Raw genomic sequence first — 72,089 nt, 5'->3', positions numbered from 1 at the left:
AAGAAATATTGGCTATTTCCCAATTCATAATAGCTTTAACACCAAACTCTTCTGGTGCAAATGTCCTAATTAACTCAGTGCATTCAATGTTTCCATCAAGTGTCTGGAGGTAAGCTGGTACTCTCAATTTTGCCCTACTAGAATATTTTACTTTTGCGGCTGACATAAAACTAGTTGATGAGCCAGTATCAATCAAGCAACGAGATAAATGACCATTGATAGTTAATTTAAGAATGGGTAAAATTGGTTTTGACAATCCGAGGCAGGTAAATGAAAATCCTGATTATCATCATGTATATGTAGTGATGTGTTATTTGAATTAACCGTATTCATAGACGTAGTTTCTCGAACTTGAACCTCTATTCCTTGAAGGAGTATTATTATTATAGTTTGCGAATTGTTACTCAAACGCGAATTATTGTTTCCCATTTGGTACTGTGGCTGTTGGTTTAACCACTAGGGATTCATAGTATAATTAACAGGCGTACTTGAATGGTGATTTAAGTTTCTATTGAAATTCTGGGAATTTGGCTTCCCTCTAAATTTATTCTGTCCAAAATGAATATAGCCTTTTTCATGAAGGATTACTCTAATATCCTCGAAAGTAGCAGGATTTTTTTGCTAAGAGAACACTTTTGAGGGGTTCTGGGCACTTATTTATATATGTTTTTTGCCATGAGATATCTACTTTTAATTATTTCATCTTTTTGGCTTATAGCATATGAATTTTCATTTAAAATTGCATAGTCGTTCCTGCAGCTGCAATTCCGTCTCTGCTGTGTCGAAATGAGTGATGAGCGTCCTTTTCACGTCGTTCCACGAGCTCGGATTATACATCAATATCGCCTCTCTTGCTCTTCCGGTGATTCGCAATAATATTTGCTGTGTCAGCTGCACTTTAAATTCACTATGATTCAAATCACTTTTGATGGCATCTATGGCCCTGATAAATGGATACAAATCCGACTGATTTCCATCGAACGGAGGGATGGATGAAATAAACGATGATCACTTGTTGTAGTCCATCTTTCTTTTTATTTGGACTGAATTGAATTTTTTAATTAATTCTTCCAGTTTCTTGATCTCCCCGGTCTCTCGTCGTCGCACAAAGACCAAAAAAAGGTTTGGAGAAGACTTCCGAACGAGATTCTTTTTCACGGTTTTACTGATCTTGCGTAAAAATGAATGAAATTTATCTTTTTAAAACCGCGAACCGACTGCGAGAGTTACGTAACAATACTTAGTGTGTACTTGTTACACAGTTGTTTATTTTATTACTTCCATACTGTGATATAGAAACAAGACTGATGTCGTATCGAAAATCGGCCTCTCTTCCTCTCGATCACCTCGTATTAATATTTCCTTAAAATTGTTTACATAATATACATATGTTCCTTATCTTCCATGAAACTATCTAATACATAACACATATTAACATATGGTTCTTATCTACGTAAAATCCTATAGATCCGTAGATTATATTATCTTTTATTAGGGTCATTCTGAGCAGCGAAGATGCACAAATTCATCACCGTTTATTATTCAACAACAGGACATGTTGTGAAGGAAAACATAAATAATGATAAAGACCGAAATATTTATAAGGGTCATACGAAAGTCCTGGGGGTTTAACGTGAGTACCTGCCGTGAAGGCTTAATCCCACGGTCCTCTTCGGACACGGATTGATTTTGGGACTACAATCAGAGCCCCACCATGCAAGCACAGCGGTCCTAGTTTACATTGAGTGCAGGCTCAGCATTCATACCAGTGGATGCGAGGCCTATCTAACACCTCTGCCGCAACTAAGGGGTACGGCACCCGAGTTGTACAGCGCAACTCCACGCTCGAGCTCCGAGGAGCTCTGCCCGCGATGTAGGCATAACCACAACCGCCATGAAACTCCCACTAGGGGGCCAACCGCGAATAACCGGGCCGAGAACACATCCTCCAGAAATTCTCCTGGAGCATATGCTCTCAGAGGGCCATCCCGGTTCCCATGGTACCAGATACCCTCCGGTGAGGTTTCGTGGCAGAGCCACTTCAGATAACTTCCTTGCAGACTCGGGTCTGATCGCCCTCCTCGAGTACGTGGGGACGGAACACCTCAACGGTTTAACTGGAATCAGCCCGAGGCGGAGAACCGCAACGGAACCTTTCGCCCATCAACTGCAAGCGAAGCAGCGCCGAGGAGCTCCCTCCTTCGTCGGAAGGCAGCATTTGCGAATGCATTAGCGCGTTTAAGCGTCCCACTGCTAGCAAGGCACTGGCTAACATCGAAGATACCGTTCAATACGTAAACGCCCATGTCGTCTAGATTGCGGATGTCACTGTACGCTGGACAGACACAGAGAACATGTAACCAGTCCTCCGAGTCAGCCCCACATAGAACACAGCCCTGACTGGAGGCAAGGCTGCGCTTGAAGAGGAACTCATTCAAGCTACCACGCCCAGTCAGGAGGAAGTCCAAGATCATCCGCGTAGGCATTCATTTAGCCACGGAAGAAAGCTCACCCAACAGTTCGTCCATCATCAGATTCCATATAAATGGATCTGCGATAGATCCCTGCGGGCAGCCGCGCTCAACATTCACCCACACACGCTCGTTGACACCATGGACGAATGCCTTTCTACCGTAGAAGTAGCTCTTCCACAGAGCCAATTCCCGGCAGTCACACTCACGAATTTTGGACAACACAGAGGACCAACTTAGGTAGTCAAACGCGCCTTTGAAAGCAACAAATAATCCAAGGACGTATTTGCGAGGACAACAAAGTTCCTAACATGCATCAAGGCGTCGTCGGTGGACCTCCCAGTGCGGAAGCCATAGTGCCTGTCAGACGCCAGATGGGATGATTTCACCCCCAGTCGCTGGACGATAATCCTCTCCATGACCTTGCCAAGGGCCGGGAGAAGACGACCGAGGACTACTACCCATCCCAGCCAGGTGACTTCCGAGACCTGAGCCTCGCCATGCTCTCCTCGATCTCACAACTCGCCAGGAGAGGAATTTCTTCCCCTCCCTGAGCGCGACCGTCCGGAGACACCGAAGGCTCGGATCTCGGAAAGAGTTCACCTAGCAGAGCACAAACACTATCACGCCAAGTCAGCATCGGTTCTCCGTTCACCATGATGCCAGCTACGTCGTGATTTCGCTTCCCTCTGCAAATCCGGTAGACCCTACCCCAAGAGTAATTGCAGTGCTCACCGATGATTAATGAGTGAAATTATGCGGTGTTTCCAGGCTGTCTTAGGTACAACTGCCACGCCAGTCAGCTATGTATCTCATTGAGATGATTAGAATTCTGAGTGAAATTATGCGGTGTTTCCAATGATTATTTGAAATAATAAAAACTTGTTGTTTCTTTTTCGTTGGTATGAATATTTATTCCTGCAAATACCATTAGGGGATTTTAATAAAGTATCCAAAAAACCACAAACAACATAAGAAGAAAACCTCAAAGAAGTCCTTCGAAAACTTGAAAAAGAGTTGAAGGAAATTCCAAAAGGAGCCACAAATGTCATCTGAAGAAATCTTGGAAATATTAAGAGTTCGGGAGCCCAACTGCTGTCAGAAGGGCTGCCTTACACTGTCTGTAAAGCCCACGACTCTAGGTAAAATAAGGAGGAGGAGTAGACACTCCAGTAGGACATCAGCCTCTCTACATCTGATGGCAGATGTTAAAGGAGATGTTAAAAAATCAGAAAAACTGAACCAACACCGAAGTTCCAACTCATAACCCACAGAGATTTTCGCCAAGATCCTCAGCTAAATCTCAAAAAAGACAAAAGCCGTTAAAGCAAAAATTGAAAACAGACATATGGCTAATGTGACCAGGATCTATCATGCTACAATGATGAAGGTCATTGCCATGAAGAAAGCTAAAAGGGAGAAGTTGTACTCACGGTATTATATTGGAGTACCCCAGGGGGAACATGTCCCAACTAACAACTCAATAAGATGCTCTCATCAACCGTATAGGTAAATTATCATACAACTATGTCCTGGTAAAATATATAAATACCCGACGCCTCCGACTTGGAGCCAGACAGACAACCCCACAAGACCAATGAAAAAGAAAAGGAAAACTATGCCAGTGAAAAGGAATAGTAAAAACTACTTCGGACATAATTAATACGATTATGATGAAGAGCAGAAAGATGGCAGATTATCAACAAAAGAGTGATGATCAGCCAAAAACTCAAAAATGCAAGAAGAGTAATGGTGGTAGAGAATACTCAATCTTGCTAAATACATATGGGATAAAAAAGACAAAAAAATTCGAAAGGTGGTAATTAAGGGAAAAGATAGGTAATAATTTATGCCACACAATGTGGCAGTCACACTCTTACTGAACCGCAATCAAGTGTAACAAGGGAAAGGAGATTTAAGAAGTCATAAGTAGATACAGGTTAAAGGGAGATATGTGGGACAATACAAGAAAAACTTTAAATATTAGAGAACCAGATAAAGATGGAAAAAATTACAAGTAAACCTCAAAAAGCTGCACAAAAAGGAGGTGCACATGAAAAGAGTATTAATCCATACTAATGGATATAAATTCTAATCTAAACTAACAATCTAACTAGCTCGTGCACTACACAACAAGGTGAGTATGTATGGAGAAAATTCGCCAATACTAAATTAATTTAATTTAGATGGAGGGCCCACTCAACGTAGTGACAAGATCGAGCACCTAATATGAAACTAATAAATGGGACGCCTAGATACGTATTTCGATCCTGTCCCCAGGATCTCATCAGTAGGCTTGAAACATGAAGTAGTAAGATAAAAAGAGATAAAATACAAAAGCTAATTTATCCTGCGAGAAGGATACCTAACATTTAAGACAATTAAGTCAGATATATAAGAGAATTGGGAGAAACCAATGAAAAACATCAGTTTAATATAAGAAGTAATTATCATGAGTGGAAAAATATGAGAAAAAGAACATGAAAAGAGAGGAGACAAGTTAATTGTGCAAACAAATGATCAAAAAGAGGAAAAAAGAAAAACCAGTCTTACCTGAAAAGGAGAACAGCTAATCCTCAATTAATGTTTGATAACACAAACTGAAAATGCACAATACACTTAAATTCAGACAAGAAGATAGATAAATGATATCTATACAGGGTAAAGGAAATAACACCAATCGCACGCACTTAATTCAGGGAAATTCCAGGCACGTAGGCACTGCGCGAAACAATATATATGGAGATCACACGCGACGGAGGTCCAATGGAAATTAACTTGAAACAGGTATAGAACGAAAAAACAGAACCGAATACGGAAAAAGTTAAAAATTGAAAGACGAGAGGATCAAGTGATCCATCCTGTGGCCGCGAATATACTAAAGATAACAAAAACAAAACAAACAAAATAAAACAAAAGGAAGGCTTCGGGATACCTCGGGCTTTCCAGAGGTATGCCTACCGACATGATTGGCCTATGGTACTTATAACGGAATGGGAAAATATATAACGGTACTCCAGTAGAGCATCATTCAGAAGAGAGGAGGGACTCATACATAAATGTAGCCCTACCATGAAGTGAGGGAAGTAAAATGTCGAAAGACAGACTTCTCATGCACCCTGAGACACCGAAAAGATATCCCAGTCATGATCAAACAGGTACACCATGCATGGGCACCACCAAATTAGGGTACACATATGGAAGATATCTAGAAAAAGGTAAGTGCTCAAATCTCTATTAACCATGCTACAATGGAGTGAGATTATGACCAACAGTTAAGCTATAAGGAAAAAAGGATTACTCTCAAGGGTGTATATATGACAACAAACACATATATATACTGGAGAGTAAAACAAATCCAAGAAATCTTGATCCCCTTTCACTCTACATGGGTGAGTATGATAAAAGTACTGATGAAACATCAGTATATCATGCACTCGTATTATGGTGAAACAACATTTTCCACCCTCCGCATGATCTACGGGATCAGAAGAGCAATATTCTTGGCTACATGCTCAAAGACAAAGTTCTTCTGATGATTACCGTGTAGGTAATCGTACCAGCAGAAATATAATCAAAACACATTTGGATAATCATTATCCACCTAAATCCCACTTCATCTATATTACAGACGGACAACCCCACAAATCTAATTGCTGGTATATAAATAAAGAGAGAAGAACCCAAAGGACGATCCATGTAAATATATCTGTGTGGATCTGTATAGAGTGGGTTCTGCATAAAGGTAGAGATACCTGCTAAAAGACACTCCATGAAAAAATCAATGTAGTAACGTTAAAGTAGTAAACAAATGTCCGCGATTAAAAATAACGAGGATATCGAAAAGTCAGTAAAACCTCAAACTGCACAAAGTATTAGAAGTGCATTGAAAAAGTAAGTGTTATCCATTCTGATGGATATAAGATCTGGTCTAAACTAATATCCTAACTGCTCATGCACTACACAACAGTGAGTGTGTATATGAAAGAAATTGGTCAAACTTAAATTAATTTAAATTTAAATGGAAGGCCCACTCAAAGTAGTGACTAGATTGAGCATCTATTTTTTGAAAACTAATAAATGGGACGCCTAGATACGTATTTCGATCTTGTCCCCAGGATCTCATCAGTAGGCTTTGAAGAATATGAAGTAAAATTAAGAATAGATACATAATAAGCTAAATTATCCTATAAAAAGGATACCTAACAATGACGACAATAAGTCATATCTATAAATATAAAAAGATGGAACCAATAAAATTATCAGTTCAATGTATGAAGTAATAAGTAATTGAACGTATGAAAAAATCAGCCCAAACTATAACAATATAATTCTTATCACATCCTTTCCTGTTCAGAGACCTTTCTAATAGATAAGATATTGTAGACACATCTCACTTAGTCACCAACTAAGAATGGCAATGTGCAGAGTTGGTACTGATGGTTATTCTTTCTAGACTTATACACTATACCGTCTTCTTGTTTCTCTATTACACAATAACCCTCTAATTAACACATCAACCTTTTCAGTGATCTCATACGGTGTGTCACTCATTTCCATCGCCTCTGTTCCTGATCTTTTTGATCATCATCACAGTTTTGTTATGTTCCCAAAACTTAATATCAGCAGAATTCTCCCACAAAGAATAGCAACACACAACAAATAATTTCTCCTCTGTTATGCCATAATCTTCCAAACCTTCCACTTATTAATTGATAAGACTTTTCCTAAATTGTTTTTCACACTCACTTACTTAGTCCGTTTGTCTGTCTGCCCCCAATCGGGGTCACTGGGTTAAGAATACAATTTATTATCCTTACATACCTCTACATGCAAGGACTTCACTCTTTGCTAATTACATGACGATCTCCGTCGCTATTGCTATTCTTTCTGAGCTTTTAGCTGGGACACATGGACCAGGGGTCCTGTGGAACATACGGCTTTAACCCTTTTTAGAGTTTAGGAGTTCAGGATATATGATGTTCTCATTCATAATTTTTATCCAACTCGCTGTTTGGGTAGGGTCCTCTGATCCATGTCCACCCCAGGGGGACCATATGTCATCAGTGACATGTTTCCTTGAAAATGAAAACGCACGATTTACTTATTAATATAATTTTATTTTTGTTTCGAGAAACTCAACTCTAACACTCAACTCTAACAATTCAACTCCTCGTTCCATGTCTTTTTGGTGTCCTTATATGTGGACAACATTATCTTAAGTTCAACCTTTGAACTATTGACTAGATAAGAAAAATGAAACGCTTATTAGAATTATCTGAAATACATTATCGCGTCCACTCATTAAAATGCATCTTTCTGCTCATACGCATTTTAAGCCTAATCAGAAAATTGATTCTCGCGTCTCAAATTTATCTCTATTTGTCGTTTCATTTTTCTTATCTGGAGTGGTCTGGTTTATGACTAGTGACAAGTTGGCCACTCTCCATCATATTTATCTTAGAAAGATTTGTCTCCACTTCCATTTTACCATGGAATAAACTCGAGACATTTCTCAAGTGCTTGTCTTCATGAGGTCTTCTGGTGTGGGAATTTTCTCTTTTTCTGAGCTTTTAGTTGGAACACTTGTCGTTTGTTTTCCTATTGTATCGCCTTTATATCTTTCTAAGATTGAGGTTCAACACCTGTTGTCCCACATACAATCGTTATATTGGTGGTCTGGAAACGCTAAGCGGGAAGTGCATGTCCAAACAATTTACTGACACTCTACTGGGGTGTCAGATGTTTTTTCCTTTCTTTTACTGAGACACATAGCTGATTGGTATGGAATTTGTATCAAGGACAGCCTTGATACATCTACAACATCGGTGAGTTGAGGTCAGGACTGAATTTTGGGATAGATTCTGCACTGCACCTCCCTCCCTCTGACAACATCCTTGTTGCTGAATGGAGATGGTGTTGTCTTGGATCACCCTTCAGGTGTCTCTTTCTGCCTGTCAACTTTCTGAGAACCCAAAAAGAAAAAGGACTTACCATGGAAACAGCAGCTAATCCTCATTAGTAGGTAAATGAAACTGAGACAACACAACACAATTAAACACTAAGAAAGTGTGATCTAGGATCACAGGTTGGGGAACACTACGTAATTGAAATCGTAAATATGTGTGATATCGGATCACAGGTTAGGAAACACTATTATTAACGACACTGGGATATATAAGCACAAGGAAAAAGATTATAAATCGGGAAATCCTAAAAAAAACCGACAAAAAGGAAATTAAAACTAACTATAAACATATTCAGAAGCCACAGGAAGACACTGAAAAACCGAATGAGAAAAAGTTCACAAACCGGAATTGTGAGAGAACGAAAAGATCAAGTGATCTATCCTGCGGATGAAAACTAACTTGAGAAACAAATTCCCTAGAAACTGCAACTACGTATTATCTTATACGAGAAAGAATGAAGTACGCAATTGCAGATAAAGCTTTTTAGTACATAGGGATTGTTTGTTTAGGTCATGTTTGTTTAGGTGAGACAAAGAAAATGTGGAAAAATAAGTTTATGGACGAAATGGACATAACTGTGATTTCACAACATTGTGAAAAGATGGAAACTGGAAGGGAGAGGATATATAAATTATGTATGAGAACGAGAAGGATGTAAAAAATCAATGGAAGATAATGTCCATAACGATCAAAAGATGCAATGGCGAAGACAGGTGCTTGGAAAATTAATAATTATGAAGCCAATTATGTAAAATTGGAATTTGGGAAGAGCAAAGAGAGATATTAGGGATGAAGAAGTAATCTGTCTCCGTATGTTATCGTCTTGTTCAGAGTAAGAGTGAGAAGATAATATGTGGATCCTGCAGGTAAAGATCAAAAGGAAAAAGAGCACTTAGCATTGATGAAGGCAACAAGAGGTTCCCGAAATATCGGTATTTGCAAGAATAAATATTCATACCAACGAAAAAGAAACAACAAGTTTTTATTATTTCAAATGATTAGAATTACTGACACTCGAGTAGGGCGTTAGGAAATTATTTGGATGAAACATGTATTCCGCATTTCCAGATCTCTGACAAACAGATTGTATGTGGAACAACAAGTGTTGTTCATCAATCCGAGCCGTTACACCAATCAATAAAAGTGATACATATGGAAAAACAAAATATGTACTCCAACTACGAACGAAGGTTCCCCAAACCGGAAGGACTAACGAAGAGTAGTGCTGAGATATGTCCTGGGCTGTTCCATGCTATAATGGATGAGGAGCATATCTCCCTAAGTTAGATATGACGGAGAGTGACCATGTTATCACTAAGGAAACTGGGCCCCCTTATTGACAATGGCAGCCTTTTTGAGGAAAGTCTCATCTGTTCTGTCTTTAAGCAAACAGACCCATACATTTTCGTCTGTTCTTTCTTTTAATTTAGTCATCGTGATTTTCTTGAACTCCGGAAATTCTGTGAGACCCACTTTGTGGAAATTTCTTTTTCCCATGACGATTATGGTGTTGTCAAACTCAATGGCATTTCTGTTGTTTAATGTGGTGGCTTGAAATTTGTTATATGCTCTCTTCTCCGATCACTCTTCATAGACCACACTCCCTTCTTCATGCCACTTTTCTACGTGTTCAGTGGCTTTGTGGTTCAGAAGTGATTTGATGGATTTGGTGTTATTCTTGCCTTCTTTTTTAAACAAAAACAATACCCCATTGTTCTTAGCAATGATAAGTTCGGTGCCATATGTTCCAAAGCCATTTTGGAGTCTCTAATAATGCTTTCTATGAAGAGTTCGGTGAGCCTCCTCCCTACGATGTTGCTGGACAAAAAATAATTTTGCCTTTCAAGGATGTATACTCTATTGCCGTGTGTTCCAATGCTGTTGGTCGTAAGGAAGTCAGATATGACTGTGGTGACTTTTTTTGTTTCTTAATTTTTTTTTAACATTCGTTTTCTCTCTTCTTCAGTAATTCTTACTATTTCGGCAGTTGTTCTTGAGATCGTGACTTGTGAATTGGTGCTGGGGCCACTAGCCATTTGTGTCTCAAATTTCTTTCTGAAAGTGGCTGTTTTTGATTTTTGTTCCTTTTTGATAACTTCTCTAATTTCCTTGAGGACCCCTTCCAATGGTACATATACTTCCGGGTACTCTAAGGTGAATTTGGTAAGCGTCAGCTTGTCTAAATCAATTAGTTTTGCGTCCTGTTCATCTTCGTCATCACTGTTTATATAAACGATCTCTATTAGTTGTTGAGAAGTTTCACTATGATACTTGTCTAGGATGATTTTAATGTTAGTGTTGGACGAGTATTCAAGTACATCACTGTATATTTCTCGAATTCTGATGTCCTGTTTCTGTTCGAGTAGATGTCAGATCCATTCAACATTGTATCTAGAGCCCTCTTTACATGGATGGAGTCGTTTTCAATGTAGGAGTTACTGATGTCAGTGTCAATTTTGTAAATGACATCTGAGTTTGGTGTATCTGGATTGAAACCTCTACATGGAGTGAGTTTAAGTGGGGACAATGGTTGCAAAGTACCCCATATAGAGGTGCCTATGCTTTGCATAATCTTCTTATCCGAAAAGACTGCTCTTTGTACCATTTTTGCGAAGTTTTTGTATAGTTCCTCGTATTGTTCATCTGTCGTGTTAGCAGATGTCTAGCTGTAAATAGTCAACCCATAGGAATCTCCCAATAAATCTATAACAAGTATCTGATCTCGTGTTGAACTAACTGTAAGTAATCATCTAAAACCCGATACCAATATCCAAATACCAACAAGCACCGAAATTAATGAAGTGCAGGAAGAATCTACATTACATTACATAAATTTTAACTATGTTAGGTACACTATAATTTGTGTGGATTTTTAATTACGTTAGGTATATTAAAATTGTAGTATGTTATGGGGAAGCTTAATTAGTACAACTAATGGTTGTGAATCTCTGTGTTATGTTATGGGAAAGGTTAGATTCGTACGACGATATGTTAATGTTATTCCGAGAAAAATTTTGTTGTGGGGGGCTAATAAGGTGATTTAAGTAACAACACTTAGTGTGTATTTGTTACACAGTTGTTTATTTTAGTACTTCCGTATTGTGATATAGAAACAAGACTCCTGTCATATCGAAACAAGCCTGACCTTCTTCTCGGTCACCTCGTATTTATATTTCCTTAAAATTGTTTACATAATATACATATGTTCCTTATCTTCTATGAAACTGTCTAATACATAACACATATTAACATATGGTTCTTATCTATGTAAAATCCTATAAATCCGATATGAAGTATGAAGAAAGAAGATGCGCAGATACATCTTCGTTTATTATTATTTAGAACCAGGATTTATGTTGGTCGTTAAAAGATGCCGACGGTGCGGACGGTTCCATAACTGGATGGACTCCTCATCTAGACCTACTATCGCGTAATTGAACCTGGTCGTGTCCGCCGTTATTCCGGACAGCTGGAACTGTGCTTCCAGATGAACGAACCACAGCTCCGGATTCCGCCGCCAAAATGGAGGGACGCGCACATCCGATGGGCCTGCCGCGTCTTCATTGTCAACTGACATCTCCAAAAGCTGATTTTACGATGCGAGTTTCTGTGTCCTTTATTGCGCGATTTATGCATTTTGATGAATTTCAAGTTTGAATTCTTAGAGGATAGCTCACGATTGTTAGTTGAACTGTATTCCATTTACTGTTATTCCTACGGTTCCTTTTTCTGGTATATATCGTGGTAGTATGCCTTTTATTAGGTTGACGTTATTTATGTCTGCTTCGTTTATGTATAGATTTTTTCTTTTAGTGACAATTTCGAATTCCTTCTTTTTTATTTACTATTAATATTTGCATTTTGTAAATATTTACGATTCCTTCCTTAATTGGAATAAGGTGATTTTGGTCTTCTTCTCCTGAATGTATTGTTGCAATGTCGCTTATGTCTTCATAGTATCCATCGTTTTCTAACATGTTTATTTCGTGGTTATCTGCGTTGATTCTACTAAGGAAGTCTGCTACTTTATTGTCTTTTCCTTTCACATATTCTATGTTGAAATTGTATTCGTTCAATTTGATTTTCCAACGTTGAAGTTTACTGTTAGGTTTCTTCAAGTTATTAAGCCACAAAAGAGGTCAATGATCTTTACGGGTGTCAAATTTTACACTGTATAGGTAGGGTCTGAAATATTTGGTAACCCATACAATGAAAAGGAGTTCCTTTTCTATTGTCGAATACTTTCTCTCATGTTCGTTGGGTGTCCTACTCGTGAATGAAATGGGATGCCCTTATTGTGATAGGACTGCTCCGATGGCTTTTTCTGAAGCATCAGTAGTTAAGACAAATTTTTGTTTGAAATCGTAATATGGGATAATTTACTATTAAGTCTTTAAGTTTCTCGAAAGCTGCAATATATTGAGGGTCGTCGATATTTATTTTATTTGTTTTTTTCAAGACGTCTGTTAGTGGGGCTGCAATTTTTGCATAAGTGTTTTTAAATTTACGATGGTATCCTGTGATACCTGAAAATGAGTTAATTCTTTTTGAAGCATTTGGAATTTTGAGTTTTTTTATAATATCTATCTTATCAGTTTTATGCCGTCAACTGATAGATGCACTTGTCGATTTGTACTTTCAATTTATACTTGCGGAGTGTTTCAAATATTTTTCTTATATTTCCATTTCTTGTAATGATATGACAAATATGAGAATATCGTCTAGATATACAACACATATTTTATTGATATAATCGCACAAAACTTCGTTTATCATGCTCTGGAACGTAGCAGGTGCGCTTTTCAAGCCAAAGGGCATTCGGTTAAACTCGTAATGTCCTTGGGGTGTTGAAAAGGCTGTTTTGTGTCGATCATTTTCATTGATCTCGATTGGGTGGAAGCCTTTCGCTAAATTTAATGTTGTGAAGTATTGGGCTTTCCCCAATTTGTCGAAGATGCTCTAAATTTTTGGAATCAGATATTTATCTTCTGTGGTTTCTTCGTTTAATTTTTTATAGTCAATGACTATTCTCCATTTATTTTTGCCAGAGTTGTCTAATTTTTTTGGTACTATCCAAGTAGGTGCATTATACGGTGAAGCTGAAGGACGGATGATGTTTTGTTTCAACATATCTTCTATTTGGGTTTTTACTTCTTCTTCATGGACTTAAGGAAATCGGTAGATTTTGGAGTATAAGACTTTGTTCGTTTTGGTTAAGATTTCACGGTTTGTTTGAGTTGTAAAAATTAAAGGATCGCCTTCATTGTAGAAAATATCTTCGTTTTCCTTAAATAGTTTCTTCAGTGGGATCGATTCCTCGCTATTCAGATCAATGAATAGTTTGTCTGTAACTACGTTTTTTCATTCAAGCTCGGTTTGGTAAATCACCATCTCATCAGGTACCGCATAGCAGAATAGCAGTTTGACATTGTTTATTTCGATATTCCCTTCTCCTATGTTTAATTTTGCGTTTCAAGGGTACAAAATATTTTGTCCGATTATCGCTTTAAAGTTTTTATTTTGGAAGTCCATTATATTCCATTGTATTTGATTGTTATTGGGAAGTTTGAATTCAAGAGGCATATTGGTTTTTAATTTTTTTTATGACATAATGGGCTACTAGACCCAGGATGGGAATGGGTGAATCTATTTTTTTATTTTGCCTAAATTGTATATAATACTTTTCATCAATACTTGATGTAGATGGTCCCGTGTCGAATAGTTTCATTTTCTATTATTATATTAATTATTGGTAGCAAATCTACGATTTTTATAACTCGCATTGTGTATTTTGTTAACAATGCTGCTATAACTATTGTGTATGCCAAAGGTGAAGAGTATAGCTGCCTTAATGTTCTCCCAGTTTTGTTCGCTAACTTTCTGAATTGCATCTCTAGCTGCTTTTTGCATTTTGTGAAGTATCAGTCTGAAGATGTATGATTGCTCGTTTTCGGGTTGCGTCAAAGCCAATAATGTATTCACTTCGTCGATCCAAGTGTTCATTGAGTATTCACTAGTGTGTCCGGCATAGACTGGTAATCGTCTAGCTTCTTATCAAAGGTAGTTCCAATGGTGGTTCTTGTGGATTTGCCATGGTTTGTATGTTCGCTGTTTTTATTGTTTAGTTAGGACCAGGTCTTATTACCCAGCCTCAGTAGAGGTGAATGATTTCAAGATTCTCTTTTCGGTTTTTGATCATTGTGAATTTTCTCCACAGGATTTGTTAGGTGCTTCTTAGCTTCTTTGATAAGCTTTTGGAATGGTAGTTCCAATAGTGGCTCTTTTGGATTTGCCATGGTTTGTACCTATGTTGGCTATTCCCGTGAGAGTTATAAAATATGAAACAAATTTCTTGTTTTATTTTATTTTTATTGATTTTTAAAAAAAATAAACTGCTCTTAAATTTTATTTTAGCTCTTTTCTATTTGGAAGCAGAAATACGAATGAATCAATTCTTAACTTAAATTTCTATCTCAATTTCTCCTAAACAAAGGATTAAAAGCTTAATTGATTTTGAGTGTTTGTTTAATTCTTATTCTGATTTTTCTAATGGATTTTTAATGTGTTTATAAGATCGTTTCATCATATTTCTTTATTCGATCTTATAAAAGGAATTTGGTTTAAACTCATTACATAAAGATATTGTTGGGTAGATTTTATTTACGTTTGAGTCAAGAGGCGACTCTAATGAATTTGTTTCATTAATTACATTATTAGGTTGGGACTCTAATGTGTTTATGTCGTTATTAGGTTGGGTTGGATATGTAACTCGAGTGGGAAAAAACAACAGAGTTAGAGAAGATAATCTTTATTCGTTGGTTGCGTTGTCAAAGTTTCCTCTAGAACTAACTTATCTTTTGAACAATTCTTGCTTAAATACTATTTCTTATCAAAGGGCACAAACTGCTTATCTTGTGATCTTTCCTTATCTGGTTTTTCCCAGTAACTCTATTCTTTCAATAACTCATAGCTGAATAATTTTATTTCTTTCTTTTCGTTTTTATTATTTTCGACAAACATACGTATCTTCCGATACGTCAAATACAACTGGCGAGCTGACCATCTTGCATGACATTTTATAGAAGGTCAGGCTCGTACTTTGATCCTTACATTTACATTTCGAACTTATCACTACTTACATACACATGACTCATGAGTGATAGGAGTCGATGATTACTTCTTATCATTATGCATTTCTTATCCTATCTTATGACAAACAGATGTGAATGTTCATGTTAATGTTCATCTGTTTGTCTTACAGTCGGTCTTATCAGTGGATAGTCATTATGCATATGTAATTCCCCCCTCCTTAAGTTTTTTCGTCCCCGAAAAATTTAGAAATTCAAACTTTTAATAGGATTATCCATAGGTGGAAAAACAACTCGTTTAAATGAATCTGGGGTCGGAGTTCTTTTAAAAGCTGTGGGCTGATATTCAACGCTAGGCTCGGTCTTAACTATCATTTTCGTTTTATCCTTTTGACATTTTACATACATGTAGTAGAAGGTTATTATGTATATTGCAATTATAATCGTAATTGTGGAAAAATTGAGTCATGAGTTAATTTGGTTTTGTAACTTAATTTCCTTAATTTCATTAATATGTTCAACTATTTGTTTTTTCAAATCTATCTCTACAAATTGGATTTCAGTCGTCATATTATTATTTTGAGTGTGAATCATGAAATTTTTATAATGAGGAATTCCTTCAAACTTAAAATCACTAATCTCTACAGTACAATTAAAAAATTTGATTACTTTACTTCCTAAAATGTTTTCTTTGTATCATGTTTTCATTGATTGATTCTATAAGTCTGTTAGAGCGTTTTTCGAAACTGCACGTTCCATTCAAATTTTTCAATATACTTAAAATACAGTCATCTTTGACATCTACTAAATCTGTCTCTTTGTTTGTTACATGGAAAATTTCTTTATTTCTAACTAAATATTGGCTTGGAGTCATATTAAGTTTAATGTTTTCCTTATTACATATAGGTATAATGTTTACAATAAAATATTTTTTTCTAAATATATGGGGATTTGAATGATATAATGAATAATATTTTCTTTTAAAAATGTACCTACTTTAATATTCGTGAATTGTTTTAAGTTTATTTCGGATTCGGGAATTAGTCTACTGTCTGGTATTCCTTGTTTTGAAAAGATAATGGCTTGTTTTAATTCGGTTACATGATTTTCAATTTTGATAAGGTGCTGCAGGAAATCATTTCGTTAAAAGAATCTAATTTGGAATTGGTTGTTCGGACTATATCTTTCAAATTCCTGTTTTGAGTATTTAGTGCGTTTGTTATGTTTCTAATCTCATTATTTAATATGTCGGATATTCTGCTAAATTTATTACTTTCTTTAATTATATTTTTCTGGTTTTCATGTAAGTTATCTATTTCTGACATTATTTTAATTCTATCATCGTCGTCTAAGGTACCATATAAGTATTTAAGTCCTTTTCCTACAATATTGATTAGCCCTCTTTTACTTCTATTATTTAAATGCGTGATCATATTTTCTAGCTTGAGTAATTTTTGTAAGCAAATTGATTTTGATAGTGACTATTCTTATTGCATAGTTCTTTCAAAGTATTAATATTTACCAGATAATCAGTAATATTGAACATGTATATTTTCTGTTCATACGCCTTTATTAATACTTGGTTTTCCCCTTGGGTCACTATATATCCTGGTCCATTATCCATGTCTACGATTTCGATAACTTGTCCATCTACTTGGCTTAATAAGGCAATTATGAAGAATACTGCAATAGTAAAATATTTATACTTTAGTCTTTTTCCTAAATTTTCCTTTATTGTATATTCGTTTTTCTTTTTTATTTTAAACTAAAATTCTCTTATCTTTTTGCCTCGAAGTGTTACCAACTCTACGATATTTTCTACCAAGCTTTTTATTTTTATCTTTTTTACATACCTTTCGTCAATTTCGACGTCTTTTCTATTTTCCTTGTTATTTCTGTACATTTACTTTTGTTCACTCTATTCTTTGTTTCTTTTTCGTCTTGTAGGTATAAGTCAATTGGTCTTTGTCCTGTAGTACTATGAAGGGTATGATTATAATGTTTGAGTGCTTCAACAACTTCATCGATATTCTCTTTGTCTTCTTTTATTCTCAAAATTCGAATATGTTCGTTCATTGTCCCATGAAATCGTTCTATGTCTGCTAAACCTGTCTTTGAACTAACGATATGCACTTTTACTTTTTCTTTAGTTAAAAAATTCTTAAAGCATGCGTCTTGGTCAACAATGAGCTTTTTTGGTTTCCCCATTATATTTATAACTTGGAACATCGCTTCCTTCGCTGATAACCATGATCTGTCTTTAATTTTAATAAGAGTAGCGTATTTGCTGAATCTGTCAATACATGATACATAGTTAACACCCGTAGTAGGCATCCAAATGTCCATACTAAAAGTTTCTCTCGGTCCATTACATGTTTCTGTTTCTTTAAATGGCAGTTTAACTGGATTTCGTTCATACTTAGCCAGTTTACAAGTTTCGCATTGGTTTATAGTTTCAGTGATCAGATGTTCTAAATTCGGTATGTAAAACTTTCTTTTCATCGTTTGGTAAATACAACTGATTCCGCGAGAGATTATTCTTCAAGTGCTCTTTTAAAATTTGTTCCTGCATCTCGGCTCCTGATCTTACATCTTCTAATAAAGTATTGCATTTTAATAATTTTACTTTTAAATCTTGATTAATATATGTTAAATACGTATTCTGAAACATGTTCCAGTCGTCTATATTATCAATTTTCACTCCTATGATACTTTCACTATGAATCTTCTTGAGTATCTCTTTACTTTTTTCTTCAGTTAATTTATCTTTCACTACCCACGTATGTCGTTTTTTGGTATTAAATAGTTTTTCGAATAGGTGATATTCGGTTCCGATATCTGCACAAATAAAGTTAATAATAGTATATTTCCATATTTTAGAAATTTACCCGGCACCCCCCTTATGTTCATCCCAGAAGTAAGAAATTTGGCATGAGTATAGTGAAGAACATAATGCACAGTTTGGTCAAGTTTGAAGAAAATCCAACTGTTATTAACAAAGTTATAGGGGGTGAAACTTCACATTTTTTTGTGAATTTCGTGCACTCTACAGCCTGCATGACGTCATCATCACATATCAATTCGTCAATACCACAACGAAATGAGTTCTTACGAGTTGGTCGCAGAGAATTATTTTGTTTTAGTTTTTTAGTTATTTGTCAACCAAACATGTGTGTATGTAGGTATATAGTATATGCGTGCTAATGAACTTTACGGGTAGTACCTAATTCACATAGATATAAGGAGTAAATCGGAAATATGGGTACGATCAATTTATATACGTGCATATATGTGTACAGTATTCGGAAATACGCAGTTTGTTTGTTTAGGGTGAGCGTAATATCTATGGCTGCAATATGTACGTATGTCTCGTAGTTTGGAAAAATATGAAGGAGTATGTTGGATTTGTGGCTATATACGGATAGAAAAATATGCGTTGAAATTTCTTACATAAGATGAACACAAAACCTTTATACCCGAAGCGCGAGCTTCCGGTATTCCGACTTGTTTGGTATTAAATAGTTTTTCGAATAGGTGAGTTCCTATTCTTCCCCTTTTTATAATCCATTGTGTCCCATATATATTAATACGTTTTTCTGAGATTTCTATGTAGTTTCTATTGTCTTCCTCGGCACTATGTTGAGTAGCTAAACTTTCATTTTCATCTTGTTGTGCCTGTTGTTCTACATGCATATTAGTTTCTTTAATTCTAGATAAAGCATCTGCGACATGATTTTCCTTCCCTTCAAGATATTCTACTTTATAGTCGAATTCGGATAGTCTAACTTTCCATCGGACAAATTTACTATTTGATTCGTCTAGACTATTGATCCATTGAAGCGGACGATGATCACTTTTTATTGTGAATCTTCTTCCATATAAATATGGCCGGAAATATTTTGTTGCCCATACAATCGCCAAGAATTCTTTCTCAATTACACTATAGTTGGTTTCATGCTGATTTAGAGTTCGGCTGGCAAAGCAAATTGGATGACCTTGTTGAGATAAAACTGTTCCTATGTAGGCATGGGCGTTTCTGTTGTTTTTGAAAAACGTTAATTAACAGTTTTTTCAAGAAAAATAACAGTTAAAAACAACAGTTGAAAAATAACGGTTGAAAAAATAATGATTGAGAAGGCTTATTTATTAAACATTATTCAACTATAATATATTTTCGATTTTTTTTAGCAACTGTCTTATATGGTGAATCCAGGCATTCTTACAGCACCAGAAAAAAGGAATAATACCTCCTGTTATAGGTGATAGTGATACATTAATAAATAAAAAAATTGATTTTTCATCAATCTTTGTTGGATGGATGTCCATATTTAGCTTATAAAAGAAGAGAAAATAAGGAAATACATCAGCAAAAAAATAAAGCATTATACCTTTTATAAATAAATTAATATTTAATCGAAATTCAGTTCAACAAGCAATACTCTTAATTCAATCAACATAAATAAAAATAAAGAAAAAAAACAAACATAATAAATGAAAGGTGCTCCTCTCTGCTGCTCAAACAATTAAATTCATTGATCTGAGGACTCCAAATTTGCATTCAAAAACAAAATTAACTCAACTTTCTCAGATGATAGCCTGGTACGTTTTTCACTAATAAGGTTACCAGCTTTTGAAAATATACGTTCACAAGGAACGGAGGTTGCGACGATATTGCAGTTAATACGAAATATTTTGACTAAATTGGGGTAAATATGCCGGAATGTTTTCCACCAATTTAAAACATTACTGCTATTTCCGTCGTCATCCCGACGTGGGAGAACGTCATCTTGAAAATAACTCTCGATCTCTCGTGATATTGGAGATGCTTGTGGTTGCTTATCGCCCATAATTTCATCTAAAATGCCCCAAGCACTTGGTTCATTTCGGAAAGGAATGGTAACAGAGGATCTAGAAGTGCACGATCCGCCACTATGTTGCTCACTTGTGTTTTTTTCGATCATTTCTATTGTTGTTCTCCAAAAAAGTTTTAGCCGCGGAAAGTGCAGAATCATCTTGAAAAACATGATGCTTATATCTGGGATCTAGAAGGGTGCAAATCGCCAGCGGGATAATTTTTTCTATATTTCCAAATCGATCAGTCAATCCCCGCTGTCGCTGCAGAGAAGGTAGAATTTCGGGCAAACCGTTCGCAAACACCTTTAAGACACCGGGTGACCACAATCGCGGCGCTTCCTGTCATGTATTTTTCGCCACTCATCGAATTGGTCATTTCTTCGAATGGGCTCAATATGTTGCACACTTCCTTGCAGGTCTTCCATTCCTCTCCTGTGAGAACGGGCAAATTCCTGTCAACTTAAGCTATAGTCGCTCGTATTGCCTCCTCTAGCTCTATGAACCAACGTAGCATGTAAAAGGTAGAATTCCACCTCGTACTCACATCCTGAATCAAACGTTTTGGTTGAGAAACACCTGAATTTATTTGAAACTTCAAGAGTTTCTCATTGTTCAACGAACTTCTTTTAAAAAACGTTACGATTTTTTTAATTTTTTCTAGTGTTGGCTCCAGTTCCTTAAGAGCTCGTTGAACAATTAAATTAACGCTATGGGCATAGCAGCCATAATGCTTCAAACTCAATATATCAGCTAACGCTTTTGTAATATTTGTTGCATTATCCGAAATAGCATAATTTACCTAAAATATACTTCTTTTTCATATTAAAATTGCAGGTTGAGACTTGAGATATTTCACACAAGCACCTTTCCCTCTAAATTCCATTCCAATATTATATTTCTTATCTCCTCCGCGAGATGAACGGCCGTATGACTCCCACTTAAATAAGAGCATTTCAATAATAGTCTTAAAAGTAAACCCTTCAGTTATGAAATGAGCGGTTGTTGCCATATAATTCTCATTGTTGGCAGATGTCCAGCAGTCTATCGTCAAGCAAACAGATATTGCCTCGCGTGACACCAAATCTCGAACATTTTCAACATAACTTTGATACAGGGCAGGTATCATTGTTGTTGAAATTGTCTTCCTTGAAGGAAGTTCGTATCCGGGAATCCATTTGATGACCTTCCGAAAGGAAGGATGAAATTCCTTCACAAATAAATCGAGAAGATCCCGATCAATTAGATTCTTTTGGTGTGAAGTTATTTCTTTAGCAATGTAGGAGCCAATTGTTCGTTGCCGTTTTACTCGATTTTGGCCGCTGGATGCTGAAGGTATTACCGGTACGGATACATTTGGCTGAGGAATCGTTTCTGCGCTTTCGGTGTTAATGGTGGCTGTTTCAGAGTCAAGAGGTATTACTGATCCGCTGCTATTCTGCGAATTATCATTTGCACAATTTTTGGAAACAAGTTCTGTATAAACGCCTACGTGCTTCCTTTTCAGGTGGCTTTTTAAATTAGTTATTGTACTCTTAAACGAAATTTCAGCTTTGCAGATATTACAAACTGTTTTTACGTTTTCTTTTTGTGAAAAATAGCTCCACACATCGCTTCGTTGCCTACCGCTCACTAAAAATTTTTTTAAAGTAGTCGATTTAATGGAAACAAATTTGTTACTTACTGATTATTGTTTTATTTTTATTTGGTTCTAATCTATTTTCAGCACTTAATATCTTTGTCTAAAATAATCTCAGTCTATAATAACTAATTAAAATCAAAATTCACGAAAAAAATCCCATATACACCCATCTCCATTGAAATTGAAAAATCAACTGTTAATCGTTCTTCAATAACTTGCAACAGAACAGTTGAAAAATCGAAACAGTTGTTTTCATTTCTTTCGTTTTGCAATGAAACAGTTCATAATAAAAAAAACAGTTGTTTCTTTCGTATAGTGTCGCGATTTAGCTATTTGTCGTTTCGTTGCAATTGTAACCTGTTGCCTGGAAGGCTCATTGAGAATCGCATGATGCTTCTGTATTGAAAGAGAAATTCGCTCTCGGTTGTGGTTCGCGCAAGTTATAAAATGTGAAACAAATTTCTTGTTTCGTTTTATTTTTTTTATTGATAAAAGAAAATTAACTGTTCTTAAATTTTATTTTAGGTCTGTTCTATTTTCGAGTTGAAATACGAATGAATCAATTCTTAACTTAAATTTCTATCTCAATTTCTCCTAAACAAAGGATTAAAAGCTTAATTGATTTTGAGTGTTTGTTTAATTCTTATTCTGATTTTTCTAATGGATTTTTAATGTGTTTATAAGATCGTTTCATCATATGTCTTTATCCGATCTTATAAAAGGAATTTGGTTTAAACTCATTACATAAAGATATTGTTGGGTAGATTTTATTTACGTTTGAGTCAAGAGGCGACTCTAATGAATTTGTTTCATCAATTACATTATTAGGTTGGGACTCTAATGTGTTTATGTCGTTATTAGGTTGGGTTGGATATGTAACTCCTCCCTCCTTAAGAGAAATGTTGTCCTCAACATATGTATGCATTTCAGTTTCTTTAATGATTTCAGGATCTTCACAAGATGTAATTATTTTAATTTGTTTATGATTTTTACAATACACATAAGTATACAATATTATTATTATGCAGATTCCAATAACTATGATTCCAATAATAGATCCTGTAACAAATTGGTGCTTTTTCGAAAAATATTTAATTTCCTCGATTTGTTTCAAGTTTTCAATATTTTCAAGTCTCAGATCTTCCAACTTAATTTCTTTTCCAATAACACTATTGTTTACTATGGGTTCTAATAACAATGTATGACTGAACTCTGTAATAGTATTTTTGTATGTAATGCGATTTATTTGAACTTTACATTTAGTAAATTTAACTATATAATGACCTTTCAACTCGTATTTCTTTTCGTTACAATCGTGTATTAATCTACCGTTAATATTAATTACAAGGAGTAACCCTTTTTCAATTTCTTCTACTTTAGTAATATTATTTATAGGTTTTCTGACACAAAATTGCATATTACTTCCTGTGCAATTCAATGGTTGTTTTAAATCTTTTAAAAGTTTATTATATTCAAAATATTCATTATTATAGCTTACAGCAATAGTTTCTTTTACATTTAACGTTTCATAATGCGTGTTTGGTATTAGTCTGACATAGTAAGATAAAAGTGGTGCTGTGAATATTGGGACATTAATTATGAAAATGATACTATTTTGTTTTACGAGAACTGAAAGTGTAATTTCTTTTATTTCTTCAAAGGATATATTATTTTCTTCTATTTCTTCCATTGTTAGCAAAGACCTTGTCATCAAATTATTTTTAGCAGAGTTTAGATTATCAATTATAATTTCTATTTCATCTTTTATGCGGTCTAAGTTGTGGTTTATTTGTATATTTAAAATAATTTTATTCATTTGTTTGAGGTTATTGTTGGTCTCATTAGCTAAAATGTTAAATAAGTTATTAGTTTCTTTAATATTATTTGTTATTTTATTTAGGTTATCTTGAAATACTGTATTTATTTTAACTTGCTTAGTTAATGATTCGATTAGGTTATGGTTATTAGCGTCGATAATAGTTAAATGTTCATTTATTTCTTCTAGATCATCATTGTCTAATACTCCGAACAAAAGTTTATAACCTGTCCCAATGAAATTAAAAAGACCTCTTTTCTGCCTATTACTAAACAAATTTTTAAAGAATTCTTCCGGAGTTTTAAAATCATTTTGCTGATTATTATTAATAATATTAGTATATCTAGAAATAGTATTATTTTGGTATGCTAAAGCTCTTAATTCTCTTTTTATAGTTTGTATTGTATGTTTAGCGTAAATATTACCTGCTATATTTTTCTCAAGTTCCAATAAGGCTAATTCGTACTGTCGTAAATCGATCTTGTGATAAATTCTTCCCTTTTTTATAAGAAGTAATCCTGTGGTAGAATGAACTTCTTCAACTTGAAGACTTGGTTGAGCTAAAGTTGATTTAATTTGAAGCAGAACGGTGATTATTCCTAGTAGGAAGAGTATTAGATTTCCTTTGTGGAAGATCTTCGTTTTTTGGCCCTAGAAAATATTTTTTCACTCTTTTTATTCTAGTCGGATGAATTTTATTAGAAAATCTGTTATTTTTAACGAGAACTATATTTCCCCCTTCATTTCTTACTCTAGCTTTTCTATATTTTGGCTCCTCTTTATATCTCTCGTTAACATAATTCTTGATATAAACTTTGTCGTGAGTTATATTCTGTTGTTGTTCTCGAATTTTGTTACAGTATGAAACCCATTTCTCTTTCTTTTTCTGCATTAATTGAGCTATTTTGCTTTTATCTACCTGACCTAGTTGAACATCTAGTGGTTTACAATTAATTGTAGAGTGAATTGTCGTATTGTAAAATTCGGTTGCTTTAAGGACTTTTTCTGAAATTGACATATCTCGTTCGGTAAGGGTTAAAGTTCGTATGTGTTCTAATAAACTACTATGTGCTCTACTGATGTCAGAATTACCTGTATGTGACTTTGGCGATGTGAAATGAATTTCTGTGCTTTCCTGACGTAAAAATTCTTTAACATTTACCATATTAAATTCATTATCTGCAACTAACTTTTTTTGTTTACCTAAACAGGAATTTCTTTCTCTTATATACTGAATGAATGTAATTGCATTTTTATCCGTTAATTCCTTTGTATACATGTGTTTTGAAAATTTATCTACTCCGGCAAAAAACATTCTTTTTCCAATTAGAAAGACGTCCAGATGTACTATTTGATTAATATCGTTTGGGGTTTCTGTCAGTTTAAACTCTACTTTAACGGGGTTTCTATCATATTTCGCTAAATTACATACCTCACAGTTATTTATATATCTACTTTGTTATAAGTTGAATTATTTTCTTGTAATAGTACAAATGTTTAATTTCCTCAAAATTTTCCTGAATTCCTCGGTGATTCCCCTTTTCATGGATTTCCTTAATTTTACGATAACACTGTTCTTCATTTATTAAGTCGATTGCTTTCGACGTACAATATAAATTTCAGATTACGATTATTACTATACAATCCAACTATTTGCAGTTGCACAATATTATACTCGTGATCACTTAGCTCAGAGTGTATACCTACAGTTCCCTTTTCAGGTAAATGTCTACGAAGAATATCCGTAACGAAATAATCGTTTTCAATATCGTTTTTGTCAATATACATATATTTTACGTTTCCCATTTAACAACTCAAACTCTTTTACTTTCTGTTCAACAATTAAAATCTGTGTCCTATATATGTTAACAATTCCTTCTTTAATGGATATGAAATCTAATCGTTCCTCTATCCCCGAATGAATCGTTGCGACATTACTTGTATTTTCTTCTTCTTCGGTAATATAAATTTCGTTTTTCGTGTTGTCAATTCTACTAAGGAAATCGGCAACGTGATTTTCTTTCCCTTTTACGTACTGTGTGTCGTAGTTATAATCGTTTAATTTAATTTTCCACCTCTGAAGTTTTGAATTTGGTTCTTTAAGATTGTTTAACCAAACAAGTGGACGATGGTCGGTTTTAATGAGAAATTTCACCCCATACAAATATGGTCGAAAATATTGAGTTGACCATACAATGGATAAGAGTTCTTTTTCTATAGTAGAGTAGTGGCGTTCATGCTCATTAAGTGTCCTACTAGCGAAAGAAATTGGATGACCCTCTTGGGATAAAACTGCGCCAATAGCTTTATCACTGGCATCAGTTGTAAGAGTAAACATCTTATGGAAGTCAGGGTATCTTAATGTGGGATAATTTGTGATTAATTGCTTTAATTTTTCGAAGGCAGATATATATTTTGGGTCGTCTACGTTGATTTTATTTCCTTTTTTCAAAGCATCGGTAAGTGGGGTTGCTATTTTCGCGTAATTCTGTATAAATTTTCGATAGAACCCAGTAAGTCCCAAAAATGACTTAATTTTCTTTGCGGTATCCGGTATCTTAAGTTTTCTGATACATTCAACTTTGTCTGGGTTTGGTTTAATGCCTTCTTTGCTTAGTATGTGACCTAAATATTCAGTGGACTTTGCAAAAAATTTACACTTATGTATTTGCAGTTTGAGATTATATTCTCTCAGTCTCTGAAGTACACGAAGCATGTTAACGATTATTTCTTGTAAGGATGACCCAAACACTAAAATATCGTCGTAAAACACAATACAAATTACTCCTACTAACCCGCTCAGCACTTCATTCATTAATCGCTGAAACGTTGCTGGAGCATTTTTAATTTTAATTTGTCAAAAATACCTTGTACGTTTGGTATTGGATGTTTATCATCTACTGTTTGTTCGTTTAAAGGACGATAGTCGTTTACAAGCCTCCACTTTTGTTCACCTGAAGAGTCAATTTTTTTGGTACAACCCAAATTGGTGAATTGTAAGGGGAAGTAGAATGTTGAATTATTCCCTGTTTCAACATTTCTTTTATTTGTTTTTCAACTTCTCGTTCATGTACTTGAGGTAAGCGATAAGTTCGAGAATAAATTGGTTTATTACTTTTGGTGATAATCTGATGATACGTTTTTGTCGTACATGAGAGATTTGTACCTTCCTTGTAAAAGAGATCCTTATTTTCCTTCAGAATTTTCTTCAAGGCGGCACTTTCTTCTTGATTCAGACCCTCAAAAAGTTTTTCCCAATTATTATCTTCAACTAGTTCCTCTGAGTGATTAATTTCCTCAGGACAAGCGTAATTAAAGTACAGTTTGTTATTGTTAATTAAAAGATATCCTTCACCTAGCGCAAGAGTGATATTTAATTGCTGTAAAACGTTTTGACCGATTATTCCTCGAAACTGTCTATTTCCGAGATCTAAAACATTCCAGATTATTTTATGAGGACCCGGTAACTTAAATTCACATGGCATACTCGATTTCAACTTGTATTTAACTGAACATTTTCCTCCTAAACTATTTAATAAAAGCGGTTCTCGAAGTTTAATTTTTGGGTTATTCTTTAAACAATTACGATCTAAAGCGGACGTTGCAGCTCCCGTATCAATTAAAACAGGTATTATTTCACCGTCTATTGTTAAATTTATTATAGGTAATGGATTTCCAAGGCTTCCATTAGAAAATTTTTCTCAACTTCCATTGGTTCAGCACGATTTTGATTTTCTTGTTCAAAACGGAAATTATTATTTTGATTTTGATTTAACCGGTTTTGTGTTGAACTACTTACCCCAAAACCTTGATAACTTGGATTATAATTGTTACTTTGATTTCGGTTATTATTTTGCTTGCTCTCATGAGATTGCGGATTACACATTTCAATACTCTTTAATAAATTGTAAGCTTCATTTAAACTTGCACAATTTTGCGATTCGATTAAATATGCTTTATATTCACTTATGCACCCCTTAAATCTATGCAAAACTAACTTTTCATTTCGAGCAGGGTTAAATTCTGAATTTTGATTAGGATTATCTTCCAAAGTATATTTTGTGTTCAATTTATTTAAAAGATTGCTTAATTTGTCATAAACTATGTCAATATTTGGATTAAAACTCACCCGATGAATTTCGTTTACCAAAGCAGTATAGGGTTCCGTGACTCCAAAATTCGCTATCAATGCAGCTCGCATTGACTCCCAATTCGGATTCATAATTCGCTGAATCACCTGTCTCGCTGGTCCTTGAATTTTCGACATAATAATATTGAATATATACGCCCTCTGTGGTCCAGGATTTGTTAACAGGATGATGTCGTTGACTTCTACTAACCAGGGTTGTAATGCTGTCTTCTCGTTATTTCCATCGTATACGGAGATGGACCTCGCTTCCTTAATAAGGCTCTCGAAAGGTAACTCGAATGGCCGTTCTACCATGATGATAATGATTCGATTTCGTTTTCACGATCTTATTGAGCAATGAGAACACTGTACTTCCTTTTGTTTTGTTAACACTTAAGTTTCTTTCAAACTCAGTTGTACTTTTATCGGTTAATGTTATAAAAAACGCGACAACAAAATATCGTTAAATCGATATTGAACAAAATTGAAACTTAGGTTTCGTCGTTGGAAAGATTCTCCTTCCCAAGACAGCGACTGCGCCAGTTATAAAATATGAAACAAATTTCTTGTTTTATTTTATTTTTATTGATTTTAAAAAAAAAAATAAACTGCTCTTAAATTTTATTTTAGCTCTTTTCTATTTGGAAGCAGAAATACGAATGAATCAATTCTTAACTTAAATTTCTATCTCAATTTCTCCTAAACAAAGGATTAAAAGCTTAATTGATTTTGAGTGTTTGTTTAATTCTTATTCTGATTTTTCTAATGGATTTTTAATGTGTTTATAAGATCGTTTCATCATATTTCTTTATTCGATCTTATAAAAGGAATTTGGTTTAAACTCATTACATAAAGATATTGTTGGGTAGATTTTATTTACGTTTGAGTCAAGAGGCGACTCTAATGAATTTGTTTCATTAATTACATTATTAGGTTGGGACTCTAATGTGTTTATGTCGTTATTAGGTTGGGTTGGATATGTAACTCGAGTGGGAAAAAACAACAGAGTTAGAGAAGATAATCTTTATTCGTTGGTTGCGTTGTCAAAGTTTCCTCTAGAACTAACTTATCTTTTGAACAATTCTTGCTTAAATACTATTTCTTATCAAAGGGCACAAACTGCTTATCTTGTGATCTTTCCTTATCTGGTTTTTCCCAGTAACTCTATTCTTTCAATAACTCATAGCTGAATAATTTTATTTCTTTCTTTTCGTTTTTATTAGTTTCGACAAACATACGTATCTTCCGATACGTCAAATACAACAGGCGAGCTGACCATCTTGCATGACATTTTATAGAAGGTCAGGCTCGTACTTTGATCCTTACATTTACATTTCGAACTTATCACTACTTACATACACATGACTCATGAGTGATAGGAGTCGATGACTACTTCTTATCATTATGCATTTCTTATCCTATCTTATGACAAACAGATGTGAATGTTCATGTTAATGTTCATCTGTTTGTCTTATAGTCGGTCTTATCAGTGGATAGTCATTATGCATATGTAATTCCCCCCTCCTTAAGTTTTTTCGTCCCCGAAAAATTTAGAAATTCGAACTTTTAATAGGATTATCCATAGGTGGAAAAACAACTCGTTTAAATGAATCTGGGGTCGGAGTTCTTTTAAAAGCTGTGGGCTGATATTCAACGCTAGGCTCGGTCTTAACTATAATTTTCGTTTTATCCTTTTGACATTTTACATACATGTAGCAGAAGGTTATTATGCATATTGCAATTATAATCGTAATTGTGGAAAAATTGAGTCGTGAGTTAATTTGGTTTTGTAACTTAATTTCCTTAATTTCATTAATATGTTCGACTATTTGTTTTTTCAAATCTATCTCTACAAATTGGATTTCAGTCGTCATATTATTATTTTGAGTGTGAATCATGAAATTTTTATAGTGAGGAATTCCTTCAAACTTAAAATCACTAATCTCTACAGTACAATTAAAAAATTTGATTACTTTACTTCCTAAAATGTTTTCTTTGTATCATGTTTTCATTGATTGATTCTATAAGTCTGTTAGAGCGTTTTACGAAATTGCACGTTCCATTCAAATTTTTCAATATACTTAAAATACAGTCATCTTTGACATCTACTAAATCTGTCTCTTTGTTTGTTACATGGAAAATTTCTTTATTTCTAACTAAATATTGGCTTGGAGTTATATTAAGTTTAATGTTTTCCTTATTACATATAGGTATAATGTTTACAATAAAATATTTTTTTCTAAATATATGGGGATTTGAATGATATAATGAATAATATTTTCTTTTAAAAATGTACCTACTTTAATATTCGTGAATTGTTTTAAGTTTATTTCGGATTCGGGAATTAGTCTACTGTCTGGTATTCCTTGTTTTGAAAAGATAATGGCTTGTTTTAATTCGGTTACATGATTTTCAATTTTGATAAGGTGCTGCAGGAAATCATTTCGTTAAAAGAATCTAATTTGGAATTGGTTGTTCGGACTATATCTTTCAAATTCCTGTTTTGAGTATTTAGTGCGTTTGTTATGTTTCTAATCTCATTATTTAATATGTCGGATATTCTGCTAAATTTATTACTTTCTTTAATTATATTTTTCTGGTTTTCATGTAAGTTATCTATTTCTGACATTATTTTAATTCTATCATCGACGTCTAAGGTACCATATAAGTATTTAAGTCCTTTTCCTACAATATTGATTAGCCCTCTTTTACTTCTATTATTTAAATGCGTGATCATATTTTCTAGCTTGAGTAATTTTTTGTAAGCAAATTGATTTTGATAGTGACTATTGTTATTGTATAGTTCTTTCAAAGTATTAATATTTACCAGATAATCAGTAATATTGAACATGTATATTTTCTGTTCATACGCCTTTATTAATTCTTGGTTTTCCCCTTGGGTCACTATATATCCTGGTCCATTATCCATGTCTACGATTTCGATAACTTGTCCATCTACTTGGCTTAATAAGGCAATTATGAAGAATACTGCAATAGTAAAATATTTATACTTTAGTCTTTTTCCTAAATTTTCCTTTATTGTATATTCGTTTTTCTTTTTTATTTTAAACTAAAATTCTCTTATCTTTTTGCCTCGAAGTGTTACCAACTCTACGATATTTTCTACCAAGCTTTTTGTTTTTATCTTTAACATACCTTTCGTCAATTTCGACGTCTTTTCTATTTTCCTTGTTATTTCTGTACTCTACCCATTTACTTTTGTTCACTTTATTCTTTGTTTCTTTTTCGTCTTGTAGGTGTAAGTCAATTGGTCTTTGTCCTGTAGTACTATGAAGGGTATGATTATAATGTTTGAGTGCTTCAACAACTTCATCGATATTCTCTTTGTCTTCTTTTATTCTCAAAATTCGAATATGTTCGTTCATTGTCCCATGAAATCGTTCTATGTCTGCTAAACCTGTCTTTGAACTAACGATATGCACTTTTACTTTTTCTTTAGTTAAAAAATTCTTAAAGCATGCCTTGGTCAACAATGAGCTTTTTTGGTTTCCCCATTATATTTATAACTTGGAACATCGCTTCCTTCGCTGATAACCATGATCTGTCTTTAATTTTAATAAGAGTAGCGTATTTGCTGAATCTGTCAATACATGATACATAGTTAACACCCGTAGTAGGCATCCAAATGTCCATACTAAAAATTTCTCTCGGTCCATTACATGTTTCTGTTTCTTTAAATGGCAGTTTAACTGGATTTCGTTCATACTTAGCCAGTTTACAAGTTTCGCATTGGTTTATAGTTTCAGTGATCAGATGTTCTAAATTCGGTATGTAAAACTTTCTTTTCATCGTTTGGTAAATACAACTGATTCCGCGAGAGATTATTCTTCAAGTGCTCTTTTAAAATTTGTTCCTGTATCTCGGCTCCTGATCTTACATCTTCTAATAAAGTATTGCATTTTAATAATTTTACTTTTAAATCTTGATTAATATATGTTAAATACGTATTCTGAAACATGTTCCAGTCGTCTATATTATCAATTTTCACTCCTATGATACTTTCACTATGAATCTTCTTGAGTATCTCTTTACTTTTTTCTTCAGTTAATTTATCTTTCACTACCCACGTATGTCGTTTCTTGGTATTAAATAGTTTTTCGAATATGTGAGTTCCTATTCTTCCCCTTTTTATAATCCATTGTGTCCCATATATATTAATAGGTTTTTCTGAGATTTCTATGTAGTTTCTATTGTCTTCCTCGGCACTATGTTGAGCTGCTAAACTTTCATTTTCATCTTGTTGTTCCTGTTGTTCTACATGCATATTAGTTTCTTTAATTCTAGATAAAGCATCTGCGACATGATTTTCCTTCCCTTCAAGATATTCTACTTTATAGTCGAATTCGGATAGTCTAACTTTCCATCGGACAAATTTACTATTTGATTCGTCTAGACTATTGATCCATTGAAGCGGACGATGATAACTTTTTATTGTGAATCTTCTTCCATATAAATATGGCCGGAAATATTTTGTTGCCCATACAATCGCCAAGAATTCTTTCTCAATTATACTATAGTTGGTTTCATGCTGATTTAGAGTTCGGCTGGCAAAGCAAATTGGATGACCTTGTTGAGATAAAACTGCTCCTATGTAGGCATGGGCGTTTCTGTTGTTTTTGAAAAACGTTAATTAACAGTTTTTTCAAGAAAAATAACAGTTAAAAACAACAGTTGAAAAATAACGGTTGAAAAAATAATGATTGAGAAGGCTTATTTATTAAGCATTATTCAACTATATTTTCGATTTTTTTTAGCAACTGTCTTATATGGTGAATCCAGGCATTCTTACAGCACCAGAAAAAAGGAATAATACCTCCTGTTATAGGTGATAGTGATACATTAATAAATAAAAAAATTGATTTTTCATCAATCTTTGTTGGATGGATGTCCATATTTAGCTTATAAAAGAAGAGAAAATAAGGAAATACATCAGCAAAAAAATAAAGCATTATACCTTTTATAAATAAATTAATATTTAATCGAAATTCAGTTCAACAAGCAATACTCTTAATTCAATCAACATAAATAAAAATAAAGAAAAAAAACAAACATAATAAATGAAAGGTGCTCCTCTCTGCTGCTCAAACAATTAAATTCATTGATCTGAGGACTCCAAATTTGCATTCAAAAACAAAATTAACTCAACTTTCTCAGATGATAGCCTGGTACGTTTTTCACTAATAAGGTTACCAGCTTTTGAAAATATACGTTCACAAGGAACGGAGGTTGCGACGATATTGCAGTTAATACGAAATATTTTGACTAAATTGGGGTAAATATGCCGGAATGTTTTCCACCAATTTAAAACATTACTGCTATTTCCGTCGTCATCCCGACGTGGGAGAACGTCATCTTGAAAATAACTCTCGATCTCTCGTGATATTGGAGATGCTTGTGGTTGCTTATCGCCCATAATTTCATCTAAAATGCCCCAAGCACTTGGTTCATTTCGGAAAGGAATGGTAACAGAGGATCTAGAAGTGCACGATCCGCCACTATGTTGCTCACTTGTGTTTTTTTCGATCATTTCTATTGTTGTTCTCCAAAAAAGTTTTAGCCGCGGAAAGTGCAGAATCATCTTGAAAAACATGATGCTTATATCTGGGATCTAGAAGGGTGCAAATCGCCAGCGGGATAATTTTTTCTATATTTCCAAATCGATCAGTCAATCCCCGCTGTCGCTGCAGAGAAGGTAGAATTTCGGGCAAACCGTTCGCAAACACCTTTAAGACACCGGGTGACCACAATCGCGGCGCTTCCTGTCATGTATTTTTCGCCACTCATCGAATTGGTCATTTCTTCGAATGGGCTCAATATGTTGCACACTTCCTTGCAGGTCTTCCATTCCTCTCCTGTGAGAACGGGCAAATTCCTGTCAACTTAAGCTATAGTCGCTCGTATTGCCTCCTCTAGCTCTATGAACCGACGTAGCATGTAAAAGGTAGAATTCCACCTCGTACTCACATCCTGAATCAAACGTTTTGGTTGAGAAACACATGAATTTATTTGAAACTTCAAGAGTTTCTCATTGTTCAACGAACTTCTTTTAAAAAACGTTACGATTTTTTTAATTTTTTCTAGTGTTGGCTCCAGTTCCTTAAGAGCTCGTTGAACAATTAAATTAAGGCTATGGGCATAGCAGCCATAATGCTTCAAACTCAATATATCAGCTAACGCTTTTGTAATATTTGTTGCATTATCCGAAATAGCATAATTTACCTAAAATATACTTCTTTTTCATATTAAAATTGCAGGTTGAGACTTGAGATATTTCACACAAGCACCTTTCCCTCTAAATTCCATTCCAATATTATATTTCTTATCTCCTCCGCGAGATGAACGGCCGTATGACTCCCACTTAAATAAGAGCATTTCAATAATAGTCTTAAAAGTAAACCCTTCAGTTATGAAATGAGCGGTTGTTGCCATATAATTCTCATTGTTGGCAGATGTCCAGCAGTCTGTCGTCAAGCAAACAGATATTGCCTCGCGTGACACCAAATCTCGAACATTTTCAACATAACTTTGATACAGGGCAGGTATCATTGTTGTTGAAATTGTCTTCCTTGAAGGAAGTTCGTATCCGGGAATCCATTTGATGACCTTCCGAAAGGAAGGTTCTTCAACAATACTGAGTGGATGAAATTCCTTCACAAATAAATCGAGAAGATCCCGATCAATTAGATTCTTTTGGTGTGAAGTTATTTCTTTAGCAATGTAAGAGCCAATTGTTCGTTGCCGTTTTACTCGATTTTGGCCGCTGGATGCTGAAGGTATTACCGGTACGGATACATTTGGCTCAGGAATCGTTTCTGCGCTTTCGGTGTTAATGGAGGCTGTTTCAGACTCAAGAGGTATTACTGATCCGCTGCTATTCTGCGAATTATCATTTGCACAATTTTTGGAAACAAGTTCTGTATAAACGCCTACGTGCTTCCTTTTCAGGTGGCTTTTTAAATTAGTTATTGTACTCTTAAACGAAATTTCAGCTTTGCAGATATTACAAACTGCTTTTACGTTTTCTTTTTGTGAAAAATAGCTCCACACATCGCTTCGTTGCCTACCGCTCACTAAAAATTTTTTTAAAGTAGTCGATTTAATGGAAACAAATTTGTTACTTACTGATTATTGTTTTATTTTTATTTGGTTCTAATCTATTTTCAGCACTTAATATCTTTGTCTAAAATAATCTCAGTCTATAATAACTAATTAAAATCAAAATTCACGAAAAAAATCCCATATACACCCATCTCCATTGAAATTGAAAAATCGACTGTTAATCGTTCTTCAATAACTTGCAACAGAACAGTTGAAAAATCGAAACAGTTGTTTTCATTTCTTTCGTTTTGCAATGAAACAGTTCATAATAAAAAAAACAGTTGTTTCTTTCGTATAGTGTCGCGATTTCGCTATTTGTCGTTTCGTTGCAATTGTAACCTGTTGCCTGGAAGGCTCATTGAGAATCGCGTGATGCTTCTGTATTGAAAGAGAAATTCGCTCTAGGTTGTGGTTCGCGCACGTACTGCTGAGCTGTACTGGTGTGTGTGTGGTGTTTTTGTGTGCATTGCATACGCATCGTATGTGCGGATATGCTCGACTCGACATTGTCTAACTCATTCCCATGAAGAATAGCCGAAACGACTAGCTAATCGTTTCGATGCGATGCGTTTTTAGTTTTAACAAAAAACGTTTCTTTCCATTCAGATATATGTTTCCTTGAAAATGAAAACGCACGATTTACTTATTAATATAATTTGATTTTTGTTTCGAGAAACTCAACTCTAACACTCCACTCTAACAATTCAACTGCTCGTTCCATGTCTTTTTGGTGTCCTTATATGTGGACAACATTATCTTAAGATCAACCTTTGAACTATTGACTAGATAAGAAAAATGAAACGCTTATTAGAGTTATCTGAAATACATTATCGCGTCGACTCATTAAAATGCATCTTTCTGCTCATACGCATTTTAAGCCTAATCAGAAAATTGATTCTCGCGTCTCAAATTTATCTCTATTTGTCGTTTCATTTTTCTTATCTGGAGTGGTCTGGTTTATGACTCCTCCATCCCTAAGATGCGTGTCCTCGCGCATTGAATTTATATTTACTTTGATGCTAGTTTTCTTTTTATGAACTTTAAAATAGATAAATATTACAACAACTATAAGAATGATAAAGATTATTATGACATCTGTAATTAAGCTTGTCCTTGAAGTTTTATTATGTTCCAATGATAACAGTTTTATGTGATTCAAATTCTCAATATTTTGAACATGAATAGATTTTAAGGTCAAATTATGAATTTCGTTGTACGATATATTTTTTAGTATGTTTGGTAGTATAATGTTATTTTGAACAAAATTTTCTTTATTAGTGAATATTTTATCCCCTAAGGTTATTTTACAATTTAAAAATTTTATTATATTATGCCTTTTAATTACAATATTTTGATCATTACAGTTTTGATATACTTTAGTAGTATTTAAATTTTTCGTTATTATTATGTTTTCTGTAATTTGTTCTATGCCTGGTCGATCATTCATTTTCATAGTGCAATTTTGAGGTTCGTTTAAAAGATCTGTTATACATTCCTCTTGAATAGGTATTAATTTATTTTCTACATTTTCATTACTATATACGAACACATTATCTTTATAAAAGAGAACTTTTTTATATGGTGTTACTAGCTCAAGATTTTTCATGTTCGGTATCGGTACAATAGATAACTGAAAATATTTTCTGCTTGTAAAATTCGGGATTTGTAATACGATTAATATAGTCTTTTCTTTTTGTGCAACTGAGACTCGAATATTTGTAAGTTTTTGTTCATCTATTTGGTATTGTTGTATCTCTTCAATTGTAAGAATATTTCTACCCAATATTTCCAATCTAGATAATAAAACAATGTTTTCAATTTCCTCTATTGAATCTGAAATCATCTGCAAGTTTTCCTTTATGACTCGAAAAGTTTCTAGTTCTACTAAACGTTTGTTTAAACTGTTACTTAAAATATTGAATTTGGAGATTACTATTTCTTGCTGTTCGTTTATATGACTTGCTAATTTCTGGATACTTTCATCAATCCGACTATTTATTGCAATTTGTTTTTCATTATTGGCTACAAAAGATTTCATATTCAATTCAATTTTATCAAAATTTCCATCAATGAATTGTCTATCATTATCATCCATAACACCACCAAACCATTTCAAAAAGGAACCATACGGGCTAAATATTGTTCTTTTGATTCTATGGGGCTCTAAAGTAAAAAGTTTTGCTTTGATTTTTTCAATTAACAATGGTATAATTGAAAACTTTTCGGTGATTTGTGCTGAAGTAGTGTTTTCGATACTGGCAATGATGTCATCGTACCTCTGTAGATTTATTACATGTATCACCTTGGAGAAATTCTGAATAATAGGAACTTGGTCTCCTCGTATCAAGGTGAATCCATTACCTTGAGGGATCTCGGTAATTTCTATGTGTTGCCCTAATGTGACATAGAGCAAGCATATTACGATGAAGATACCTGAGGGATAGATTTTTGAAATTTCTTTAATTTCATGAAGAGCCTCTTATTTTTTATGTTATGATTGGGTTTCGTGACAAAGGGCATATCCTGTTTTTTGCGTCTGAATTTATTTTTAATGTATTTTGAATTTATTTCCTCATTCTTTCTATTCCTGTTTTTATTTTCGATACTTTTATCCTGTTTCCTTACCAGCCTACTTATTTGGTTGTATTCGGAAGCTTGTATAATTCCATTATGTATCTCGATTGGTCTATGATTAGTTGAAGAATGAATAGTTGTATTGTAAAATTTCATAATCTCTTGAACATCGATAGCTGATGGTGCGAGTTTAGTTTCAATTATTTTAATACGCACATGTTCATTTAATGTATTATGAAGTCTTTCCACATCTGAATTACCAGTTTTCAATCCAGGTGTAGTAAAGTGCAAGGCAACATTCTCATTTTGTAAAAAATTTTCTAAATTACTTTTGAAACTACTTTCCTTGTCTGTTATTATAAGTTTAGGTTTACCAGAAGTTGCGAAATACTGATTGAGTGCTGACTTAATATCTACCCAATTTCTAGACTTTAAAGCGATGGCTTGAGCAAATTTCGAAAATTTGTCTATTAAAGTTAAAAAGAAATGATTTTTGTCTAGAAACCATATGTCCATGTGAGCTGTTTCATGAGGTTTTTCTGGAATAGGAGGTTTGCTGAAAGGAATTTTTGCTGGTCTTCTTTCGTATTTACCAATTTGACATGTATGGCAATTATTTATCACTTTGGCAATTTCAGTTTTCAAATTAGGGTGATAGTATTTAGTTTTTATCTCTTTAAAAACTTTCTCAATACCTCTATGATTATTTCTTTTATGTTCCCTTAATATTTCTTCTTGAATTTGTCCTTTGTCGGTACAGTCAAAAAGTAGATAACTACATTTTATAAATTTAATTCTAGTATGAGGGCTTTTCCATTTTAAATACTCATCTTGAAACCTACTGTAAATTATTAGGTTTGGAATATAGACTGCAACAAATCCTTTGCTAGGGGTGTGGTTATTTAAAATATATTGGAAATATTTTTCATTTATTTCTCGAGATATGCAAGTTATGCGGAGTTTCCCAAAGAATCTTTCTTTTTTTATTCTGTTTTCTTTTCCTTCTTTAATTATTATTTGTGTTTTATACAAGTTTAGAGGTGCTTCTGAAATGGGTATATACTCTAAACTATCTTCATTTGCACTATGACATGTTGCGTTTGATGCATTTTCAATATTATTGTCTTCGTTCACTTCATTTACGTTCACTCAGTTTACAACTTGTGAAGGACGAGACAATGCATCTGCTACATAATGTTCTTTGCCCTGAATATATTCTATGTCATAATTGAACTCCTCCAACTTAAGCTTCCATCTTTGCAATTTCAAATTTGGTTCTTTTAAGTTTGCTAATCATGTTAACGGTTTATGATCCGTCTTAATGATGAATTTCCTTCCGTATAAATATGGCCTGAAATATTTAGTAGCCCACACAATAGCTAAAAGTTCTTTCTCTATTGTGGAATATCTACCTTCATGTTCATTAAGAGTACGTGAGGCATAGCAAATCGGGTGACTATCCTGAGAAAGTATAGCACCTACAGCATAATTTGAGGCATCCGTAGTAAGTGTAAATTTCTTATCGAAATCCGGATATTTCAAAATAGGCTCTGTTGTTATTAGTTGCTTGAGTTTTTCAAAAGCATCAACATAATCAATATCTCGAGGATTTATTTTATAATTCTTCTTTAGTCGAAGAGTTAAGGGTTTAGCTACTTTGGAAAAATCCTTAATAAATTTCCTATAATATCCAACCATTCCTAAAAACGATTTTATTTGTTTAGTTGTTCCAGGAATTGTAAAATTACGAATTGCTTCTACTTTCTCAGGGTTAGGTTTGATTCCTTCAGTCGTTACAATGTGACCAAAGAATTCTGTTTCCTTTTTGAAGAATTCACTTTTATCAATTTGTATTTTTAAATTTGCCTCTTTTAAGACATTAAAGATTTTCCTAAGAGAAAGCATATGTTCGTCTAGAGATGTGCTGAAAACTATAATATCATCCATATAAACAAAAGGTATTTTCCAATATGTTCGTGGAGAATTTCATTCATTAGTCTTTGGAATGTTGCGGGAGCATTCTTTAGACCAAAAGGCATTCTGGTGAACTCATAATGACCTTTATCAGTTGAAAATGCAGTTTTCTGAATATCTCTTTCATCAATTTCAATTTGGTGAAATCGTTTAGCCAAATCTAAAGTAGTGAAATACATGCATCTTCCCAATTTATCCAAAATATCATCAATATTTGGTATTGGAAATTTGTCATCAATAGTTATACTGTTTAACTTCCTATAGTCCACTACAATACGCCACTTCATTTTCCCTGAAGCATCAGCTTTCTTTGGAACTACCCAAATTGGTGAAGAATATGGAGATTTACTTGGTCGTATAATCCCTTGTTCAAGCATTTCCATTATTTGTTTGTCTACCTCTTTTCGATGAATTTGAGGATATCTATATGATTTAGAGTAGACTACCATACTATTTGCTGTTTTTATCTCATGTTTTATCTCATGAGTAAAAGTCAGATTATCACCTTCTTGAAAGAAAAGATTTCTATAAGTCTTTAATAAGTTTGTTAAGGATTTATTTTCCTCATTATTTAAATGATTTATTCTTAATAAAGATAATGGATCATTTTCTCTGTATACATCAGTCATATAAATATGATTAATGTATCCATCTAGTTCTTCTTCTTCCTTAGAAAAATATATTGGTAATTGTTTGTCATTGAAATTAATGATTCTGTTAAATAAATCAATTTTTTCCTCATAATTTTGAAAAATGTTATTCCCTATTAATCCATTGAAAAAATCATTAAATTTAAATTCAATAAAATTAATTTTCTCTACTCCTCCAATTTCTTCGAAGGGTTTAATTTGGACGGTATGTGAATAAAAAATATTTGAATTTAGTGTATGGATGACAGAATTACTTTGTGATATTCTTAAACTTGGGTGACAAATATTTGGGTCGATAATGCTTACTGCAGCACCTGTATCTATTAAAAATCTAAGAGGAATACCTTTCGAATCTATTCTAGTATATGGAAGATTGAAGTTTGTGGATTTTCCAAGGCAGGTTTTCGAAAATTTCCCTGCTGGTTAGTGTTAATCACTTGTCGCGATCCATCAACTTCCATAGGCTGTGGTGGTCCAAATCCACGAATTCGGCTTTGGACTGAAGTTTGATTAAAACGATGTTGATCATAATTTGGGAAAGATGGATTAAAGTTTTGGTTTTTCCAACTTTGATTATGGTAATGTTGACTACCATATTGATTTTGGTGAAATGGATAATTATTTTGAGTATGTACATTATGGTGTTGATAGTTTCCACTTTGTAAACTTTGATTTGGAAGGTTCTTTAAACCCTGTTTAAAATTTCTATTGGTGCTCCTGTTTTTAGGAATATTACTTTCTTTCTTTTGGTAAAGATGTCCCGTCTCAGATAATATGAAAATGACATTTTCAATAGAAGTTGGATTTCTACAGAACAAAATGGTTCTGACTGGCTCAGGTATATTGTTTTTAAGTACTTCTAAAGCAATAGTATGATTATCTTGAATGATTCTTACAAAATTGAATTTTTGCTCCTGTTCTACCTTCAAGTTTAAATTGGTTAATCTTTTTTGAATTACATTTATATAATCAATAATAGAACCTCTGAACTCTGTAGATCTAAGTTCATTTAGAAGTTGGCTACTATTTCTTTGATCCGAAAAATTGGCATATAAAATTTTTTTTATTTCTTCCCATTTAGTTATATGGGGACTGGAATCTAAAATTTGTTTCGCCTTTCCAACTATTCTACTTTTAATTATATTAGAAACTATAATTTGCGATGATGTATCGTAGTCCTGAAGTATGGGTACCATAAGGTCCACCATGTCGGTAAAACTTTTAAGCTGTCAAATATAGGCAAATGTGAAGCGTGTTTGATTGGATCCAAAGTTATACTCAATTTTGAGTTGAGGACTGAGGGTGATAGAATTACTTTGCTCATACCTGTGGTTTTTTCTTCCGTCATTTCTATAACGCTTGGAGATTCTTCAACACAATTAATTGCTGTGGTCTCTCACGTTTCGTGTACTGTTAAAATATCTTCACAACTTTTTCACTGTGTGTCACATAAAATTGATGCGTTAATTCACTTTCTTCTCGAAATCTTATCGATTAAGTCTTCACTGCGTCTAAGGAGTTAAAACTCGCGTATAAATTAAAATGTTTATTCACTTTCAATTTGTCACTCCGAATATAAACTTATCGTTTTTAATTTAATTTACACGAGACGCATCCTACCGACTGCGCCAGATATATGTTTCCTTGAAAATGAAAACGCACGATTTACTTATTAATATAATTTTATTTTTGTTTCGAGAAACTCAACTCTAACACTCCACTCTAACAATTCAGCTGCTCGTTCCATGTCTTTTTGGTGTCCTTATATGTGGACAACATTATCTTAAGATCAACCTTTGAACTATTGACTAGATAAGAAAAATGAAACGCTTATTAGAGTTATCTGAAATACATTATTGCATCCACTCATTAAAATGCATCTTTCTGCTCATACGCATTTTAAGCCTAATCAGAAAATTGATTCTCGCGTCTCAAATTTATCTCTATTTGTCGTTGTCGTTTCATTTTTCTTATCTGGAGTGGTCTGGTTTATGACTACTCGTTATCGTTAGCAGTTGATTTTGTCATACGTTAAATGTTATACGTTACCGCTTCATTTTCATGTTTTATTTAGGCAGAAAAATGTAGCTGTTGTTTTAAAATTGAAAAAACGTTTAATTCGTTGTTGATGAAGAAACTGTTATTTTTAACAGTTTGGTTATTTTTTGCCCATCTCTACTCCTATGGCGTAATTACTAGCATCAGTAGTTAATGTGAATACTTTTGAAAAGTCTGGATATTTTAGAATCGGATCATTTACCAATAAAGTTTTAAATTTGTTATATGTACTGATAAACTCGATATCTGTAATATTTATTTTATTTCCCTTTTTCAAGTATTTGGTCATTGGTTTTACGATTTTTGCAAAATCCTGGATAGTAGTATAAATATGTATGTTCTAATCCACTTTCATATAAAAATCTTGCGGTTTTGAGACGGCTTGTATGTTCGAATCCAGTTTCATATGAAAATGTTATGGTTTGGGGCGGCCGGTTTGGCGCATGCCGGGGGCGACTTTTAGGGATGCGTAGTTCGTTGGGGGTCGTCCGCGGGGGTTCGTTGAGACTCGGTCCGGGCCGGGGCGGCGTGCGTGTTTGTTGTTGTTGGATGTCATGTGCGTATTGCTTGGGTGATGGGGAATTGCTTATCAGGTTGACATATTTGGGAGCGTGTGAATATTAGACCGCAGGTGAATATGTAGTAAGTTTGAAAATGATGGTTTTTTGTAGATTTTAAATGTGCTTGGCTGATTTTGTTGTTGTTGTTGAGGTTGTTGATAAGAGGCGATCGTTTGGGTGCCATGTGCTAATTGTTTGGGTGACGGGAAATCGCTTATCAAGTTGATGTATATTAGGGACTGTGTGAATATTAAACTGCAGGTGATTATATTGTAAGTTTGAAAGTGATGTTTGTCAGTTGTGAAGGAAGATTAGAAGTGTTAAGCGATAAGCCATGTTTTGGATTGAGCGGTTATCGCATAGAGGTAAATATTGTATATGTGAACAAGTATGGAAGAGTTTTAAAATTATCAACGTGAAGATTGATTCGGGTTATCTGGAGGTTTATATGACACCTGAGGATGGTTCAAGGGTGCTTGTACTAAGCTTAAGGAATGGAGAGGATTGCAAACCTGGAAATTTCGATACGACATTTACATTTCAAATCTGGCAACATGTTAAGATTGAAGTATTTGGTGAGTGGGATGGTGATGAAGGGAATAGTGTATTTTTATTGCAACTTTGGTGTTGTTGTTTCAGGTAATGGTGAAATTACTATAATGGGAAAAGTGTTGCCAGGTTTGACTAGATGTAAGACGAAAAGCCGATATCCGAAGGGTTGTCCGTTCAACGACATAGATGGTGGTGATGATGTTGAATGGGTGCAAAAATATGGAATAAATAAATTTGAAAAAGGTGAAGAGGAAAGAATTAAAGAGATTCTTCGCCGAAATGGAAGTCATCATGATTATTATGGAGATGATATCATACGAATTCAGCGGGAGTTTGATCGATAATTTTGAAAAAAAAACAAAATAAAAAATCTTTATCAAGTAAAATTATTGCAAAAGAGGAGGGGGAGAATGGAAGATCTAAGAAAACGTTTCGCATAAGGAGTGGTTATCTGGAGGCTGTTGATGAGGGAAATCCTGAAGTTGATTTAGCTGAAAGAGAATTTTAAATAGTCAATGATAAATTTTGAAATGTGTGTATATCCAACCTGTAAAATTTTACGTTTGTTTTCGTTGTAGGATAAATATGCAGAATAAATAAAAAAAGATGATTGTTTTTTTGTAAATATTTGTTTATTGTTCATTCTTTTTCTTTATTATATAAGTTTGAAAGGCTTTCACTTGAGGATATTTATAGATGACATGACAATGTGGTTTTGAACAAAACCATCGAGACTCCAAAATGATTTCCTCAAATGTGTGTCCTCGTGTTGCGCCATCCCACTTTGGGGGATTTTTTAATGAGAACTTAAAGGCCTCTAACTGCAACCGATCCTTTAGGAAGTACACATCGGCATGATGGAACCTTTTGCTGCCGATCCATGCAGCTAAAGCGTGATGCTGCAATTTTGGCACCTGGTACTCCCTTTGTTCTTGCTGCTGCTGCTGTTGCTCCTGATTTCCTAACATATTGATGTTTAACGAACTTTACCAGCTGATTGACTGATTTTAAAAGGCTCGTTTGGTTTGGTTTAGTAAAATGTTTCTTTATCAGAAACTATATTCATGTTCGGATATATGCAGTTCATGGGAATGAAAATATTTAACCGCAGATAATTGTGTTGTAAATTTGAAAGTGATGGTTTTGCGTGCTTTAATATTTACTAATATGAAATAATTTTGACGATAGCGACGACGACAGGAAATATATGTAACCACATAAAATTGTTGTTTACGAAGAAAAAAACAACCACACAAACTGTTTCCTGAGAACGAAATATTGGACTACTGGTGATAATAAATTAATATAAATAGTGGACTTTATGAAAAGATTTTGTTATAAGTGAAAAGTTGTCGCCAACGATGGATTCGATAAATGAATTATTGGGCTGCAAACCGCTCATTTACATCAAATCATCAGAATTGGAAGTGGGAAAGCGCTATCACATCACTGGAGGCGAAAGAATGAAACACGGTAAGTTAGAATTTAAAATTAAACTTTTCTTCTGCTAAAAAAAAAAAAAAATTTTTTTATTATATTTTTGTTTTTTATAGATATGGACAGGCCATCGTTGTGGATTTGGAGGCTACTATGCGGCTATTTTTACCATCGCGCTACAGTAAATGTAGCGATAAGGTGTTGGACGACTTCAATGCGGGGAAGTTGTCCTTAAGTTGCAGCGGTGCGGCCAATTCCAAAAACTTGGAATTCCATCTCCATAGTAATAAAATATATATATATTTTAAATAATAATAATAAAACTTGTAAATTTAGATTGTCACAATTTATTATTTCCGAGTTATCACAATCTCGGCAAATGCCGGATTTTACCTAATACTAGCACTAAGTGCCAAGCATTTAGGCTCGGACGATCCTACCTACTTAAAAACTAAAGGGGCACTGGTGGTGGTGGCCGGTGGTAGGTCAGTGGGAGAATCCGTCGAGTACTCCCCACAACATCGAGCACGTATGCAGAATGGTGTACTTCTGCATGGTTTGAACCAGACTGTGCGAAAGTCCCAGGACATCAAGGGAAGCCGTCAGGGATTTAGGTACAATACCTGTAGCTGACAATATTATGGGGGGGGAGACGCCAAATTTCTTTGATTTCCCGAGCCAATGGCTCATAGTTCACCTTCTTCTCCACGTATTTCCGTTCAATGTTGCTATTATGGGGGATAGCAACATCAATAATATACGCGGAGCGACCCGTCTTGTCAACTAGCAGTACGTCAGGCTTGTTGTGTGCGGTATGGCGATCAGTCAGAACTTGCCGGTCCCAATACATGCTGTAAGCAGAACTATCATGTACTGCTTGCGGCTCATATCGGTAAACCGGACATGTTCCCGTGATCAGCCCATGCTTATATGCAAGGTTTTGATGGATAACCTTACATACAGCATTATGCCTGGTGATGTATTGCACCGGTGCCATAACAGTACAGCCAGAAATGAGATGGTCCAACGTCTCTAACGTCGAACCACACATTCTGCACTGGTCGTTCTCCACCCGTTCTTTCATGATGAGCTTTTTATAAGCTCGGGTGGCGACCACGCCATCCTGAATGGCACACAAAAACCCCTCCGTCTCAGCAAAGAGCTCCCCAGCACACAGCCATCTGTTCGACAAATGCAAATCGACAAATGGCTGCCAAAGACAATTCACGTGTTTACCGTGCATTACCTTCGACTTCCATTCATCGATCCGCTCTTGGTCCGACTTCACCCCACTCAGAGGATTGAAGGATCGATCCTTCAAGTTAAGTGGAGTCAGTCCACAGTCTGCCTTACAGACAGCCGCATGCAAGGGACTTGCCTGCTCTTTGCTGTAAAAATAAGCGCGCAGCGAGTCGACTTGGCGATGATGTTGTGCCGCCACGTCAACCACGCCTCTACCTCCGATGTCACGAGGCAGGTTCATCCGCTCCACGGCAGACTTTGGGTGATGCATTCGGAATTTGGACATAGTTGTCCGTATCCGCCGCTGGACGTTTTCCAGATCGGTCTTCGTCCACGGCAATATTCCGAATGCATAAGCCAGTGAAGGGATGGCGAATACATTCAACGCGCTTATTTGATTCTTCCCCGAGAGATGCGATTTCAGCACCAGCTTTACACATCGCAGAAATTCGGACAGCAGAGCTTCTTTCAGATCACCAACTCGAGCATGGGTTCCTTGCAGAATTCCTAGGTACTTGTAGAAGTCTGTCTCGGTCATAGCTTCGATGTGGAGGTCACCAATGCTATGTCCGGCATGTGGCTCGTGATGACCTTTGCGGATGGCTTGGATTCGACATTTGTCTAATCCAAACTCCATCCGAATATCACGGCTGAACATGTCTATTATTCGCAACAGATTTCTAAGATGGTTGTCAGTACCAGCATACAGCTTGATGTCATCTAAGTACATCAAGTGTGTCAGTTCGCACTTAGCACGTAGGCCATACTTTATTGCAAAACCATGCCCTCTAGCATCATTCAGTAGCCATGAAAGGGGGTTCAGTGCCATACAAAACCAAAGGGGACTCAATGAATCCCCCTGGAAGATGCCCCTCCGTATACGGATGGGCTCTGAGGTATTAGCACCCTCAGATGTACGGACTGATAAGGTGGTATGCCACCCTTCCATGACTGTCGCCAAAAACTTTATTAGTTTCGGATCAATGCGATACAGATGTAGGATATCGATTAGCCAGGTATGCGGAACGCTGTCGAAAGCCTTGGCATAATCGATATAGCAACTGAAGAGGTTTCTTTGACCTCTAGTTGCTTGTCCTACAACTACCGAGTCGATAATGAGTTGCTCTTTGCAACCCCTTGACCCAACTCGGCAGCCCTTCTGCTATTAATTATTATTAATATTCACAATAAAGAAAAATTATTATTATATACAATGAAACTTCTTTTTTTATTATTACATTTGATTATTATTATTTTGAGTTATACATTTTTTCAGAAGGAATGCGTTTTGCAGCGCGCAACATCCGCTGTGGGCATTACAGCGTAACATGTTGGGATAATTTTGTTTCAGTGATTTTAGATTCGGACAGCTGTGATCTTCCACATTGAATACTAGCGCAATATTTCCCAGCAAATCATCCAGCCATTTTTTCTTCTCTGTTCCTTTGACGTAGATGGTTGCATTTTTCATGTTTAGAAGTAAATATTCTTTCACTTCCCAAAATGTTGTTAGCCCACCTTCCCATTTCAATCCATGATGATTTTCGTATACCCAGTGTGCCTGGCATTGCAGCTCTCTTGATAGTGTTGAAAAACTGAAGGGAGGTTTCAGTATAAAGTGTCGATGAAAATTTTCGTTTACATTTACGACAGCTAACTCTTTGATGATGAAAGTATTGTTGCATCCTCTAAATCCTTGCATATCGATAACGAAAATCGTCGTCATGGTGATGAAATGGTGCAGTTTGCTTGCGTGCAGAATGTAAACGTGATACTGGATTAACATTTATAGTTTCCATAGTTTTTATACAAGTTTTTGAACTGAAGAAGTGAGTGGGTTGTACTCTATTACACGATCATGTAGGAGCAAGCAGTAAGCCGTTGTTAAGGCAGGCACATCTACAGATGTTTTCATGTCTAACCTTATGTCCACTGTGCCAGATTTCATGGATTCATTTTGACGTGAACAATCAATTACTATAATTGGTGCAGATTCCTTATATTCGCTTCGTGAAAGTAGTGGCTGAGGTTGTACACCGTAATAAGATTGTTGAAAATTGCAGTACATATCATAGAGAAGAGCGAATCGATCACGGGAAAATTTAATATTCATATCGTCATAGGGATACGATTCGGAGTTTAAATGTATTTTGATATTTGTTAAATCACAGTGACCAAATTTGCTGGCATCTTTGTCTTTGAGATTTTTTCGATTTGTCTGTAAAGCTAAAATAACATATCGAGGTTTTTCGAGTTGACCTGTGGTTTTCACATTCCACACATGATCTGTTGTTGTGGGTAGAACCGGATATTCGTACAGTTCCCAATTTCGAAAGCTTATTTGAATCGGATGTCCCGATTCAATATATTTCAACATTGACAATTTTTCAGCGCCATCGAGGACAACATGGGGCACCTTCCACTGTAGTTTAAAAATTTTGATGTGTGCATTATCAGTGGATGAAATAAATGCATTTTCATCGCTTCTAGTGCGAACCAAAATTAGTTCGTGTTTAGCGTTTACAATAATTTTCTTGTAGTCCTTGGCAAATCCCAAAAGTTTTCTTAGCGGAATAGAAAATTTGAAGTAACCACTTGACGGCGTGATAGATTCGTTCGGTGACCAAGCGGCATTATAAAGCATTTTACTTTCGTTTTCATTAAGTGATACATAATTTTTTAACGTCGATGTTATTCCCACATTTTTGTTTCGATCGATTCTACTCCATTCAGTTCATATCTTATCTCATCAAATAGGAAAGCTACGCTATTATTCGTCAATTTAGCGAGTGCTGATATTATTCCATCTGTTTTAGTTAAGGCGCCTTCAATGTAAATGGAATTCTGACTCGGCAAAATACACAAATCCTGCTGTTGTATGGGTATTCGGATTTCATCACTGGAGTTGTATAATAATAAGAATGGAGAGTAGCTATAGTATTCAATTTTTGATATACTATTATCAAAACTGATTTTACGTGTAACGTTCAGGATATCGCTCATTATTTTTGTTCCAATTTGAATCCCAATAATTTTAGATACTGTTTATTTTGCAATGTTAATCGCGGTCTAGCTCGTTCAATTTTTCTGATTGAACTGGTTCTATCTACATTATCGGGCAGGTATTTATCATCGTTACATAGCAGCATCCTGAGGCTTCAAATGAAGTCTAATCGTTATTGTTTCCCCTTTGAAGTTTATTATATCTCCGTTTTGATCAATCAGCTTAAGAGTTAGCGTGCTTATTCGTTTAAGGCTTACCGGTAAATAAATGACGTTACTAGGAATCTCCACTATTTTATAACCTGGTCCTACTTCAGGTGAGAATTCATGGATTGTGTGTGAGGGAATATTATTGATGTAAGAATTTCCAACTATGTTACACTCAATCCGTATTACGTTCACTTTACTTATACTCACGGGTAGATCAGAAGTATGTTTTTCATTGATTTTCAATTCTCGTTTAGCGAATCCCAACAATTGACCAATGGATCTTTCTTCATTGAAGTAAATTGGAGCATTTGACTTTATTTCACTTTTGAGTGTATTATTATTAGCCTGTATTAAAAGAATTATTTTGTCATTGATCTTCGCTAATTCTTTATACAGATAGTTGGCAATATCATCAATTTCGTACGATCCAATGGGTATTTCTATAATGTGCTTCCCAATGTGAAATAAATTATTTTTTTCATCCACGTTAGGTATAGAATTATATGTTTGAAAATCAACAAGTCCGCATACGTAACCACCTTGTAAATCGATTGGTGGAAAATATTCAATTGTAAGAATTGATGAATTTCCACTTCCACATTTTCCAGTTAATGTAATTGCCATGGCAGTATATGAAACAATGATTGATTTTCAGTTTTAAAAGTATTTATATATATTGTTATATGCGTTCTGGGTTCGTTTGGATTAAAAAGAACACTATTTTCCGTTTTATTTACACACACACTTTATTTTACTAATTCAATTTAATCGTGGTTATCCTAATTTTCGCACTCTCGGCAACACTTTCGCACATACGATATTCTCGCTCACGATTTCGCTTAAGATTTTCTTTTGTAGCAGGCTCGCGTTCGGCTTTTTATACTTCGCCGAATGTGTGCGAGAATGTTCTCCGCTTTGCGAGAACACTTACGTCACCGTGTATACTGTGGTCTCGAATATTCGCCGGATTTTCTCGCAGTCTGTGGAACCTGTTAGTGTGGAACTTGTCAAACTTGTCAGTGTCAATTCGATTTGTCAGTTAGTGTTTGTTTTGTGTTTAGCGTGTTTACGACAATATTTACATAGATGCATTGAAAATTTACAAAAGATTGTACAAAAATTTCAAACATAAATGTCCACAGTTATATGAGTCGTAGCTTTGATATGCATTGTAGTTGTATTTTATATTAGAACCTAGATAATCTATTAGCTCTTTCGGTGGAGGTAAATTTCCAAAACTATCAAAGTATTCCACATATCGATTCTGTTTTTTGTATGCTACCCAATGAGTACCAGAACCCTGCATATTATCCAGATTTACAATACCACATTCGTTTTGCTTTGCAGCTCCCCTCGGTAAATTATTTCGCATGAAAACTCCTCTGAAGTTTGACAAGAATCTGGCGAATCTCTTTAAATCATTCTCATTTAATGCTCTCTTGGGTAGCGTTTTTAAAAGTTTTTTGAAGCAGGATTCAAAAACAACCCTAATCCTTTTCTGTACGGTTTTAAATGCAATCCTCGGCCTAATGTTACCTCCTCCATTTTTTGGTTATGACGCTGTTTTTCTTCTAAGGTCTTTTTGGCATTGGTAGCATCATTAACAGCTTTCGCTATTCCCGCAGCTCCACCTGATAAAGCACCAATAGCAGATAATCCTGCGAAAAGAGGAACTAGAAAAGGTAGAACTCCACCAACTTTAGGAATGGGTATTATCCTTGGAGTCTTGAGAGTCTTCTTCCGTCCCTTTGTTATATTCTTTGCAGCAGCTAAGGCTACTTTAATACTCGCTTTCATTGTGTCGGGTTTCTTTCTTTTGACAATCCTTCGGACTTTGGAAACAATTGTTCCAAATTTCGGTTTATTCTTCATTCCCATTCCTAATTTTACTTTAGCTTTCATCATGTTGGTTACAAGTAGTGCGTTAGCTCGTTCTGACAATCCTGCGTCTGCTGATCTGACTCGTTGCCATGCCTTTTCAGCTAATATTTTATCTAATATATGACGATCAGCCGTTTCTTTAAATTTTGAATATCCAATATCGTGCTCTTTACAGGCTTGATCCAATAAGTTTATTCCTGGATCACCTCTAGCAAGCCGCTCGCTTAGTTTTGTACCAGGACCACAGTATTGATAACCAGGTAGATGCAGTTCAATTGGAAGTTTATTGATTAGGGTATTAATCACACCTCTTCCTTTCACCGCTTTTCGTGTTGTACTAGTATATTCATTTTTATGATCAATCATTTTATAGTGACCGTTCTCTTTGCGTCTATGTATGCGTATAATCCTGCTCGGTTCAACAACTCTTACAGACTATAACACTTTTTGCAACAACGTAATTACTTTCAGTCTGGTTGTTTAGTTGCACTGATAATGCGGTTTATACGACAACAACAAAGGTTGGTGGTGGAAAACACTGACATTACAAATGAAAGCTGTATAGCTAAACATAGCAATTTATTGCCTAATAATATTCGGGGTATTATTACGAGTCCTTCTAACTGCGGCAAAACTAACGTTATGCTTTCTCTATTGAAGCACCCAAATGGCATAAAATTTGAAAATATTTACATCTTCTCGAAATCATTAAATCAACCCAAATATGAACATTTGAAGCAGGCTGTTAAAGCTATTTCCGGATTGGGCATCTATACATTCTCAAATAATAGTCAAATGATTCCGACTGAAGAAGCCAAATCTGACTCTGTTTTCATTTTCGATGATATTTCCAGCGAGAAACAAGATAATATTCGATCATATTTCTGTATGGGATGACATCATAATATTGATAGCTTTTATCTGTGTCAAACATATACAAGAATACCGAAACACCTTATTCGAGATAACGGAAATTTTTTGATTATATTCAAACAGGATGATATGAATTTAAGACACATTTACAATGATCACGTAAACACCGACATGACTTTCGGACAGTTTAGAACCATTTGTGCTGAATGTTGGAATGATAAATATGGATTCTGTGTAATTGATAAAGACAGTTTCTTAGAGAAGGGTCGATATCGAAAGGGATTCGATATATTCATAATACTATAAAAGCAAATCCACAGTATGGAAAGAACCCCACATCTATTAAAAGCATCATTACTAACTTAGCAGTTCAGGAGCAGTTCAAAGCAGTTCAGGAGCAGTTCAGAGCAGTTCAAAGCAGTCCAGGAGCAGTTAAAATCAGTTCACGAACAGTTCAAAGGATCAGTTTGATGCAGCTCAATAGCTGTTCAATACAGTTCGATAACAGTTTGAGTGCAGCAACAGTGAGGACAGTTCCAAACAATTCAAAAGAGAAACAAATCGATTTAGGTGCTGCAAAAATCAGTTCAAAATCAAACTAGAACCTATTGAAAGAATATTTCAAAACATTTTAGATATATTTCGAAATTTGACCAATTGCATCCGTTTGCATAAACAATGAAAAGAACAAAGCTTGACAAACAGTTGCTCAGAGATATTGTAAAGACAACCGATTCAATAAGGAAAAAATATCAACAGCTGAAAGCTAACAAAGCCGGAACAGAGATTCAGTTGGAAGAAACATTTAAGCCCATCACAGAACCCCTCAAAGAATTTGTTAAAAAAGCTAAAGTATTGCAGGAACAAGACATAAAAAAACAAAAGATCAAAGAAGAGTCTTCATCAGCTCGTATTAAATGTAAAGATGAGGAATTAAAAAGAGATCGTGTCTATGAAGAAAATGAACACATTTTTGAAACTCCTAAGTCAAAGTTTAACCGGAAACTTAACCTCACCAACACTTCTTCTTCTACAAAAGCTGTTCGCCAATATGTTGCCACTCCGGAAGGACAAGAATATCTGGGAGAATACCTGAAGCAAAATCTGCAAATGCTAAGCAATATCTAGATATCTATGTAAATCAACTATCTGTAATTGACAGTATTTATGGGGTATATAGGGATGACAATAATGGAAATCAGTGGAAAATAGGAAATTCAGATTTCGCAATCGATGATAACCATATAATTGTAGATGAAAAATCTTACATTGGAAGTCGGGGTTTATATGAACTGCTTTTTATGAAGTATCCAGATGAAACAATATATTCCGACGATGATTTAGAGAATTATAAAAGTATTCTTCTACACTCTAATGCCCACAGGCGTTCTTATGACAGTATCGAAGCTTTAAATATACAAGAATAATTTCTAAATTGTTAAATATAAAAGAAGGAAAAGGGTTAACACGAACCCCTAATATTAAATGCAAAAACCCTAATTTAATGGAAACGTCTAACAAACAAATTGACTATATATATTGGGATGATCCCAATGAACTAGTAAGTCGATTGCGGTTACTCATTGCGTCACAGCAAGCCGGTCACAATAATCATAACAATGAAATTATATCAATCATTGAAGAATTGAAAGAATCACAAATAATAGAATAAACACGCAGCTCACATCATTTATTAAATGGGTGTTGATAAATTTGGTCGATTTTCAAACGATACTGGAGGAGGAAAACGTGGTTTGCAAGGACTTCAAGGACCCCCGGGTCCTCAAGGTCCCCAAGGTCCTATAGGTCAGCAGGGGCCCTCGGGTCCCCGAGGTCCGGAAGGAAAACCTGGTAAGGATGGTCTACAAGGTTTGCATGGTGCGGGATTTAATAAAACGGAAAGCGGTGATTACAACATCAAATTCAAACAACTCAAGAATCTTGGAGAACCCGTTGAGGATGCTGATGCTTCTACAAAGAACTACGTTGATATTAACATTGAGAAACTCAAAGAATATATAGACAGATAAATTCAACTTGAAATCGACGAACTTACAAAACTATGATGATGATGACAGTTCAAAGTCATACCTTAAAAACAACAACAAATACAATTATCAATCATATTACGAAATTCAGTTCATTCTAAAATGAGCAAACGGCAAGTAGTAAACGAATTACATAGGTCAGCTCGAAAAAATTTTAAGTGACATGAGTCATAATTAAAGGTTTGGATGACTTGCGGCAGGCCGATTTAGCTGAAATGGGAGCATATGCTAGCGGCAATACGGGGTTCCGTTTCCTTCTTACGATCATCGACACGTTTTCCAAGTTTGCATGAACGACTTCCATCAAAACAAAAAGGGGCAAAGAAGTTGCTATAGCAATTGGACAGATTCTACAACGAGGACGCATTCCTAAAAACCTACAAACAGACGACGGAAAAGAATTCTACAATAAACATTTTAAAAATGTTATGGCAAAATATCAAATAAACCATTATTCCACGTATAGTCCACTTAAGGCATCAATTGTTGGACAATTCAATCGTACCTAAAGAATATGATGTGGAAAGAGTTTAATATGAATGGAAACTACAAGTGGATCAATCAAGTCGATGATGCAGTTGACGCCTACAATAATAAAAAACACCGAACAATTAAAATGGCTCCATCTGCTGTGAATAGTTCCAATGAAAAATTACTCCTGTCTACCGTATACAACAACATTAAAGTGATGGGTCCATTCACATGATTACCCATGTTCGAATCAGTAAATACAAGCATGTATTTGAAAAGGGCTACACACCAAATTCGACCACGGAAATTTTCAAGATTCGCGAAATTCGTATTACCAATCCCGTTACATATCTATTAGAAGATTACGAAGGAAATAAAATTGAAGGTGGTTTTTATGAGCCTGAACTATTGAAAGCTGAGCATCCGTCAATTTATCTTGTGGAAAAAATATTGAAAAGGAATGGTAACTAAGCGTTTGTGAAGTGGCTAGGGTTCTCGACGAAACACAATTCCTGGATAAATACCAAGGATATGATATATTAAGATTCACAATGAAACACTGTAATTTTGATTGAAGAATGAAATTGATTTATTAGTTAATCTTTTGTAAAACTGAACAAGGTTTTTCATTTCATTTATTCTCCTACGAACACTATAACATTCACAAGTCTCTGGTCCGCATTTTGCATCGTCATATGCCCACGGGCAGCTCACGTAATGTTTTCCAAATTGGCTGACTTTCTGCGACATTTCAGCGTATGGTTTCAAAAACGTATAGCTGCTTATAAATTGGTTAAAGTGCTCCGTAAGAATTAGCAATCTGTTGGTACAAAAAAAATGTTTCAACTCCTCAATAGAACGTTGAAGGTCGTCGTCCCCATCGTTGTTATTTTTATTCGTCGTCATTTTTTTAATTCGTTGTGCACAGGTTCGCGGTTCAAGCAATACTCATAGAATAGGTTTGCTTCATTTTCTTCAAGTCCAGAAATTCTATATTGCTCCTATAGTCTGGATCTGCCTGTTTTATATACTCAACCTCGCCATTACTGAGTATTCTTTCGGTTTCGAACTCATGGTATTCATAACATGCGATTTTCAGTGAGCGCATGGAATATTTGCTATCATATGTACATCGAACTGTTAAAATTTTGTCATCATCGAACTCTAATTTAAAGTGCCTGTAAAAAATATTTTCGCTCTCGATAATTCCAGCTATTTCCATTTCCTTCTTAATCAAAGCTTGCCGAAATCCTTCTATTGCTTCATTGACTGTAACATATCTTCTAGACGGTTCTGTTGTTGTTGTTGTTGACGTCGACCTCAGCCATGATGATGATGAAATAGCAACATCGGCATCATTTTGAAACGATGTGTTCGTTTCTGTTGAAACTGTACTAACAGTCATAAGTCGAAAAGATAATGTCACTTGCGCTGTATTGTTATCAGGTAGCACGAGATTAAAACTTTTATTAACCGCGAACGTTTTAGCAAAAAAAAAAAAATAAAAACGCGCAAATCGGTTTATAATATAATTTATTTTATTTGTCCTCTTTTAGGACATGAACCGATACAAGAGCAAGTACCCCAGTGCAGTCTCACACTGGGCAATCGGGGTGCCTTCCTGACCCTTCCTGATTCCGAATGTTATAAATTTGTATGAAATTATTGCTGAGCTGTTGCAATAATTAGTTCATGCTAATTGTTGCAACAGCAAAATTGAAAGAATAAAAAATGTGCCTTTGGCGGAAATGTACATACGCGCAATATGATAACTTAATGAACTTGAATGAATGAATAGAAAAAATGCGCGTGGCGGAAATGCACATGTATGCAACGCGTACTTTGGTTTTTGGGTTTAATGAAGTTCAAATACTTTGGGGTTGGTGGGTCGTATTGTAACAATTAAACGCTAAATTGTTTGTACTTTCGTTGGTATTAAGATTCACCACTGGTAATGGGCTACCTAAAAGAAAAGGCACACCAAAACCTAAGACAAGAAGTATATTTAAAAACTCCATTCTATTCCAATCGATTTGCGAAAACCAACTAATTGTATATTTACCATGAACGATTGAAATTACCTACCCTTTCGGTTGCTCCTATTCCATAAAAAGAGAGAGAGAAAGAAAACTTTTTTTTTCTAGTCTACATCCATTTATTATTATCATATGAATCATTTTATTCTAGTTTACATTCATTCTTATATTATGATAAAATGTCCCCAAGCATATGTTCTAACCCCGTCCTCTCTTATGAATCGCTTATCATCTAAGTAGTTTAATGCAATTTTATTAATACATTCTGTATACAAATTATGCATCTTAGACCTAAATATAAACATGTTACCTCTAAATATTTTTTTTCTAAATAGACAATCACGATAATCATCTAAACTTAAACCATCCATTATCATTTTCTTAACTCCTTTGGCTTTTTTAACAAAACCGTCATTTTCTACGCTAAATGAATACATTTTAGATCTTAATCCTATAAATTCTGTCATTATCTTACCATTATTTTCATCTTTCATCAAACCCAAGACTTTAGCATTTTTTTGAGGAATATTATATATATTATCGGTAGCATATTCTGATGTATCAAATTGTGTATCAATATCAGACAAAATATCTTTGTACACATCTTCCGTTTCGATAGTGTAAATGAAACTGTCCGTATCCATGTAATTTAGAATGAGCTTATCATTATACTTAGGTTTCATATAATGATAGTGAAAATCATACATTTTCAGTTTGGATAGATCAAGCAGTAAATCCCAAGTAAATTGGTTTGTCGTAGCAAGTAAATACTCTATCCATTTGGATAGCTGCCATGTTTGGTGTAAATACAGCTGCGCTGTGAAAATTGGGTTTTGAAATAAGCACTCGAGCGCCTGAATGTCTGCCTCGACTCTCCCAATCGGTAACAATTTTTACGTCCTTTCTTTTATCGACGTTTTCCATGGTTTTGCCATAAACTGCATTATTCAAAAGTTTGAAAAAATTTTTCTCGAAAGGATTTTTACTCATTTTCCTGTAATGGGTATTTAAATCGATATATTCCTTCAACCAACTGGATTGTTTAAACTGTAAAATCCTGTAGATACGAGTCAGTTTCAAACCATTTTGAATGCATTGCTGCAGATTCCGATAGTGGATAACATATTTTTGCTTGTCTGTTAAATCCACAATCAGTTTGTTAGTTTTCGAATTATGCAGGATTTTATTTTCTGGACATAATGGCAAATCATTGTGCTCATCATGTTTTGATATTGGATACTCCAAATCAACTTCCAATATGTATCCAATATCCGAATCTGCTGCAATATTCAAAACATCAAAATCAACTATATTTTCAACCTACTTGAATTCAGCATAGGGAAGCGGCTGTGACATTGCCCATCCGTATAGATTATTAGCATCTAGATACATTAAATATTTGGAAGGATCCTCTTCTTTATAATTTTTCATATATTTATTATTTGCAGTTGAATGGCGATGCGAACATTGCGTAATACCCCCCCCCCCCCCCCTAATTCCTCTTTTCACAAAGTGATGCATTTCGATATCTGTGAGAAGCTCCAGTTTTATGGATGTAATTTTAAGCAGGGTATCCTATGATAAGCCAGGAGTCGTATAATATTGACAAGGATCAAGTCCATATATATTTTTACAAACATTTCGAAAATTTTCAAAAACATCTGTTTTCAGATACAACTCCAAATAGTCCCACATAACACCACAATTGAATTGCTTCCAAACATTGAGCGCATGTTGATAATCTGCTTCTTTGCACTCAGTGTTTGACATCTTATTGAAAAATTTCTCTCGAGATGGTAGAGAAGTTTCATTAAGTCGATCCCAAGAGTTTATATATTCATAAGGAAACACACCCTTTCACGTAAGAAGACTGAATTTTTCGCTATCTCCATATACCCCTGAAAAAGTTTTCAAATCTTTAGGAGCCAGATTGTTTACGAGTGCATCAAGACTGCTATGCATAAATCTGAACGAATCCAAAAATCTTAATTCAATGGTTTCAGAATCATTAAGGGGTATTCTTTTGGGAAGCGAAACGTACAGTTCCTTATTAAAGAGGTATTATTGAAATATCTACATCAATACTTGCCAGCTCCTTGATAAACAAATGACAATCATACTATGAAAAGTTATGAAATAGAATTGGGAAGAATTTTGGAACTTGAAGCAAAAGATTGCATGAGTTATGAGCCGGACATCTATACTTTCCGGTAAAGTGACAATGTTCACGAACTCTATAAATACCCAGCATTTTTTTACAAATGCAGCATAGAGTTGCTTCTCTTTGCGTTTTTTCCTCATCTAAAGTCAAAGTATTTGATGATTTGGGTTTCTGAATATGATTTATATAGAACCATTTTAAATCAGATACTAACGAATTAATAAATTTTTTAGGAGAATCTGGTCCCTGGTATATTCTAAACCTATCTAAATTAGAATGGTAACAACACTTAATATAGTAAGCAAAAGCACACGGTATATGCTCTTGAAGAGTTGTTGTTGACGCTGATGCTGGATCTGGCTGACAACTTTGAATATCTTGAAGTAGACATTCGAAATTTGCATAGACTACAAAAGGCACATCTATTTGTCTCTTAAAACGTCTATACTCCAACGTTGATTTCTCCGGGGACACCATTTTCGTTACAATTTTGCTGCAATCGTTTTCATGACTCTTCAGCTTTTCAGTTGAATAGAAATGCTGAAGACATTTGTTGCATATAAATATTTTTGAGCAGTGTGATGTTTGTTGCTCTCGTGTTAATCTAAGAAAATAAAATATATGAAAGGCTCTGAAAGAAAGACTAATCTGTTATATTCTCTTACCTTGACATATCTTTAATCCAAATGTAGCGGTTTTTTTCTCCAAATTGCAGCAGCAGCAAGTTGATGTGGTGCACCTTTTCCTCCTTCGACAGGTGATAGGGACCCACAATCTTTTTAATTTCTGAATCATACCCGAATAAATTGATGCTGATTGATGGATTCAGCTCCTCGAACACACTAATGTCTTTCACTTTAAGGGGGAAATCAAGCCCCCAAAAGTTTATAATTCGTCCATTTTTCAGCACTATTACACTATCTGTGATATCATCGATTTCATATGATGATGTTTTTTCCAAGTGAGTGTTCACGGGGTATAGGGCAGAAATGATGCTCGACTTGAAGCAATAAATATCTTTATTTCTTACATTCACACATGCACGTTTTTGGGCTATATACTTTGGGGATGGAATAAAATTCGTTCCTCGCAGTGGTTTGAACTCATTTAGGTTTAATTCGCAATGCGTTAACCTCAATAAAGCCCATCCACTGTCCTTCTCCTGAAACCCTTCCATTTTTTCCACTATTTGAGCCGTCATATTGTTAAACGCGGGCTCTATCTCATTAGCACTCAATATTGCATGCATCTTGGTATTGAAAGACTTGATGCTCACAACACTTTCACTGTCCTCATCCATTATTTTTATAAACTCCGCGAAAAGTTCAATATTAAATTTGAATGCCATGCGCTGCTCTAACGTATTACGAAGGTATTCCATCAAAGGAGCCTCCATCCTCTTAAAAAACTCTGTGGCATTCAAAAGAGCTTCGTCCATGTTTTCGTATACCAGGGTTTCGATCCGGTTACCAAAACAACCTTTCACTCTTTTCAGGTTGGCATCAATTGCCTCGGTCGCGTTTCGCCTGTGCGAATTTGTTCGCAGATGAAACTGCCACGACGAACTCCCTACCTCAATTTTACAAAATTCACAATACATAGTTAATAGATTTAGTTAATAGTTAATAAATTTTACGAAAAAAAAGTTTTATAAGCCCCCGATAACAATCAATCAATCAATCAGTTTTTTGTTTTTATTGTCTACAAAACTTTGTACGCGCGGCAGCACAAACACAGACAGACACACACACGCAAAATCACTTTTATCTTTATTATTATTATAACTTCACGTAACTTAAAGGGGGCTTTACACGCAACGATAACTCGTAACAATTCATTGAACGATTTATCGCTCCAACAAATCGAAAGAGTAGAGCACTGTTTACACGCTACGCTAAATTGTAACGATTTCTTGTCAAATGTCACCCTACATCGACCCCCCAGTCTTTATAAAAAAAGCTTTAACCATGGAGGAAGTAGTGTTGCTGTCGCTGTACATCGGTTGTTTGGTGAGAAAGGTGAAGAAGTCGCGAAAACCAAGAACACAGTGGAGCCGGGAGTGGTTGCTTAAGAGGAAGGATTTCTCTCATGTAAAATTGTTGAAAGAATTACAAAATGAACCAAATGACTGGCGAAATTATTTGAGAATGGACGAAGAGACCTATGTTGAGCTGCTAAGTTTAGTTTCTCCGTTTATAGCGAAATGTGATACTGTTATGAGGAAAGCGGTATCTCCCCACGAAAGACTCTCTGCTACCTTACGATTCCTTGCCACTGGAAGAAGTTTGAAGGACATGGAATATTCAACTGCCATTTCTAGACCAGCCCTCAGCAAAATAATCCCGGAAACATGTGAGGCTATCTACGAAGTATTAAAACAATACATACAGGTATGTTAAGAACAGTTTATTATTTGTAATCATATTCAAATTCAAGCTTAAAACAATACAATAAATTCTAATACAATACAATCAAGTGTAATATAATTCAATCAAGTGTAATACAATGCAATAAAGTAAATAAGCATAGAAGAAAAGGTCCTGCTACTCAGAGAAGTTCTTAAAGAAGGTCGAAACATTGTTACCCATTAATTGCTTGGAATATATCTCACTAGCTGAGTGTCACGTGTAGTTTGAATCAGTGTGTTGTTGAGGTTCTGGTTGCTGAGTAATGGGTTGTTGGGAGTCGGCTTGTTCAGGACTGTATTGGTTTGTTAAGAGTTGTGAGAGTTGATGATTTGGAATTTGAGAAATGGAAGGTGGAGGGTGAGGTCGTTGAAGGTATGATGGAGGGTGGAATTGTACATAGTCATGTCCGAGTGAACGGTGTGGTTGACTATCCATTACTTTAAAATCTTTGGTGAGTGCTTCAAGCTCTCCCTCAAAAATCACATCGTTTATGAGTTTTCGTGCGAATCCAGACTGGTTTCCTTTAAGGGAACGTAACTTATGCGTTATATACTTTCCGAAGGCTTCGAATTCATCATCAGGACGAAGACATTTTAACTGCTCTCCCGCGAGGTGTATCACTTCATCTGCTGGAGTCATGTTCTTTTTTCGTTTTGGCCGTGATAACATTGGTGAAGCTGCCACACTTGTTGATGCACTTGATCCATCATCCCCCGATGTCGGAGGAGCCGGTGTGTTTATCTCTCGTCGTTGAAAGTAGTCTTGGTCAGTAGGTTCTGAATCTTCCTGTTCAAAAAAACCACGTATTGTTAGTTATTAAGCCCACAAACACGGAAATATAACTATAACCTAACCTAACCTAACCCTACCTAACCTAACCTAACTTAATCTAGTATTAGATAAATAATTTGATAATAAAACTATTAAGTATAGTTTTTTGTTTCAGTTTCCTAAAACAGCAAGTGAGTGGTTAAAAATCGCTTCAGATTTTGATGAGAAGTGGCAATTTCCTCACTGTTTGGGGGCGATCGATGGAAAGCATGTCCGGATTGTTCAACCCAAGGATAGCGGTTCCTACTACTTCAATTACAAAAAGACACACAGTATAGTCTTGATGGCTATAGCAAACGCTCACTGTGAATTTATATATTGTGATGTAGGAACGAACGGTAGAATATCTGATGGAGGCGTCATAAACAACACTCTTTTCTATGAAAAACTTGTAAATAAGCAACTGAACATTCCTGAACCTGAACCAGTTACCTTCGATCTTCATCTGGAATATGTATTTGTGGGGGACGACGCCTTTGCATTGCGCCCTGATCTTATTAAGCCATACAGCCGGGATTCCCTTAACAACGAGAGAAAAATTTGCAACTATCGCATATCGAGGGCACGGCGAGTGGTTGAGAACAGTTTTGGAATTTTAGCTTCACGATTCTGCATTTTTCACACCGCAATAAACTTAGATGTGGAAACCATTGAATCAGTAGTTCTTGCGTGCTGTGCTTTGCACAACTTATTGCGAAAAAAATCAGCCACCTACACCCCTCCTGATAGTTTTGATCATGAAAATATTATCGATGATACTATTCAACTAGGTGCAAGGGCTCATCCCGATTTGCTACACAACCTGCAACGTCGTTCAGGAGGTCAAGTTTTACAACACGCGAAAACTGTTCGAGAAAGGTCTGTATGTATTTTAACGGTGAGGGGTCAGTTCCTTGGCAAGAAAAATTTGCACTTAACGCTTGAAATTAACAGTTCTAAAGTTAAAGCATACTATACAAACACTAGATTGAATAATTTGTTTTATTATTGTAACAATTCAACCAAATCATTACACTATTTATGCTATTAATAAATTGCATTTTTACTTACGTCTTGTTGTGTTACTGCATCCACATCACTCATTGTGTTTCTACTAGGTCTTGCAAAATCCTGGTCGTTCAAGAAATGAAGAAGGTCGAAATACCACAAACTAGGTTTGTATATATCATCCGCACCAGCCCCAGATTTCTCCGAACTCTTAACTTTCGAAAGTTCTTTCTTGTAAACCGTACGCAACGCGTTAATTTTTTTTACGACAGTGTTCCTATCTGCCGACGGATCAAACTCCTTGAACTTTTTAACTAGCTCAATATAAGCTAAGTCTTTTTTGTTCCTGTCGGAGTATTCTTTGCTCTTAACGAGCCACAAACAGGTAAAACTTCTATAAAGTTCTATAAATTCAATTAATAACTCACGAGGTGTTTGTTTACTTGCATTTTCTGCCATGATTACCTACAACACTCACGAAACAATCCTACAATACAAACACCTCAGCGCAAAAACAGAATGGACACTGAGTGAAATCGTAGCGATGAATTGGTGCAACTGTTTACACGTTCCAACATGTCGTTACGATTCCCAGAAATTGATGCCGGCCGGCATCAACCATCCACTCCAACTCCAATCCCAATAAATCGCTACAATCTCCCGTTTACACACAACGATAAATTGTAACAATCTGGTCGTTACGATAAATTGCTACAACGTATCGTTGCGTGTAAAGCCCCCTTAACACGCAAATTCCAATTTATACCGACGGCAGCACACAATCAGTTTTTTTCTAGTTCGTTCATCCGTATTGACTTGCTCGAATTCGTTAGAAATTAACGTAACTCAACTATTTATGTTAATTTATTTGATAAGCGATTTCCATCACCCCAAGCAATACGGACATGGTACTCCAACGATTACCTCTTATCAGTAACCACAAGAAAATCAGCCCGAGTACATTTTGATCTACAAAACCATCACTTTCAAACTTACAATATATTCGCCTGCGGTTTAATATTCACACAGTCCCTAATATACATCAACTTGATAAGCGATTTCCCGTCACCCAAACAATTAGCACATGGCACCCAAACGATCGCCTCTTATCAGCAACCTCAACAACAACAACAAAATCAGCCAAGTACATTTAAAATCTACAAAAAACCATCATTTTCAAACTTACTACATATTCACGTGCGGTCTAATATTCACACGCTCCCAAATATGTCAACCTGATAAGCAATTCCCCATCACCCAAGCAATACGCACATGACATCCAACAACAACAAACACGCACGAGATAAACGAAACATAATTTACCTATATATTCTTTTAATACGTTATTCATTAATCGTTGAAAAGTTGCAGGTGCATTTTTCAACCCAAATGGCATCCTTAAGAATTCATAGTGACCGCTAGAAGTAGAGAAAGCAGTTTTCTCTGTATCCTTTTCTTCTATTTCGATTTGGTGAAACCCTTTCGCCAAATCCAATGTCGTGAAATATTGACATCTTCCCAATTTATCCAATATATCCTCGATATTAGGTATAGGATATTTATCCTCTATTGTTTCGTTATTAATCTTGCGGTAGCCTATTACTACTCGCCATTTTTCCTTACCACTTGCATCCATTTTCTTGGGTACAGCCCAAACTGGTGCATTGTATGGTGATTCGGAATGCCTAATTATGCCTGATTCTAGATATTCTTCAATTGTCTTGTCTATTACTTCTTTATGTTTTCCTGTAGTGCGATATACCCGTGTATATATTGGTTCATTTGTTTTAGTACGAATATAGTGTTTAATATGATGAGTGAAGCTCAAATTGTCAGTTTCCTCATTAAACATTAGGTCGTTATATTTACCTAATATTTTCCCTAAGCTGTCTTTTTCTTTCTTATTCAAGTGGTCTAATCTAAATCTGTCAACTTTTTCCTCAACTAAATTACATATTTCCTCTATTTCTAATTGTGACGGTTCGGATAATTCCGTACCAGGTATTATTAATTTATGGAGTCTACCATTGAAGGTGATTTCTTGTGTTTCATAATTAATATTTGTTTTAAGTTTCTCTAATATGTCTGAACCCAATAATATATCAAATGTATCCGAAAAATTATGTACGAAAAATGAAAATTTTTCCTTTGAATTGAATTCTTCGAATGCGTCCCTAGTTATAATTGTGTCTAAAACGGTCCCACCGTTCATTGTATTAACTATCCTTTTGTCAACTTTAATGTATCCTCTTGGGTCTGTTATTTTAGTATTAGCGAATGATATTGTAGAACCTGTGTCTATCATGGCTTTTATGTTCCTCAATGGGTGATACAGCTCTATGTAAGGTAATCTAATCTTGAGGCTGTTAGCCGAAAATTTTGCTCATTGATCATGTTATGATAGTATCTATGGGAGTGTGTTCCCTTCTGGTTTGAACACTATTATTGCTCTGATTGTAAGGGTTTTGAAATGTATTATGATTTCCCCAATTTCTATTTTGCCCCCAATTTTGTACAGTTGGTGTAGAGTTTTGTCTGTTTTGTCCCCAATTCTGTCTGGTTTGTGTAGAATTTTGCCTGTTCTGTCTTGAATTTTGTCCCCAAGTCCGATTTTGTTGTGAAAAATGTTGTCTAGATATTCCTGAATTATTACCCCAGTTATGGTTTTGTTGTGTATGATTTTGTCTATTTTCATGATTCTGGTTTTGTTGAGTATAATTTGAACTTCGGTATTGATTCCTAAAATTGTTTTGCCTAAAATTTTCATTCTTGGGTCTATTATAAAAATTGTTTCTACGTTCAGCGGTATAGTTCTGTCTCGTGTCTTCATCATTATCCCAATAATTCTCTTCTTTCATTTCATGTATCAAATCCTCTAAGGTGTTAGGTTTTATTGATTTTAATATTCCAATAATACTGCTATCCTGTTTTTGAATTGCTATTTTAATTACTTTCGCTTCATAGTGTTTTTTTTGTTTCGTCTTGCCTAGTTGTTTCTCTGATGTCTATCATAAGTTTGATTTCATTTAATTTATCTCCAAGGATATCGAAGTATTCAGATGTCTTCTTAACATTTATTAATTTAATATCATCTAACATGGTGTCATACGATTTGCCATTGTCTAGTTCTTCTTCCGCTTTTTGTTTAATTACGTCCCATTTTAACGATGAATCGTAGCGAATTCGCAAAATATTAATTTTATGTAACATTGTTATTAAAACTGGAGCTTGTTCCACAGTTGGAAGAAATTGTGCCAAATAGCTTATTTGATCGCACTTGTCTCTAAACTCATAATATTCCTTACTTGTAGTGACCGTCGGGAGTTGGTCAATTAATCCTCGAATTGCTGATCTTATTGATGATAGATCCACGGTGGTGTTTGAATTTGTAGCCATTTCGTTTCTGTGTTCGCTTTCTTCGTTTGATTCCTGCTTTTTTGTGCTGTTGGCGTATTCCTCTGTGTTGAAATTTAATCTGCTTCTCTGGATGATCGCAGATGTCCACATTTATTTCGTGTTTTTCACTATAACCATTTAATAAACAGTGGTTTATTGTTTCGAATTTCTACTTCAAGTAGAACGCGGTGACTATTTGACAAACAGTGGTCTACTGTTTCACAAAATTTTCAAGTTTCACGAAATAACTTTAAGGAAAATCTGTGTCCTGAGTATGTATTTGTGTCGAATTTTAATATAACTTTAAAATGCCCACTTATTACGTATAAGCTACTGAGTTGCAGTTAAAGTGATATACGTTCACTTTACTCAGTCATTTAAGGACGAACCACTGCCCTTTTATTTAATAAAAAGTTTTTTTTTTTATTTGATGTACACTCACTTTATTAAAACTTGTGAAAATTATTTTAATAAATTCACTTTTGGGTAGCAATCCTACCGACTGCGCCAATTTTATTTCTTTCTTTTCGTTTTTATTATTTTCGACACGTATCTTCCGATACGTCAAATACAACTGGCGAGCTGACCATCTTGCATGACATTTTATAGAAGGTCAGGCTCGTACTTTGATCCTTACATTTACATTTCGAACTTATCATTACTTACATACACATGACTCATGAGTGATAGGAGTCGATGACTACTTCTTATCATTATGCATTTCTTATCCTATGTTATGACAAACAGATGTGAATGTTCATGTTAATGTTCATTTGTTTGTCTTACAGTCGGTCTTATCAGAGGATAGTCATTATGCATATGTAACTGAATATGCATTTTATATTCCTTCGTCTCTGAAAGTGTATGTTATTTGATAACGACTTCTTGTTTATGCTTCAAGTGTTGGATACTCAGGCTTATCTTATTATGAGTTATTGATGTTTATTTTATAGGGTAAGCGTTACATGTAACCATATATAGGTACTGAACATATCTGACTTTATTTGAACTATATCGCTTTATTCCCGCCATTTCAGATCATTTAGTTTTGCATTACCCGTTCTGACTTTTTAGACTAATAAAGCTACTATAATGTGCAACATCGGCTGCTTCAGTTTATGTGAAAGACCGATCTTCTATTCTTACTACTTTATTCTAAGACGGATTGAATTCGAGTTAGAATGATTAGATATGCACACTTCGCATTAATTCATATCGTATGATGTGAGTTCTTTCTAGACTGTATATATTGAATTACATTATGTATGAGAGGAAATGCAGGATATAATTAGTTGTGACTGTAAGTAATTGGATATCTTCACTATTCCCAAGATCGGAAAGACAAACGGGCGTAAATGCCTATGAACTCGTTCAAGCGCTTAAGCAGCCTCATCTGAGCTTCAACGAGAAGTCTTGGACACTTGAACAATACTAAAACTTTATTGGATTGGGCACTTATTATATACACAAATTTTGCTTACGGGTTAAAATTCTTAATAGACTAAAATTCATAAAGTAAAAAGTGAAGTACAAAGAAAATTGCTATGTATCAATGGGTCATTGCGCAGTTCGCGAATAATTTCCTATTCAATGTACTTTATGATATGCATAAATTTGAGCTGATTATGTTCAATTTTGTCTGGAATCTCCAACGCACATTTTACCGTGAGTTTATTAAATCCCTTCATTCATTACCTTTGCATGTAAATTACTGCGGGTTAACATTATACTCTAGATAAAAATGTAACATATATTTTTCGATCAAATGAGTTATATTTCTTATGCTAGAAACTTATTCTAAACAGGATTTATCGGTGTACAATAATCCAAACTCTTGCTAGAAGACGCAGTTTGCGCAAATGGAAAGGGAATTTGCCCTCCATTTTTGCGGACCGTTCCAAGCATCGTCAACATACATACATATTCATCGTTCATTTTGTTGAAAATGTCAATGGATGTGAACCAATTACCTGTTATAAGTCTGTTGGTGCCACAAATTGGCCAACATATACTTCGTACGTAATAATGAGGCACATATTCTTCGCGTTCAGTATTGACTCTGCCCATATGCGGATAGCATTGATGAAGCAGAAAGCTTTTGCAACATTGAGGGTTACAATTTTGATGCTGTACTTCGCAGGTTTCAATTTTTGTGTACATTCAACCCAAAAGCTATCCCCGAAAGAGTATCAGCTTCTCGACATATATTTCCAGCATTCTTATCATCGAAGCGTAGTCTCGCGATATTGTTTTGCCTTTGGCATCCTGATAACTACAGAATACACAGTGACATTCCCCGATTGGGCTGCCGGATATGAATATTCGTTAGACTCGCAAAACTTTTCACCTTTCCTCTCGGGTAAATGAATCATTAACATTGAATATTAGCTTTTGAAATTGTAAGGAGTCTCCTTTTCATTGACTGTACAGGTTTCTAGAGAACTTCTGCAGAAATATACTTCCAAATATCCTTCCTGTGTGATTCTTCAAGCCCTTTTTGGTTCTTACCTCTCTTTTGCAAGTGTTCTATCGGATTTGACTTTAGGCTCTGAGGTGGATAGGGAAGAGTCTTTTTGATATTACAGAGGATTCCTTCCTTAACGAGAATGACTGTGTCTTTTGAACATTTTCCATGAACTAACGTTACATCAGATGGCAAGCCCAATATAGCAACCGAAGCTGGTATGTGCTGCCTTAGCATCTCAAGGTACATATAACAATCTAGGCCCTTTGGACACCATGACACTCCACTGCCATGTTTAAATGTTGACTCAGTATTATAACCTTCTAAGGTAATGCCCACTCTTCTCCACACCAATTGGTAGCCATCGGAAACGAAAATGTTGAATTTAGACTCGACTCGCCTTATTGAAAAATTCATGAGCACATTCATATTTCTTTGGGAAGTGAATGGCTAATTCCTATATGTGGAGAAAATGTAGAACAGTTTGAGGATGAACTGTTACTATAGTTTTATTCCGAAATTATTTGCAACAATTGTATTGGAGTTGTTCCTTATCTGTCATTTCATTTGCTCCGACAAGATTTTCACAGGTAGATCACTCCCTGTTTTACAATCTACGGGGCCAATTTCTTTTGTTTTTTATTACGTAATGAACAGCGGAGTTTGACTTATCACTTGGGCTATTTTATGAATATTTTTGTTATTATTATAATATTTTATGATGTTCAACGCCTTTGTATAGCAGGAAAACTACTGATACCTGCAACGATTCCGTTGTTGTAAATGCTCAGGATCTGTAAAGCCAACAGGAGATATAACGGTACTCCTTTTTGGAGCAGTAATCACGTTACCGATATGAAATGCTAACTTGCAGTATCCAAGTTTCTTGGACTACGATAAACGTTCATTTCTGTTTTATTTTTCCGTAATATTTAAAAAATTACATAAAAAATCGAATACTTTTTTTTCTCGCAAAACAGTTTCACGCCACAGTTAAAGTTATCGCTGGCGACCCGACTATTTTGTTTTACAATGGCGATAAGTATTTCTTCGACAGTCAAGTTTTGAGAATATTTATGAGTTGGTGGAAATTAGTCCGTGCCTCAAGGACTAGTATTTGTTCAAAACAATTTATTCAATCTTATTGGTAACAGTGATTGCTTAAGGGGTTAACCCCACTTGTGACTTTGAAAAAAAAACAATATTTTATTCCATTCTTCTACACACAGATATATGTTTCTTTGAAAGTGAAACGCACGATTTATTTATTAATATGATTTTATTTCCAATCGTCAAACTCCACTCTAACAACTCAACTGCCCGTTACATGTCTTTTTCGAGTCCTTATATGTGGACAACATTATCTTAAAATCAGTCTTTGAACTATTGACTCAATGAGAAAAATGAAACGCTCATTAGAATTATGTGAAATACATTATCGCGTCAACTCATTAAAATGCATCTTTCTGTTCATACGCATTCTAAGCCTAATCAGAAAATTGATTCTCGCGTCTCAAATTTATGTTTATTTGTCGTTGTCGTTTCATTTTTCTTATCTGGAGTGGTCTGGTTTATGACTACACAACTATCTGAGAATACGTCAAGTTGATCCAAATAAAATTGATTCAAATATGATCGTTGAAAGAGAAATTTTTCTCTGTACCAAAAACCACTTGAAATTGAAACTTTAAACACGTTTTTTTTTTGCATATGACCGATATGAGACTGATAACTAAAATTATCCAGTAACTCCTGAACCGATCTTTTCGAAACTTAGCGGGCTTATTCAATCGTTCGATTATTTTTTTGATAAAAAATCTCCGTTTCAAGCTCGAAAACTACCGCTTTTTAGTGAAAAATCGAACCATTAGTTGAACGGTCCGCCATTTTGTTAGAAGTGCATATTTTTTTAAATCCTTCGACCAAACATTAGTTTTTACTGTTATTTAACTAAATCCATTGACATTTTTTGACTCAGTTTATTCAGTTCGCCACAATTTTGATCACCATTGTAACATAACTGTACAATATCTTTCAATAAAAAAAATACTGAAAATTATTCCATTATGTACTTTAAGATGATATGATGATCGATCAAAACAGTAATGTAATTTTCTTAGGAAAAAATCGTGAAAATGACTTATTTTTTGCGTAACAAGCTTGATTAACCCCCAACTGTTCTTTTCTTTCAACAAGTAGCCTTGTTACGTTGTTTGTGCGTGTTACGTACGTGTTGTATTCGTTAATTTGTAGACTACGACCGCAAACGCAACAATTCATCTCATTTTCTGTTATCATCAACATCAATTACTTACTTGTCTAGAATATCCTCTGCCTTGAGTTTTTGAAATATATTTTATATACATATATATTATATATTTTAACGTTAATATTGGTGGTAATAATTTCACATTTCTTTTACAGACGCTTTTTTAAATACACACATATGCACGAATATACATATAAAACAAAAACCAAATTGCAAATTGCTTTGAAAAAATAGTTTGAAGACTATATTATTATGTGATTAAAATATTCAGTAATTGTTGACCATCTGAAGAATGAACTACAATATCGTTTATTCGTTTTATAATTATTTTAATCATACCTTCTGTTCAAAATTGAACCGGACTGTGCAAATAAAACGACAACAATTAATTATTCTTCAATATTTATTTTATCCCCTTCAAAATAATCACCATCGGAATTAATACACATTTTCCAACGTCTTTTCCAATCTTCAAAACACTTTTTGTATGCTGATTTTGTAATGGCCTTTAGCTCCCTCTGCGAATTTTCTTTTATAACTTCAACTGTCTCAAAATGTTTTCCACGAAGCGCCAATTTAAGTTTGGGAAATAGGAAAAAGTCGCAAGGAGCCATATCGGGCGAGTATGGTGCTTGTGGGACGATATTGACGTTATTTTTTTTCAAATAGTCACATACAAGCGCTGATGTGTGGGCCGGTGCATTGTCGTGATGCAGAAACCACGAATTGTCCTTCCATAATTCTGGCCTCTTTCGGCGAATATTTTCCCGTAAACGCTTCAGAACACTCAAATAATATTGTGCATTTACTGATTGACCTTCGGGAAGAAACTCCGAGTGCAAGACACCTTGACTATCGAAAAAAACAGTTAACATCACTTTAACCTTCGACCGACTTTGGCGTGGTCTCTTGGGTTTCG

At 34.9% G+C, this 72,089-nt stretch overlaps 5 protein-coding genes across 5 annotated transcripts; 3 read left to right on the top strand and 2 right to left on the bottom strand.

The window, feature by feature from the left end:
- Positions 1-43,280: 43,280 nt before the first annotated feature.
- LOC119654755 lies at positions 43,281-43,873 on the top strand. The gene is made up of 2 exons (XM_038060297.1): positions 43,281-43,476; positions 43,541-43,873. The coding sequence occupies exons 1-2, from the start codon at positions 43,350-43,352 to the stop codon at positions 43,795-43,797; spliced, it is 384 nt and encodes a 127-aa protein (XP_037916225.1). The 5' UTR covers positions 43,281-43,349; the 3' UTR covers positions 43,798-43,873.
- A 4,063-nt stretch (positions 43,874-47,936) lies between these two features.
- Positions 47,937-48,776, bottom strand: LOC119655944. Its single transcript, XM_038062179.1, has one exon. The coding sequence runs from the start codon at positions 48,774-48,776 to the stop codon at positions 47,937-47,939; it is 840 nt and encodes a 279-aa protein (XP_037918107.1).
- A 5,906-nt stretch (positions 48,777-54,682) lies between these two features.
- On the top strand, positions 54,683-55,089 carry LOC119655877. Its single transcript, XM_038062051.1, has 2 exons — positions 54,683-54,832; positions 54,898-55,089. Exons 1-2 carry the CDS (start codon positions 54,683-54,685, stop codon positions 55,087-55,089), a joined length of 342 nt encoding a protein of 113 aa, XP_037917979.1.
- Positions 55,090-60,775: 5,686 nt separating this feature from the next.
- LOC119654724 (putative nuclease HARBI1) lies at positions 60,776-63,103 on the top strand. Its single transcript, XM_038060250.1, has 2 exons — positions 60,776-61,205; positions 62,170-63,103. Exons 1-2 carry the CDS (start codon positions 60,783-60,785, stop codon positions 63,082-63,084), a joined length of 1,338 nt encoding a protein of 445 aa, XP_037916178.1. The 5' UTR covers positions 60,776-60,782; the 3' UTR covers positions 63,085-63,103.
- LOC119655801 lies at positions 63,101-63,572 on the bottom strand. The gene is made up of 2 exons (XM_038061933.1): positions 63,159-63,572; positions 63,101-63,106 (listed from the first exon to the last, which is right to left on the bottom strand). The coding sequence occupies exons 1-2, from the start codon at positions 63,498-63,500 to the stop codon at positions 63,101-63,103; spliced, it is 348 nt and encodes a 115-aa protein (XP_037917861.1). The 5' UTR covers positions 63,501-63,572.
- Positions 63,573-72,089: the final 8,517 nt, after the last annotated feature.

Source organism: Hermetia illucens, chromosome 1 (genome assembly GCF_905115235.1).
Source record: "Hermetia illucens chromosome 1, iHerIll2.2.curated.20191125, whole genome shotgun sequence".
NCBI classification, from domain to species: Eukaryota; Metazoa; Arthropoda; class Insecta; order Diptera; family Stratiomyidae; genus Hermetia; species Hermetia illucens.
The sequence above is the reverse complement of the archived record's forward strand: the minus strand, read 5'-3'. Positions and strand labels throughout refer to the sequence as shown.

Coding starts and splice junctions, on each gene's coding strand:
- LOC119654724 (XM_038060250.1), top strand. CDS start 60,783: ATGGAGGAAGTAGTGTTGCTGTCGCTGTACATCGGTTGTTTGGTGAGA. Junction 61,206..62,169: donor TATTAAAACAATACATACAG/GTATGTTAAGAA, acceptor TTTTTGTTTCAG/TTTCCTAAAACAGCAAGTGA.
- LOC119654755 (XM_038060297.1), top strand. CDS start 43,350: ATGACACCTGAGGATGGTTCAAGGGTGCTTGTACTAAGCTTAAGGAAT. Junction 43,477..43,540: donor TGTTAAGATTGAAGTATTTG/GTGAGTGGGATG, acceptor TTGTTGTTTCAG/GTAATGGTGAAATTACTATA.
- LOC119655877 (XM_038062051.1), top strand. CDS start 54,683: ATGAATGGAAACTACAAGTGGATCAATCAAGTCGATGATGCAGTTGAC. Junction 54,833..54,897: donor CCGTATACAACAACATTAAA/GTGATGGGTCCA, acceptor GTATTTGAAAAG/GGCTACACACCAAATTCGAC.
- LOC119655801 (XM_038061933.1), bottom strand. CDS start 63,500: ATGGCAGAAAATGCAAGTAAACAAACACCTCGTGAGTTATTAATTGAA.
- LOC119655944 (XM_038062179.1), bottom strand. CDS start 48,776: ATGCTTTATAATGCCGCTTGGTCACCGAACGAATCTATCACGCCGTCA.